The 61,939-nt window shown below is 45.2% G+C and overlaps 2 protein-coding genes across 3 annotated transcripts in view; both read left to right on the top strand.

Annotated features, from left to right (window-relative positions):
- The first annotated feature begins 1,269 nt into the window (after window positions 1-1,269).
- Dsp (desmoplakin) lies at window positions 1,270-50,675 on the top strand. 2 transcript variants are annotated; one of them, XM_052157209.1, is made up of 24 exons: window positions 1,270-1,763; window positions 15,340-15,442; window positions 17,774-17,922; window positions 19,259-19,433; window positions 24,140-24,268; window positions 25,174-25,224; window positions 26,773-26,934; window positions 28,121-28,225; window positions 28,951-29,046; window positions 30,248-30,373; window positions 30,854-31,006; window positions 33,116-33,270; window positions 34,205-34,331; window positions 35,082-35,283; window positions 35,929-36,155; window positions 37,296-37,462; window positions 37,768-37,906; window positions 38,809-39,002; window positions 39,927-40,089; window positions 40,650-40,733; window positions 41,786-41,893; window positions 42,440-42,538; window positions 43,438-43,935; window positions 46,790-50,675. In XM_052157209.1, exons 1-24 carry the CDS (start codon window positions 1,561-1,563, stop codon window positions 50,021-50,023), a joined length of 6,849 nt encoding a protein of 2,282 aa, XP_052013169.1. In that variant the 5' UTR covers window positions 1,270-1,560; the 3' UTR covers window positions 50,024-50,675. The 2 variants fall into 2 exon arrangements, with proteins under 2 accessions (XP_052013169.1, XP_052013168.1); XM_052157208.1 differs by having other exon boundaries at window positions 43,438-45,732.
- A 6,846-nt stretch (window positions 50,676-57,521) lies between these two features.
- Snrnp48 (small nuclear ribonucleoprotein U11/U12 subunit 48) overlaps window positions 57,522-61,939 on the top strand; it is a 19,979-nt gene continuing 15,561 nt past the window's right edge. Inside the window, exon 1 of the mRNA XM_052156931.1 lies at window positions 57,522-57,715. Within this exon, the coding sequence (XP_052012891.1) occupies window positions 57,560-57,715 (156 nt within the window). The 5' untranslated portion in view covers window positions 57,522-57,559. The remainder of the gene's footprint in view (window positions 57,716-61,939) is intronic.

Raw genomic sequence — 61,939 nt, 5'->3', positions numbered from 1 at the left:
CAGTGATTAAACTGTTATCTCACTGTGCCTTTGAATCGTTGGATTTAAAAGTTGGTCTGCTCTGGGCAACCAGGAAGCAAAAGTGCAAGCAAGATCTGCTGTCAAAAATTGGGTCCAAAGGTTTGAAGTGTCATCGCAGAATTAGATAGGACACATATTTAGAAAACCTCCATATCTCCTTTACACTATGCCAGTGTAGTTTGATATTTACTGTTTGGGTTGCTTTAGCCAGCTCATAAACATTTTAGAAATACATTGTACAAGCAGGAAAGCTAACAGACATTATTTGGGAAGATGAGAAGTATTTATTACCAACATCTTTACGTGGTGTTTACTAGAGAGCATTTAACACTGTCCCAAGTTGTCTAAACAGCTTTCAATGGCTAGTGTACAGGGGTCTGTATCTAAAGCCAGTTTGTGGAGACTCAGGTGTAGATAGCACTCATCTGCTAACTGGGAGTGGCTTTGGAACAAATCGGTGGAATGTTCTGACTGGGTGTTACTCATCTGGAACGGTGTCTGCCCAGGGTTCTTGGGCGCAGAAAGGGACCCAGGTTGGGGCTCAACAGTCTACACGGGACAAACGCACTCATGGTTGTTTTAGAGAAATGGAGAGCCAAGTCTTATTTCCATTTCAGGCAAAGTCCTGCTATGAAGCCCAGACAAGCCTTGAACTAAGTCCTGCTTCCGGAGTGCCAGGATTATAGGACTCCGGGTTGAAAAGTTGGGTCCAGTGTTTTAAATCTTTAGTTTCTTGTGGAAAACGAGAGTTAAAGGGAAAATAAACTGTAACTTCCATCATCCGATGGAAAACAGAGGAAGTGTCTTTATTCTCATGACAAATTATTTCTGGAGAAGCCATTTTCAGGATTCTCTGTAAAATTAGCGTTTACACAACAGAAATCGAACTCCCGGGGCGATTTAAATGGAAACTGGCGTGGTTTCCTCGGACAAGCAAAAAGTCAATATTTCACTAGAGTCGTTCCATGGAGTGACCCTCCCAAGCCGCTTTATTTCTGCCTCTTGGAGCGTAGGAAATCCTCCAAAGGTGTGCCACTGTGGCTCCTAGAGCCTGAAGTAAGTCCCCCAGGGTCGCAGCCCCCGACAGGGATCCAGTCGCCAGGTCTCCGCCCCTCGCCTCTGCTCAGGCTTCGGTGGCGCAGGGCGGAGCCGCAGGTTGGGGAGGGCGGCCCCAGGCGTCGGTGACACGCGGGAGGGGGGGGCGGGGGAGGCGAGGCGGCCGCACCTCGTCCTGGGAAGAAGCCGACCAGGTGTGGCCTGGGCGCCTGGTGCCAGCGGGGAGGAGACTCGCGCCGCCTCGACCAACACCAACACCCAGGCGCGACCCAGCTCCTCTGAGCCCTCGCTGCCCTCCGAGCCACAGCTCCGCTCCGGTTCCCGCGCCCAGCCAGTCGCCGTCCCCGTCTCCGCCCTGCTGGAGCGCTGCGCCCTCGCCAGCCCTCCACGTCCCGCGCTCCTCTCCGGGAGCCCCTCGCGTGCTCCGAGGCGACGCCTCGCGTATGCCGCGGCGCTGAGCGCCTGTCTTGAGTGACCGCAGACATGAGCTGCAACGGCGGCTCCCACCCGCGGATCAACACGCTGGGTCGTATGACCCGCGCGGAGTCCGGCCCCGACCTGCGCTACGAGATGACCTACAGCAGTGGCGGCGGCGGCGGGGGCGGCGGGGGCGGCGGCGGTGGCACCAGCAGGATGTACTACTCCCGGCGCTGCACCGTCAACGACCAGAACTCCGACGGCTACTGGTGGGTACCGGCCCGCCGCCGCATAGCTCAGTCTAGGACCTTGGGTCAGGGAGTGGCTCGTCTCCTAGGCCGACCAGGAAATCCAGGTCTAGGCCGAGGAAAGTGCTTTGCCCCGGGTCACGGAAGCGCAGGACCTGGTGTCCCCACGTCCGATGCTCGCCACTGAGAACAGGGAGCGTGGGTGTGTGCCGGGACCCGGGCGACAGTTTTACCGTGAGCCTGCGCAGGGTCCCACAGTCCTCACCTCGCTTCTACCCTAGAAGTGGCTCCTTTCTGCCTCCACTGTGGAAGGGAGCAGTGGAGGACAGGGCGCAGTTCACTTCTTTGTCGTCCCCTCCTTCTCCCACCCCCAGGTTGTCCCCTGAAAGGTGGACCCGGCTGTGATCGCCTTTGTTCCAGCTGGCAGGTGGGAGATCAGGCGAGGCGGAGCTGCGGCCACAAATCGCAGCTTTCAAACTAATGAAAAGTAAAACTTGTGAAGGGGTGGAGTCCCCTTTGCTGCCCGGTGGCCTCGGAGGGACTCGGGACTTGCAACTCATGGTCACCCCAGGGCGATGGCGGCGGAGGCCCGTAGGTTACTTGGCCACCGGAGGGTATTTGCATGGAATTTGCGCCCTCCGCCCTGACCGAAAGTCCCCTGTCACGCAAATGAGTTCTTTTGCAGGTATGGCCTCTGGGCGCGGGCTGTAAGCTTGGCCTGGTGGACAGGTCTGTTTCGCTCGCTCCCTTTAACCCACTCTGGCCACTGGTCACCGGGATCGCACCGGAGGCTCTGCGCCTCTTTAAAAAAAAAATCGGTCTAGTCTCCTGGGTGACTTTGTAGTGAGTGTGGCTCAGGGCTCGGTATTAGTCATCTCTTTGATCTGTATAGAGTAGGCTCAAGCTCTGCCTGAGAGGGTGACCCTGGAGAAAGCACTGTGGCGCCCAGGCCAAGGAGCTGAAGAGGAACCCACGGCGCAAAGGGCTGGGTCCTCTTTCCGAGATCATCGGGTAAATACAGCGAGGGAGTCACTGGTGGGTGGGAGAAGGTAATGAGCATCCTTTCACACAGTCCCACAGCTGCTTTCTGCAAGCCCACGTGAGCCGTGAGACTTTGGCGACCCGCCCCTTCCCAGCCCTACCCTAGTCGCGCCTCTGGAGGCGGCCGCCCCGCCACCTTAATACTTCGCAGCGCAGTGGCCGCAGGCGGAGGAGGAGGAGAAACCTAATGGCTCCCGCGGAGTTTTGTTTTGCAAGCAGTTTTAGAGACCTGACAGTCCTTCCAGTTGCAACCTGTTTTCTGTTTAAATTTATTTATTTCTCAGACAGCAGGATACCTTTTCTCATTATTAGAGATCCTTGTTTTCTTAACAAATTGTGCCCGGGGATTTTGACCGGTAACACCAAGTTTAAAAACTGGGTTGTATATTTTAAAATTTGGCGAGTTACCTAAGTCTCTTTCCTGTTTTTGCCTTCCTGGATTTCAGTAGCCTATTCTTTTCAATGTGTGGATTATATAATTAAAATCTGGATCAGAATATGGAAGAATTCTTTAGTAGTTCTTTTCAACACTTTAGGAACACTTTAATTGTTTTTATTAATCCTATTATTTAGTTTGATTCTAATAGCCTAGGTTTCTTAGCTTTTGTTATTTTTGCTTTATTGGGAATCAAACTCAAGGCCTCACACAAGTAGACAAGTGTTTTACTCCTGACCCCCCCCCCCCAGCCCTCTTAAATTAACAACCATCAGTGCCTAGTATTGGTTAATTTACTTCCCTGGTTTCCTATCATCTTATAGAGAAGTAATATTTTAACTTATTCATTGATATGCGAGCTGTGTAAAGATACATGTCTTATTAGGATTCTTTCCCTAAAACACTTAATTTGGATATTTTTTTTCCGTCCTTCAATATTTCTGCATGCCCCCCTCCCCGGAAAGTCTGTTCACAAGCCTGTGAAGCTTTATCTCTTCTGGAAGGCAAAACAGACAGAAGTAGAAAATGACCTCACTTTGAGAAAGGATTCCCTGCCGCCGCCAGGATTGATGTTCTTCAGTGGCCCTGCAGGGTGTCAGAGGTGGCCAGTGACTCAGAGGCTGTCATCCTCTTGAGACCCAGGTGATAGAGTCCCCTCCCCCACCCCAGCCAGTTGGACCTGTCCTAGTGCTCAATAGAAAATGGCCCATGAATGCTGAGTTCTGCGTTTTCAGTTCACGGGGACTAAGCAGAGAGTCAGACCGTGTACCCGGACCTGTTTTTCTGGTAACATTTTAGCTTTGTGTGGAGAGAGCTGTTCGCATCACTTAGGTTTTGCAGAAGTAGGAGGCCCCGTTTGCCCAAGAGAGCTGGGGACCTCTGCTGAGGGAATGGTTAAATAATATTAATATTAATAATAATATTAATGGCTTCTTTTTCTCCTCTCTCTACAAAAATCAGTGCGGAAACTACTAGTTGAATTTTAACTTATTTGAATCTATGAGTGGAACTGATACAAATGAGATAATTTTTGAAATAAGCGTGTGAACTCTTCTTTATGTAAACCAGTCTCTGTGGAGAACTCAGATCTTATTTTGCTATTGAAATCACCGAGAAATGTGTCTCCTTTGTGTCTTTTCCACAACTAACTCTTGGCCACTTTCAGAACAGTCTAAGATCACATTTATACTGTAATACCCTCTCCTTCCCCGCCAGCACCTCCTGCCCTGTGTATCTTTGTTTTAGGTTAGACGGGATCTCTAGTTACTTTAACTTTTCCTTGTGTTCCACTTAATAAATAGTGTTACAGGCTTGGTAATATGAAAGGCATGAAGTTTGAAAAGAAACGTTGGAGGTGTTTTCCCTTGGATAAGACCTTATATTAATACGCTTTAGTTAAAGCAGAATTTCTGTAGTCTTATTCTTGTAGCCAACATAAAATACTAATCACCAAAGTATTTTTGTCACCGAAGTAACCAGAGCTCACATTCAGCATTTCCTTCAAGTAAAGTGCAGATTTTTGTAGAAGGATTCAAAGTGGTAGGCATTAAGCTTCAGAAATATGTGGCTGTAATGTTAAGGCTTGTTCATGTCCAGATCTCATTATACCAAACCGGATACAGGGGCTGAGAATATACTTAAGAGAAGAGCCCTTGCTTAGCACACTATATCCTCAGTAGAGTGAAACAAAATAATAATAATAATAATAATAATATCAGCAATAAAGGAAATCAGAACTAGTAAGAGCAAGCCTCTAACTTCAGAGTAAATAGAGCACTGAGGACCAATACAACCTCACCCAGCTCTCCTCCCCTTGTTGACTTCTAGACTGGACAGACCCGTTGTTACCTGTTAATGTATGTAAAATTCCATGTTCCTTCGTTGACTTAGCAAACATCTTCTGAGCACCTGCTGCATACACGCATGGAGTTCATGGAAAGTTAAGGTGGACGAACAAAAAGTCTGAGAGGAATGTATACTCTGAGATCACACAAATGCAAGGTACAAAGGGCTTGAACTGAAGGTATAGCCTAGTGCTGTAGTGCTTGCCCAGCGATCTCAAGGCCTTGGTTCACACACACACACACACACACACACACACATTGGCGGTGGTGGGTGAATAGCTTCAAAGCTTTCACAAGTAGAGATAGATAGCATCTGTCATGGAGGCATTAGTGAGACTTTTTTTCTTTAAAGTGGTGTGTACTTTGTGTAGTAATTCTGCTGATATGCAAAGATGTACAAGAACACGGGAGAGTTCAAGAGGTCTGTAGAGTGGGCTCCTTGGTGAACATTCATTAAAAAGTTGAAAGCAGTAAGAAAGGGAGGCAGGATCCTGGGAAAGCCCGGGGCAGGGGCTTGGCTAGCTATGGAACCCATGGCAGGTTTTCGTTGCCACCAGAGTCTCCTCCATCAAGGGTCACTGAGCCTCAGCAGGGTGGCTCTCTGTGGTTGCTATATGGAGGGTCTTGCCTTGTTCACAACCTGCCAGAAATCTGGGTGAGACAGCCATTGCTCCACCTCAGGAGGATGAGGGGAAAGTCTGGGCGTGGCAGGTGCAGTAGGATGGGAAAGTAGACACTGCCCAGGTGTACCGACAGCTTCAGCCCACACCTGGGACACTGCCCAGACAGCTTCAGCTCACACCTGGCTGTGAGATATTAAGAGAGTCCGAGGACACTCAAAGCTCAGAGCCTAGGTAACTCAGGATACGTATTGCAACAATGGCAAATAAGATTCAGGCAGATTCAACACACGGCAGATAACACTGGTGTTGTTATTAAACCTGGGTAAATTGTATACTTTACACAATGTCAGATCCATGGTTAATGATAGTTCCCACCCCCTGCCAGACACCCCGATAAGTCAGATACTATGCAGACCTCATGTAATCCCATCCCTCACAACCAACATCCCAATTTACAAATGAGAAACTGAAGTTTGAATAGGTAAAAATAAAACCACCTTGCCCAAGGTCTCACAGCTAACAAGTGGTTGAATTTATTATCCAGGTTATCACACTATCTGAGAAAAGCTCTGTCATTAGAACTCATCTTCTCTATTTGAAGACCTTCTTCTAGCCTGTATAACTCTTCCTTGTGAATCTGTTGCAGCCCCATTCCGCATTCGGTGAGATGCCCATTTCCTGATGCATTGCTTTACTTTGTTAATACTCTTAGGAAGAGTTTCTTGTGCTTAGAAAACCCCACCCAACATGAGTCTATATTACTTAGACTAATTGTTGATTCTGTATTATGCTGTGTGATTGCTATTTAATAGGGCAAAACAGCTTTTGGCTGTAGTTTATTTTTCCTAAACATGGGCTTGGTTTCATTGTAGTTCAGGATTGAACCGTCCTGGGAAGAGATGTGCTGATGTGCTGATGTCTCAGTGCTGACTTTTTAAGGTGGAGCAGAGAACTGGGGTGTGACTTGGAGAGTCCAACCTGACTTGGGTAACCAGTCTTTCCAGATGAGAAACTTCTAGAAAATTTTAGAAGCGCTTCGGTCTGTAGGAGTAGCTGGGAGTTCTGCTGCCTCCCCGCTCAGCCTTTCTCCTTCTCCATCCTACTGGGTCCAAGTGGCCTTGACTCGTCAAACCTGAAAATGGTTCATTGTGCTGGAGTTGAAGCCACAGCCCCAAAGATTCCCAAGATCAAGACACTAAGACAATGAGCCATTCTTGGAAGCAACATCCCCCAAAAAGCTAGCTCAGACCCTCAATTTATATCTCACCAAAGACAGGTCGGGTTGGAGGGGTTCACGTACTTTGCAACCAAGAACGAGAACTACATTTCATCACGATGAGGGCCCTTTGGAGAAGACTAGCAGTAGACAGTTGAAGGTTTTGCTTGGAAACAAGCTTTTTGACGAACAGACATCACATCTGTTTTTCTCTGCCATCTGGGGGAAGAAAAGGATGTTTTCAGTGATGGCAGGACAATGTGTAGATGATTTTTTTTTTTTGAGGTCCAGTAAAACAAGTGTAAATTTTTGCACAGGAAAATATTTCAAAACAGAGTTCTTTGTTTTAGCATTGAATTTGTTAGAAGCAAATATTTTGGTGACATTTCCACTAAACGATAAAAACAAATAAGGAAGACATATTTCTCTGAGTTCTCTTGTTCCTTCTTTTATACTGCTAAAATATATTATTCTCACTTAATTGCCAGAAAGAGTGCTTTTGAGTCTTACAGGATTCTTGAAATTACCTCATACTTTATACCCAGTCTGTTCCCTTTCCCCCCTCTTTCCCTTTAAAATATAAATTTATTTTAATGACTACACTGTAGCATAAAATTGAATGTTTTCATAAGTACAATGCAGAATTTTAATGTATGAGTCCACAGTCATTTCCTTGATTTCCTTTAAGTCTGTGTCTACTTTTTTTTTTCTTTTCTTTTTTTTTTTTTTTTTGGCACACTGTCCTTAAAATAAGGGCTTGGGGCAAAGACAGAATACACGAAAAGGAAATTTCAGAACAATGTCTTAACTGCAGGAGCAGTCACCATCCGCAGAACTACTGGGGTCCGCTTCTCCAGCACTCTGTAGACCCAACTGCACACTGAAGCCCAGCCCCACCCCTGCAGGTGGGTGCTCCTACCTGTCAGAGCAGCAGGTAGTCAGGCAAACAGCTTGAGTGTCACTCCACCATGGTTAAGGTCACAGACTGTACAGCTGGTTGTGAGCTCTCCTGTGCCAGCCTTGGGCGGGGGGGTGGGGGGGGGGGGTGGGGGGAGGGTGGGGGGTGGTGGGAGGGTGGGGGGTGGTGGGGGGGTGGGGGGGTCTCTGTGAAAGTTGTGGCAGTGTGGCCAGTTTGTTCCTTCATCTGCAGCAGCCACCCAACATGTGGGTAGCTCTGGTTGTTCCGGAACTAGCTCTGTAGACCAGGCCAGGCTGGTCTCAGATTCACAGAGATCTACCTGCCTTTGCCTCCCCCATTTCCCCCCAGCCCCCCAGTTCTGGGTTTAAAGGTGTGCACTACCACCTGGCCACAGTTCTTATACTGGGACAAACTTTAAGGGCAGAGGAGACCTGTTCATCTACATCTCTAGGGGGAGAGACCTTTATTCCCTCGTTTGGGTGGGATCAGTGACTGGGATGGGTGTACTCCCAGGCTGAGCTCCTAAATCCGGGCGACTAGTGTAAGGAATGCCATCCAAGGGTCAGGTACTTGCCTTTGTTTCTCTTCCGATTTACTGAGCCAAACAAGCAGGCCCTGGGAACCTGCATCGTGCAGAGCTGTATGTTGTTAGGTGTGTGTAGGAGGGGAAGACAGAGGTTGTGGGGGGAGCCACACCTGTGTGTAAATAAGTGCAAGAGAAGTAGGGGCAGAGTGAGCAGGTAAGCCCTGGGGAAGAGGCATGGTTGGGCCATCCAGCAGCTCACCTGATGGCTAGGGTGTTTAGTGAGTCAACCTTACATGAGGTAGAATTAGACTTTCTTTCTTTTTTCTTTTTTTCATTTTACTTAAGATTCTTTAAAAAAAAAAAACAAAACAAAACAAAAAACCCAAACCCTAACAATGTATGATACACAAGAGACACTTTAAAAATTATAAAGAGGGAATTGATTAGACCTTAAGATTAAAGCATTATGTGTTTATAATTTCCAACAGATAGTTACTGAGGGTGTTTTTTTTGGGGGGGAGGGGAGTGTTGTTCATTGAGCCTGAATACAGAGAGATATATACCTTCATTCCGGGCACAAAGAACAAACAAACAGCCCAAAGGAAGAAGAGAGAGATGAAAAGAGAGAGGAAGTCGGGCGGTGGTGGCATACGCCTGTAATCCCAGCACTCTGGGAGGCAGAGGCAGGCGGATTTCTGAGTTCCGAGGCCAGCCTGGTCTACAGTGAATTCCAGGACAGCCAGGGCTATACAGTGAAACCCTGTCTCGAAAAAACCAAATCCAAAAAGAAAAAAGAAAAGAAAAGAGAGAGGAAGGGAAGATGTAACCCCTGGAAGAGAATGTGTGTCTAAAGACAGCTACAGTGTACTCATATAAATAATAAATGAATCTTAAAAAAAAAAAAGAAATACAGAAAGAGCGGCTGGAGAGATGGCTCAGAGGTTAAGAACACTGACTGCTCTTCTGAAGGTCCTGAGTTCAAATCCCAACAACTACATGGTGGCTCACAATCATCCGTAATGAGATCTGAGGCCCTTTTCTGGTGTGTCTGAAGACAGCTACAGTGTGCTCATATAAATAATAAATAAATCTTTAAAAAAAAGAAATGCAGAAAGAAGGTATGGGTGGTTAATGAGCAGTAAACATTATTATGGAGTTATTTTGTAAAAAACAAAGCATTTTTTTACCTCATAATGTTACATGCCTGTCATCAAAATTTTTCTTTCTATACTATTCTGACAGCAGATGTCCAACAAGTGCTTTAAGATGGCTAATTTTGGGATTTTTTTTTCTTTCTTAGAAAAGAAAAGTTCAATGTTATTTGAATGTGCTGAGGCAAAATGTAGCTGGATGTTCTTCACAAAGATGCTTGTGTGATCTGCTTCTGGATTTAACTCCAGAACGAGTTTTCCTTTTAGCCACTGAGGAAGGGATTCTTTTTACAAAAGCTTAGAGCCATTCTTGTTTAAACAAGTTTTAGAATGAATTTTTAAAAAAAATGTTTGCGCAGGCAGGTTCTGTGGGGGATGAGTCATTTGTCTGAGTTTGAGGATGAAACGGTGTCAGAAGAGTTGATCTTCCGAGGATAACTCTTTAATTTCCCAGGAATATCTATTCATTTTAGCTTAGAAGTCAATAGTCTTTTTTTTAAACCGCTATGAGCTTTTCTCCCCCACCCCAACACATCTTTTATGTTCTCTGTCTATAAAAAAATGCACATTTTAAAATGGAACCTTAGATACTTGATGCCCGCTGGCTCAATTCTGAGTGTGGTTTATAAACCTCCCACTTTGGGCTGGGAATGAGGCGCAGGCCTTCAGAGTGCTTGCCTAGCCCAGAGCCCTGGATAAATCCCCATCCCCAGAGAAACTGCGTGTGGTGGCATAGCCTTGTCATCCTACACACAGTGGAGGGAGGAGAAGTGCAAGGTCTAGCCTGGACTACAGAGTAAGCTTGAGCCCAAGCTGGTGAGTGGAATATTTGCCTAACTTGCTTGATGACCTATCAGGGTTTGATTCCTAGGAAAGTGTGTGTGTGTGTGTGTGTGTGTGTGTGTGTGTGTGTGTGTGTGTGTGAGAGAGAGAGAGAGAGAGAGAGAGAGAGAGAGAGAGAGAGAGAGACTCGTGTGGGAGCTGCACCCTCGGCATGCCATGAAGATGGATGTCTGACCCAGTGCATTAAAATCCTCTCCGCCTGCACATCCCCTTGATTGATGTACATCTGTGTATAAAACCTCTTCTGGGGCTGAGTCGCCAGGGTGACTGCTCTCTTCCCCAGTTGCTAACCTCATCGGGTCTGAATCTGTCCTTCGAGTCGGACAGAGCCAGTGTGCGTCCAGTTATCCCTCTGACCTTGCTCTGTTTCTTTCCAAAGGGCTTCTTGACAGCACCTCAGCTGGAACTGAGGTTTTTACAGGTGAAGACGGGATAAGTAGGCTCTGAGGAGGAGAGAACAGAGCTCTCTCTGGTACCCATGGTTTCTCTGTCTACTCTTTTGGTTTCCTTTGGTCAACCACTGTCCAAAATTACCAAGTGGACATTAGGCAGGAGTGGGGGCTCAGGCCTGTGATCTGAGCACTGGGGGCATAGAGGCAGGATCAGGAATGCAAGGTCACCCTTAGCCGCCGAGCCAGTGAAGCCAACTTGGGAACATGAGATCTTGTCTCATAATAAATAAATAAATAAATTAGATAGATAGATAGATAGATAGACAGACAGACAGACAGACAGATAGATAAATAAATAAATAGGGTAAGGGGAGTGGGTCACTCTTGTACTCTTAATACTGAAAAGACTGAGTCAGGAGGATTGCTCTGATAGTTGGAGGCCAGCCTGGGGCTACATATTAAGATCCTGTCTCAAAAAAAAAAAAAAAAAAAGAAAAGAAAAACCTGGATAAATCTAGAAATAAACATTATGAAATTTGAGATGCCCTTTACTACACTATATTGTCACATTTGTTTCTTTTTATTAATTCTATCCTGTTATTGTGCCTAATTTATAAATTAAGGTATCGCACACATATATGTACAAATAAGGGTAAACAATAGCTTTTTAGTACTGAGAAAATAGATTTTTAATACTATATTTTAATACTATATATATATTTTAATACTATAGTAAAACAGGATTTGCCCCTGGCTTGGTGTCTGTAATTCAGCACTCCAGAAGCCAAGGCAGGAGTACATGAGTTTCAAGTCAACCTGGGAACAGAGTGAGTCTGGGCTAACCTCTGCTATAGAGTGTGACTATCATCAACAACACTTAGATTTCAGTGCCCCTCAGGGTTTCAGATATCCTGTGGTGAGTCTTAGCACTCAGCCATTAGCAGAGTAGCAAGGCAGAGGTTCGGCAGAGGTTCTTTCTTTCTTCATTTAATGCAGTCCTTCCTCCCCCCCCACCCCCCCCTACAGTCTTGAAGAAACCTGATTTCTGCATTGTATATCTCTCTTCTTCATCTACTAAGAAGCAAGCAAAAACTCAGGGTTAGCATATCAAGCGCAGGTGGGGAGCATGCGTCAGGACGTTAGTGAAGGGTAAAGAGACTTTTTAGAATTAATAACACACAGAGTCTACTTTTTGAAGAATAGTCAGATACATGCGGGCAGGGAAGAGGAAAAGATGTCGTGTCTTCTGTGGGGTCCAGTGGTTCTCTAGTGATAGGACTGTCTTCCAAAATTAGGGGGGCATGAAAAAGGGGGGCAGCCCCCAACGCCCTGACCAAGTGTGACTGTCTCAGCTCCCTCTCCCCAGAGGCCGCTCATCTGTGAGTGTCTAGAAACATCCTCTAGTAGTGGGGTTCAGGAACTCCAGAGTTCTGTTTTGTCGTTCAAAGAATTTCATCTTGTAAATTGACTTAAAATGTCAATTTACATTTTGGATATATTTATTCACAACTGAGTTTGAACTTCCTGCCTCTGTGGTGTATGTGGTCTCAGTGTGGGGTATGAGTGTGTCTGTATGTGTGTGAGTGTGACTGTGTGAGTGTGTGTATGTGTGTGTATGAGTGTGTGGTGTGTGCGGTATGTAAGTATGTGTGTGAGTATGTGGTATGTGTGTATGTGTATGGTGTGAGTGTGTATATGTGTGTGTAGTATGTGTGTATGTGTTTGGTGTGAGTGTGTATATATGTGTGTGGTGTGAGTGTGTGTGTATGTGGTATGTGAGTGTGTCTGTGTGAGTGTGTAGTGTGTGTCTGTCTGTGTGTGTGTGGGGGGGATGCTGGGGATTGAACCCATGGCCTTGTTCACGTTACATAAATTCTTTACCAGCCAAACTTGCTGTCTTGTCCATTTTTATTCTGAAATAGGTTTTGATTTTCAGGAAAGTTGCCAAGCTGGTGCAAAGTTCTTATGTATGCCATACCTGTCACCCTTAATTGTCTCTCTTACAGCTCCGTTTATGGTGTTTTTACCACGGCACACCTTGTTAGATCCGTTAAGAAAGTCTGGCTTTTATTGCACAGAGAGATAACTCCTTCAAACTGGCACTCTGTGTGGACGGCACTACCCGAGCCACTCTGCTGACCAGAACCTTCCAAATGTTTCAGAAGAAAGGTCCTTGCCTTTCGATGAAGAAAACAAACTGGCTGTGAAGCCCAATACTCAGGAAGCTGAGGCAGGAGGATTGCTATGACAGTGAGTCCAGCCTGGGCTACATAGTAAGAGAGACTATGGAGTGAAACTCTGTCTCAGATAGCCAAAGGAGCAAAAGTAGAAAGAAAATAAAGGAAAAAAATAAGAAAAACTATTGTATTTATACAAGACTTTCCAATTTCCCCACCCTTTCCTTTCTACATTCCTCCCTTCTTTATTTTATGTAGAACCTCACTGCTGCCCAGCTTGGTTTTGAACTCCCAAACTCAAGCCACCTTCCCGCCCCAGCCTCCCAGAAGACCTTCATGATTTATTTGCTTTAGTTTCTTATATTTCCTTCCGCTTTCTGTCAGGTACCTGCTTTCTGTCAGGTACGTACGGAAAGTGTTCTCAGGCCGCTGGAATCCTGTACAAGTTAGGACAACAGATGTAGTCTTGTCTGTGTCCCAGTGGGGTTGGGACTCACGCCAGATTCTCTGTGTAATGCTGAGCGGAAGCGGGACAGCTTGTACTCATGGTGCAGGAGTCCCAGACGCTGCCCAGGTTTTGACAGGTGGACGCTCAGGCAGTGTGCTGTCTGGGCCTGCCTCAAGGAGCCAGTGACGTCATTTGGGAGTGGTTCCCAGGGAAGGCTGGGATCCTCACCCACATCCAGCTAGTGCTGGCTTGTTGGGGAGCCTTCCATGCAGGGAGGAACCCCAAATAAGTGGCAGAAAAAAAAGAAAAGAAAGAAGATGCTTTCCTGTGGTGTGGTAATAATGTAGTCAGGCACTGTGGGAGAGGTTCCCACATTCATGTGGGCCTCCTCATCTGGGTATGATATAGCTATTGTTTTTCTTAGCATTCCTCCCCCCCCCCCCCCCAGTGCTTCGCTTGTCACCCAGGGCACATGCCAGGCTAGTACTACATTTTTGAACTGCTCAACATCTGTAGCTCAACATCCCCTTTCTTTTTTTAACAGAATTCTTTTTTTTTTTTTTTTTGAAACATACAGGGTGGGGTCGGGGGGAGGTGCAGAGATGGCTCAGCTGTTAAGAGCACTGACTGGTCTCTCAGACGACCTAAGATCAGTCAGTCCCCAGCACCAGTGCTGAGCAGAGCACGGCCACCTGGAGACCAGCTCTATGGGCTCAGATGTTTTGCCTCCTGAGACACCTGCCCTCAAAGGCTCAGGCACACGATCTTACACACAGGTTAAAACTAAACTTTTACAATAAGACATAGAAAGATGCACACAGTTCATTTTGATAGAGAGACATCGAACTGATAGAATCAGATGCATACTGAAGCAGGTTGAAGGACCAGGCACTTCTAAAGCCCTGTAAGGATGTTTGTTTCATGTATGTGCAGGCCTATTCAGGTGTGCTTGGATGCTGGAGAGGCTGTCTGAGCCCCTGGAATTGGAGTTACAGACACTTCACATGTGAACTGCCCAGAGCGGGTGTTGGGAACTGCGAGACTGGTGTATTCGCTTAACCGCTAAGCTAGCTCTCTACCCTCAAGTTCAGCATCATGCAGTATATTGATCCACCATTTCCATACATAGCAAACATAAATTGTTGTGCTTTACATCACCATTAAACCAAGCTGCAGAAGGCAGGGCTGCAGCTTGATTTATAATCATCAAATTAAGAATGTAGAACGAGCCTCATTCTGGGAAGAAACTTCTGCTCAAGAGCTGTTCCGTCTTTTCTCTCATACGGAGATTTCCTTGCCCTTACCGCCTCTTGATGTGACTGTGGAAAAGGTTTTTTGTAGAATTAGCTTTGCTCTCGTCTCCCGTGGCTGGCTTTGCTAGTGACATCTCTGTGCTCTGTGCTTGCCATAGAAGGACGTGTGCTGGGGACTTGGCTATCCGGAGGGAGGAGGAGTGACAGACAGGCCAGATGAGATCACAGGCTGCCGTCACTGGCCCTGTGGACCTGAAGGAGGACATTTTGGGGTTAATTCTATGAGATTTTGGTATCACAGCAAAATTTGAGCTTGGGAGGCAGAGACAAGGAACTCTGTGAGTTTGAGGCCAGCCTAGTTTATGGAGCCAGGGGTACACAGAGAAACCCTGTCTCAAACAAACAAAATATTCTATAGATTAGAAAATAATATGATATCCATTTTAACTTCCCTGACTTGGACAATTGTCCTATGGTTATATTGTTGTTCATTGTGCTTCATTGTCAGGAAATATATACTGAAATATTTTGGTGTCACTGTCCTTGGGTCTGGAAAAGGTGATAAATCCACACACATACTTACTGGAGCGATATCACCTCATGAACGACCGTGGTGTCTGAGTTCACAGGACTACTTTTGTGTCATTTTTTTCAGCCTTTGTGAACATTTGATATTACTTTTAAATTGATAAAAATCATCTCATGTCTGGGTTTCTTTGTCTCCACAGTCAAACCGGCACCATGTCCAGGCATCAGAACCAGAACACTATCCAAGAACTTCTGCAAAACTGCTCAGACTGTCTGATGCGGGCGGAGCTGATCGCGCAGCCGGTAAGCTCCCTCACGGCCCCAGTGTGGTTCTTGCCCAAGCTGGTTTCTGGGGAGTTCACGCCCTCATCACAGCCTGTGTGTGGCTGGGCCTCTCACATCATTAGTGTCTAGAGATGGTCCTTTCAGAGTAGTCGAGACAGGGATATCATCTTAATCTATTTTCTGTTGCTAGTAACAACGCCACAGACTGGGGAAACTACGAAGAAGAGAGGTTTGTTTTGGCTCATGGTCCTGGCCCAATCTGAAGGCAGCATCTGGCAATGACCTTCTTCTTGGCAGAGTCCCCAGGTGGCAGAAGGCATCACATGGCAACAGACAAAGAGCACACAACACTCTAGCCAAGTTGGAGTTTAGAACAGACCAACTCTGAAGATAACCTATTCATCCACTAATCACATGAATTGATTAGTCACCTATTAAAGTTCTTCCCCGCACCCCTCTTGTTTTTTGAGACAGTTTTCCTGTGTAATAACCTTGGCTGTCCCAAAACTCACTCTGTAGACCAGGCTGGCCCTGAACTCAGAGATCTGCCTGCCTCTGCTTCCTGAGAGCTGGCATTAAAGGTGTACCTCACAACACCCAACAAGTTCTCACTTTTTAAGAGATTATTTTAGCTTTTATTTTCTGTGTTTGGGTGTTTTGTCTGCTCATATGTTTGCCTGGTACCTCCTGAGGGCAGAAGCGGGTGTCAGATCTTTTAGATCCCAGGTGTGGTGAGCAGCTCTGTGGAGATGCTGGGAATCAACCCTGGGTCTGGGAAGAGCAGTGTGTTCAATTAACCATTGAGCAATTTCTCTGGCCCTAAGTCCTTTTAAAGTGCTTGCAGGCCTTACAGTGGCTCTGGGTTTTCTAAAATCTGACCAGAAAATGACAGGGTGATGGTTACCTTTTCTGTCTTCTTCCGGAGGGGACCTCGAGTTTTCAGCACTTGAATTGTAATCTCTTCTCTCCAGAGTAGACATTCATGCCTGAGTTATATCCAGAACCTTCCACACTGCAAAGGTTTTAACCCAGAACATTTATTTATTTGTTTGTTTGTTTGTTTGCTTGTTTATGGAAGGCTATCTTAATGTTCCAATATCATAATTTAAACCCCATGTAGTTTCTCATAGCACCTATGTAAAAGAATAGGCTGACAGGTGTTGAGGATCACAGCCAGCACTTGGGAAACAGAGGCAGGAGGATTCTAAGTTTGAGGCCATCCTAAACTACATAGTGAAACTACCAATGAACCAGAAGGGAAAGAAGGTATAGAGAAGGAGAGAGGAAGGGAAGGAGGAGGGAAAGGAGGAAAATACTTTAAGATCCAGGGGAAAAGAGCAAACCTGGCTGGACGCCTTCATCCAAAGCGGGTGTCAGTACTTAATGTAGAACACACGTGCAGGCCTGGGTGGAGTTTACAGTGACTGTGGGACCAGTGCTCCCAGTTTATTTCTATTGATGTACATTAAGGTACTGAGGTGGGTGCTGGGGATGTGATGTCATGTCTGTTAACACATTTGTGTATAGAGCTACGATTCACTTGTCTGCAGCCTAGGGAGAGAGAGCAAGGGAGAGCAACAGCTAGAGGGCTCTGAAGCAGCAGAACATCTCTGCTTAGGAACTATGTCAGTGCGAAGGAGCGACTCTTAAGATACCAAACTGAATAGCTCCGTCTCATAGACCTGTCACAGAGCCCCTCCGTTGGTGACATCTGACACAACTTCAGTGTGTCATTTTGCTTTCTTAAAGAACTGAAAAAAGTTATGTTCTTATACAGAAACACACATACACACACACATGAAATAGAAACATAATTTAAAATATTTTGGACTGTTTTATTATATGGGGCGCATGTGCATGTGTGTGCGTGTGTGTGTGTGTGTGTGTGTGTGTGTGTGTGTGTGTATGCACATGATTGTGTATTATGAGTGAGTGACTACCAGAGAATGCATCTGGAGGTCAAAGAACAAGTTTTAGAACAATTTTGTTCTCTCCTTCTTTTCACCATGTGGGCCTTGGGCATCGAACACTGGTCCCCAGGTTCTGAGGCAGGTACTGAGCCATTTCACTGGCTCTGGGGTTTTTTTGTTGTTGTTTATTTGTTTTTATTTGTTTGCTTGCTTTTAAGACAAGAGTCTCTTCATTTAGTACAGGCAGGTCTCAAACTCCTGATCGTCCTGCCTCAGTCTCCAAAGGTGTGGGGTTACAGATGTGTGCTCAGTACAGTCTGAAGTGAACTTTTTGATTAGGGGGCTTCTGCTATGTGACAGTAGAAGGTTTGCTTTCACTGATGCACATGAGATTTTTCCTTACAGACTTATGTATTTTCATGCAAATCCTTCCTGCTAGGAGCTGAAATTCGGAGAGGGGATCCAGCTGGCATGGAACCGAGAGCTGGATGAGTATTTCACACAAGCCAACGATCAGATGGAAATCATAGATGGCTTGATCCGGGAGATGAGGCAGATGGGCCAGCCCTGTGATGCGTATCAGAAAAGGTATTGCCTTCAGAGCACAGAAGGGGACCCCCAGCAGGTGACTTCCGGCTTTCTCCAGAGGAAGCACACGCATTCCCCAAGAACAATTCCCTCACTTGGGATTTTGCAGCTTTATCCAGTTTAAATATAAAACTACAAACTTCATATTTCCAGGGCTCTTCCCGCCCCCACCCAGAGATGCTCTAACAATTAAACAGACCTGCAAAAAAATGACCATTCAAAAAGTGCTAGCTTTTCCTGGAAATGGCAGCAGAGCCCTGCGATCCTGGGTGTTTGGGAAGTTGAAATAGGAGGATCAAAAATTCAAGGCCTGCCTGGAAAATTTAGTGAGATCTCATCTCAAAATGAATTAACTGTATAGTTTATGTTTAAAGAAGGACAAAGAATGTGGTAGACTTCTTGCCTGGCAAGCAGGAAGTCTTGGCTTCAGTCCCCAAGGCTGTAAACCTCTAGAATGGTTTGAAGAGCTGAATGGGTCATGAGCCCCCCACCCCCTCCATTTAGGCAGCAGCAGAGGCCTCTGGTACAGCATCTGCCTTTTCAAGTGGCTAATATCAAGCTTTATTTAATCAAGTGAGACCCTTGGAATTGAAAGTGACTGTCTTAGTCAGGGTTTCTTTTCCTGCACAAACATCATGACCAAGAAGCAAGTTGGGGAGGAAAGGGTTTATTGAGCTTACACTTCCACATTGCAGTTCATCACTAAAGGAAGTCAGGACTGGAACTCAAGCAGGTCAGGAAGCAGGAGCTGATGCAGAGGCCATGGAGGGATGTTTCTTACTGGCTTGTTTCCCCTGGCTTGCTCAGCCTGCTCTCTTATAAAACCCAAGACTACCAGCCCAGAGATGTTACCACCCACAAGAGTCCCTCCCCTCTTGATCACTAACTGAGAAAATGCCCCACAGCTGGATCTCAAGGAGGCATTTCCCCAACTGAAGCTCCTTTCTCTGTGAAGCTTCAGCGTGTGTCCAGATGACTCACAAAACTAGCCAGTACAGAGGCCTTCCCAGCAGAGATGTGTGGTCTGAATCTGCTCTCGGGCTACTAAGGCCCAGGGTACCCGAAAGATAAATTCCCTCAAAAGAAGCTGAGTGGCTGCCAGGTTAGGCAAAGGCAATGCCCCTTGTTATGATGATGGGTTGTGAGTGGCTTCTCAGCATTTATACTCCCATGAGGCCAAGCTGGAAGTCACGGGCAGAGAAAAGAAATCTTCCAACACAACGTCCTTAGCCTGTAGACTGACCCAAAAGAAACCCAGAGAGGTGGTCGTTTGCTCGGGATGGGTTTTCATAGGCTGTTTTCTTGTGACCACGGCACTGGTTTCCTTTCCTTTCAGACTGCTTCAGCTCCAGGAACAAATGAGAGCCCTTTACAAGGCCATCAGCGCCCCTCGAGTCCGAAGGGCCAGCTCCAAGGGAGGCGGAGGGTACACCTGCCAGAGTGGCTCCGGCTGGGATGAGTTCACCAAACGCCTCACGGGCGAGTGTCTGGGCTGGATGAGGCAGCAGAGGGTAAGTGGCCTTACAAGGGCTCCTTCTTAGACGCCTAACCTAGGAGGTCTGGACATAGATGGTGGCACAGTCAGGCCCAGCCCTCCAGGGGCAGCCACCTGCTAAGTCACCGGGTCATTGCAACTCACCTCATCCGTCTTCCATGTAGGCTGGAAAGAAAGAAAAGAGCTCTTCTATGGCTGATTTGAAATAGTAACACAAGAGAGAGAACAGCTGAAATTCGAAAAAATAAATTTATAAAATACTATCATGTGGGATGTGTTGGGCACCGTGATACTGGGTCTTCTGGTTTGGGCTCCGTGGTGGCTTTTTGAAGTTTGCCTGTCCGGCTGTGCAGGTCTCCCATCACTTGTGTGGGTGTGGAGTCAAATAATGGCCCAAGAAGTATGTGCTGATCCTTTCCCTGCAACTGGAGTCCCTACAAAGTATTTTTCAATGCTAATTACTGTTTTGTTGTTTTATGTAGTAATTAAGCCCGATAATGAGCAGGTGGCCCCAGAAACATGCCGTAATCACGCAGATGGGAATTTTATAATGAAAACCTTCTAATGAGCCGTCCTTCTTGGAGAGGTGGATGTATTAAAATGGTGCATTGTGGAGAGATTGTTATGCAATGCTGTAAGAACTTGATTAATTGTTGGTCCGATTTCTTAGTGGTTCTAGAATTTCTTAGCCATTTTAGCACCCCTACCGACCCCCACTCTTTTCTTTGAGTCCAAGTTGAATTGTGTTGCCATGGCTAGTCTGGAACATGCAAACTCAAGTCATTCTCCAGACCAACCTCTGGAATATCTAGGACCACAGGGAAGGTCCCCTAACACCCAGTCTTCAAAAGGTTTGGGTGTCTTCTCATGCAGTGATTCTTTCAGCCATTCTAAGCATTCATTCACTCACTCATTCTGTTATTTTTTTTATGTTTACATTTGTTTATTTGTTTTCATTTGTGTGTGTATTATACATACACACACATACACACACATACACACACATACACACACACACACATACACACACACACACACGCATCTGTGTGTATATATATATATATGTGTGTGTGTGTGTGTGTGTGTATGTGTGTATATACCACATGCATACAGTGCCCAGCAGAGGGCATTGAATCCTCCAGAGCTAGATGGTTGAGAGCTACCATGTGCATGCTGGGAATCAAACCCAGCTCCTCTAAAAGAAGAGTTAGGGCTCTTAACCAATGAGAAATCTCTCCAGACCTATTTGGTTTTGTTTGTTTGTTGTTTGTTGTTTTGGTTTTTGAGACAGGGTCTTGCTTTGTAGCTCCAGCCGGCCTTGAATCATCCTGTCTCTTCCTCCAAGATACTGAGATCATAGTGTATTCTACTCTGCCCTACCCCACAACACACACACACACTTACTATAAAGACCATAAACTGTTATGGAAGGTGGAGTAGATCATCGCACGAAGTCAGCGATGATCTCAGAAACTTAACTGTAAACTTGTTCGCATGTCTTCAGACTTCCTAAAGTCTTTGAAATTTTCTTTAATTTTTGAGACCGGGTCTCACAGATGCCAGGCAGCCATGAATGAGCTCTGTGGCTCAGAATGACTTCGAGCTGGGGAGGCTCTGGCTTCCACCCCTGAATGCACAGTTCTTGAGGGTTCATCAGTATTGGCACCATGCTAGAACATGAGGGCTCAAAAATATGGTCCACAGTTATAAAGATGAATACTATTGAAGATGAGCAACATCCCAAATGCCAAATGATTGCCCGTGAGAGCATTAATAAAGTCTTGTTTAGAGAGTGACACTCTGAGCCTGAGGACAATTTGAGCTAATGGGGCTTGAACTGTGACCTTCAAGGATCCTTGTAGGGAGGCAAGACAAACTTTGAACCAAAGTAATTATAGGACGATGTCATATCCCCTGATGTCTTCTAAGCCAGTGTGACAGTTAAGCGACAGCTCAGAGTTAGTCATTTTCTGGATTGCTGTGGGTGTAGCATTGTAAGGATGCTTTGTACATGCCTGTAATCTCAGCCTGGGCTACTTAGGGGAGCTTTGTCTCCAACACCAACACATGGACAAACAGCGACCACAGACACACACATTAAAGCAAAGAAGATTTGGTAGAAAAAAAATAGCTCTACATTTTTAAACCTCAGGAAATGGTGTTCTCACACGACTGTATTGGTCCGCCATTTTCCAACACCATGTCAGGTGCTTCTTAGAGTTCTCAGCAAACTCAAAGCTGTCTGAGTCCTGCTGGAGGTTTGCCCTGGGATTCTGTGTGGCCCGTTTCCTTCTCCCTCCACCTCCCCCCACACATAGCGGGCATTCTTCACTCACTCCCAGGAGGCCCAGCCAAGGCCTGTGCTGATAAGAGCTGCAGGTTTCCCCCGGCATCGTGTTCAGGAGGCAGGCACACGTCTCCCTGCTAGGCTGCTGCTTTGTTTCCCTGGTCTGTGCTTCTGCTGATGGGCGAGCCAGATACTGTACACCTGGCAGGTAATGAGCCGGTGAGCTGGCCCTGGGTCATCGCTACCATCCCGGTGTAGCACCTGCTGTTTCTGTTTTCAAACACCGGCAGTTGCCGGACAGGGCCAAAGTCCTTGCTAAGTAACCTTCAGTTCTCTGACTCTGAAATGGCTCCTCTCTGAAGCCTTGCCAAGGGCACTAGAACATGGGTGTGGCTTAGGACAATTGTGTTCTGTTCTTGCTGCCCGTCCCAGCATGGATGTTTGCCCTTGGCCTGCCAGAGAGATGACACAGGTGATTTAGAAATCTACACATGCTCATGCAAAAGGAGGAAGAGACGGTGAATGGAATGTGCCAGAGAAGGAAACAATATATTTGATTCTTACTGTGAGACATTCTTAAATTTCCGGACTCACGTGATAAATCTAGTCAGATTTCACATTTCAAAAGTGAATGGTAAACCCATAATTGTAGCGTTGTTTCCAACATTAATCAGAATGAAGGATCTTGAGTTTGCATAGTGTCTTCCCTTGGAAATGAACCATAAGAGTCTTTACAGTTCAAAAGGGAACTTTTAAATGCTGAATTTCTAAGCCAAGATTTAATTATGTAACGTTCATCAATATAACTTAGGGCTGTAGCTGAATGGTAGGGCACGTGCCTAGCATTCGTGAGGCTGTAGGTTCAATCCCCCATATAGCAATAACAAACAAAAGATAATTTAAAGAAATAAACAATGACAACTTCCTTAGGCTAGGGATTTCATTTGAGAGGCAGTGCATTCTTTAATCCCAGCACTCCAGAGGCAGAAGCAGGAGGATCTCTGTGAGTTCAAGGCCAGTATAGTCTACAGAACAAGTTCCAGGATAGCCAGGGCTACCTGGAGAAACCCTATCTCAAAGGAAACAAAACAAAAAAGAAACATTTATTAGTATTTGCGATGTGTCAAATTCATGTGACTGGTATCTAGTCATACAGATTCACATTCTATTCCTTTTTTATTTTATCCCTTTTAAAAATGTGCGCATTGCTGGGCAGTGGTGGCGCATGCCTTAATCCCATCACTTGGGAGGCAGAGGCAGGTGGATTTCTGAGTTCGAGGCCAGCCTGATCTACAGAGTGAGTTCCAGGACAGCAGCCAGGGCTACACAGAGAAACCTTGTCTTGAAAAAACCAAAAAAAAAAAAAAAAAAAAAAAAAAGTGAAAATTATTATTATGTGTGAGTGTAGGGCACAGTTCGGGGGTCAGAGGACAATTTTTGGGCATCAGTTCTCTGTCCTTTTCCCATGGGTTCTGGGAATCAGAATACAGTCATTACGCTTGTGTGACCACTCCTTTGGCTGAGCCATTTGGCCAGCTCCACCCCAACCTCAGCATCCTCCAATGTAGATTCTCTTTCTTCAGAAGAATGATCTAGATGGCAAGGATCCATGACTGAATTTCCTACTCATGTTCATCTTGGGCTGGAACCATACTGACTGAGGATATATTTGGTGATTCTCATTAGCCATTTGGTAGTCTCAACCCTTTAAAATGTATTTTGGCATGGTCATATAGTTTGTTCTTCCTTCCTTCTTTCCTTCCTTCCTTCCTTCCTTCCTTCCTTCCTTCCTTCCTTCCTTCCTCCCTTTCCCTTTCTTTCTTTTCTCTCCTTTCTTTCTTCCTTTCTTCCTTTTTCTTCCTTTTTCATTTTTCTTCCCTTTTCTTCCTTCCTTCCTTCCTTCCTTTCTTTCTTTCTTTTCTTTCTTTTTTCCTCTTTCTTTCTTTCTTTCTTTCTTTCTTTCTTTCTTTCTTTCTTTCTTCCTTCCTTCCTTCCTTCCTTTCTTTCTTTCTTTCTTTCTTTCTTTCTTTCTTTCTTTCTTTCTTTCTTTCTTTCTTTCTTTCTTTCTTTCTTTTCTTTCTTTTTTCTCTTTCTTTTCTTTCTTTTTTCCCTTCCTTCCTTCCTTCCTTCCTTCCTTCCTTCCTTCCTTCCTTCCTTCCTTCCTTCCTTCCTTCCTTCCTTCCTCTCTCTCTCTCTCTCTCTCTCTCTCTCTTTCTTTCTTTCTTTCTTTCTTTCCCTTGCTGTGTACTTAAGCCGGTTTTAAACACCTGAGCTCAAGTACTCTTCCTGCCCTAGCATCCTGGGTGATTGTGCGTTTTGAGTTTTATCTGAAGCAGTGCCATGGGCACTATCTCTCTCTACCCCTGATGCTGTAGAGAAAGGAGTCTGTTGCAAGGAGGGACAGTAAAGGGTGTGCTCCTCGTCTCTTGCTGCAGGCGGAAATGGACCTGATGGCCTGGGGTGTGGACTCTGCTTCAGTGGAACAGCACATCAACAGCCACAGAAGCATCCACAACGCCATCGGAGACTACCGCTGGCAGCTCGACAAGATCAAAGCAGATCTGGTACCTCTCACCTTCATCTCGGAGTCTATAGAAGGGGGTATCACTTAGGCAAATTTGTCTGAAACACGAGACTATTATTACCTTTCCAAGAGACTAGAAATTAAAACAAAACCAACCCCAAATCTCCATGGTCTGAAAGGGAAGTAGAAAGAGATTTATGGGAGCTGGAGGAGTTGAACCAAATGTTACGTGCAAGGAAGATATCATGCATTTACGGTTTATAAATAAGTATTTGCAGAGGTGGCAGGCAGATAATTACCTGCAGAAAGCAAAACATCAGCTACCAGAAGAAACTGAGACTAGTATGTAGTTTATATTGCTGGTGAGCTGGTGAGTCTGCTCCTAGGTGGGACTAGAGTCACATTTGTCCTGCAGGAAATTGTGTCTCACATACCTCTCCTGTGCTGGAAAAAAAGTCCGACTTGGGGAGAATGGAGAATAAAGGCACAAGATAGCAGTCTGCTCTCAGTGCTTGCTACCTACCCCCACCCCCACCCCACCCCATGTGTGAAATCACTAAGTGTGATCCTTAGATCAAAGTCTTCATTTTCGCTTTGCCCCACCTTTTCCACCATTTAAACCGTACTCTTGCTCACTTGAGCATCTGCTCGGCTGTCTCCTTCATGTCGCTAAGATCTGGGGGATCTGAAATCATATTTCCTTCAGCAAGTTCTTAAGTGACAGTGTATTTACCTTGTGGAGAACGGGGCGAATGGCCAGGGAGGGGCCTTCAAACTCTCTGGGGAAAAAGATCACTGTGGGCAAAAGACTTAATAGAGTAATTGCTTCTTTTCTATTGAGAAAGCTGAGGCCAGCACCTTAGAAGGAGGCTTAGAAGGGGCCTCACTTTCTATAGACCTCCATGAGGGGGACTGCATAATTGCCTGCATTTTCTTATCTTCCAGCGTGAGAAGTCGGCAATCTACCAGTTGGAGGAGGAATATGAAAACCTGCTGGTAAGTCTGTTTAGCCTCTGTTAGTTCAGTTCAGTTCCTTAAGTGGTAAATGTCTCTGGGGGCCAGCCACTGGCTTAGAGATCAGCAAAGAGCCTGCATATACACTGACGCCTGTGTCCGTAGATTATAGTTTTGTTGCTGCTGCTGTTTTTCTTTCTTTCTTTCTTTCTTTTTAAAGATTTATTTATTATTATATGTAAGTACACTGTCACTGTCTTCAGACACACCAGAAGAGGGTGTCAGATCTCATTACGGATGGTTGTGAGCCACCATGTGGTTGCTGGGATTTGAACTCAGGACCTCTGGAAGAGCAGTCAGTGCTCTTAACCACTGAGCCATCTCTTCATCCCCTGATTTTCTTTTAGAATTGAAGTTTCAAAGGATTCGTCTGGTTTTGCTTTGTGAAGGCAGTGCCTAGCACTGTTCTGTTAACATTTCACATCAATGACTCTTGTTTGATGCCTCTAAAGTGACAAAGGATTGCAGCCCTTTCCAACAATAATAAACACATGCAAAATGTTTTCCTCGCATATTTTTATGAGCCTGTCATCGTCTCCTGACAGATGCTATGCCGCCTGCTTGGTTTCGGAGTAGAGATTTCCACTCCTCTATCTATTTGGCTTATCTTATTTTCATCTTTCCCATAGTTCCTTGCTGGCTACTTCTATTTTAAGATAGCGTGGCTCCTGGTAACACACTACTTTTCCTGTTGGGTTGGGCATAAGACTGGAACTTTAAATTTGTGTGTGTATGGGGGGGGGGGCAAAGCCTGACTTACCTAAGAGAGAAAACTTGATTTATCTAGGCATCTAGTTCCCCCTAATTATCTAAAATTATTAATCCCAAGCACCATTATCTTTTAAACTTATTTATTACAGTTGGTGTGTGCATGTGTATATATGTAGGTACACATATGCTATAGTGGATGTGGTCAGATGACAACTTTTTTTTTTTAATTTATTTAATGTATGTAAGTATACTGTCCAACCTTCAGACATGCCAGAAGAGGGCATCAGTCCCATTATAGATGGTTGTGAGTCACCACGTGGAATTGAACTCAGGACCTCTGGAAGAACAGTCAGTGCTCTTAACTTCTGAGATGTCTTTCCAGCGCAAGAGGATAACTTTGTAGAGTCAGTTCTCTGCATGGGTCCTGGGAATTGAACTCAGGTCATCCGGCTTCTCCAGAAAATGTTTTGCCTGAGCCATCTGACTGACTTCAAACCATTGTCTGAGTCAAGACTCTTCAGAGGCTAGAGATAACAGCTCAAAAGCAGGGTGCTTCTCCAGCACCCTGAGTTTCCCCAGCACCAAGAGAAAAGCTGAGAATGACCGTTTGGAATGATTGAATCTGACATAGCCACGGCCCCACAGGCATCACCAATTTGGGCAGGGCCTCTCTCCTATATCACGTGAATGCAGCAGGTTAAGAGGTTTTAGGCCAGCCTCAGATGGTTTCAGTAGAGAACTCTTATCTGCACAGTCTGCAGAGAATGCTGTGTCATTATACTGTCGCTATCCTAAAGCCGCTCTTGACCCTGTCTGCAGAAAGCCTCCTTCGAGAGGATGGACCACCTGCGCCAGCTGCAGAACATCATCCAGGCCACCTCTCGGGAGATCATGTGGATCAATGACTGCGAGGAGGAGGAGCTGCTGTATGACTGGAGTGACAAGAACACCAACATCGCTCAGAAGCAGGAGGCCTTCTCTGTAAGATGGCCTACCTTGTGTGTGCGTGTGCGTGTGCATGTGCGTGTGTGTGTGTGTGTGTGTGTGTGTGTCAGGTGGGGGGTTAGATAATTTGATCAGCCACTTGTAAGTGGGCACACTGTTCAGTGATGTAAGATTGATTTAGCTTTATTTAATGTGTGTGGGTGTTTTGCCTGCCTGTGTATCTGCTTACCATGTGCTTGCAGTGCCCACAATTGCCAAAAGAGGGCATCAGATTCCCAGGAACTGGAGTTGCTGGAGCTTGTTAGCTACTGTGTGGGCACTGGGAATCAAACCCAGGTCCCCTGGAAAAGAAGTCAGTGTTCTTAATCACTGAGCATCTCTCCAGCCTCTCCCTCTTTATTGTTAAAGAGATAGGGTTTCCCTCTGTATGGCAGAAAGGCTACTACATTTTGGAACCCAATCATCTTGCCTTATCCCGCCAAGAAGGGACTCTGGGGATGTACCGTGGCTGGCTAGCCATCCCCCACACCCAGGTTCATTGTTTAATATCCATGAAGATAGCGTGATTCATGGGTAGTGTGGAGATTGTTCATCCAGACACCCTAGAGTGGGTGGCACTGTAGAGCGATGGGTCAAAACCTGAAACTTGGAATCAGAACGTGTTATGTATGGAGCGCCTGTAATTAGAAAATCTGAAATCCAGAATGCTCTCTCTGAAACCTTTTGAATGCCACTGCAATGCCATGAGAAGAATATTCTACACCTGACTTTAGGTGACAGGTGGCAGTCAAAATCCAGGGGCCCCCAAAATACTATTTAAAATTACCTCCAGGCTATTGGATAGAAAATAAAAATGAGTTTTATCTTTAGGCTCGGGTCCTTTCCAAAATATTTCTCTGTATAAGCAAATATTTTATAATAGTAAATCCCAAATCTGAAACACTGTCCCAAGCATTTGGAGTTGGGGAGGTTTACCATGTATCAGTGGCAATGTTATTAGTTACCTGTGTGGCCTTGGTCAGGTCATACCCACAGTCTTGTCTCAGCCTCTGACAAACCTTGGTTTCCCGAGTGACTGTGGTTCTTGAGGACAATGTAATATGAGTCCTCAGCATCGACTGTTTCCAAAATGAAGTTTTGTATGTAGCCACCTCTAATGAGTGTAGCACAATAGAAACCTAATTGTGACTTGCTGTAAGGATTTGGTCCTTTCTTTGCACAGATACGCATGAGTCAACTGGAAGTCAAGGAAAAGGAACTCAATAAGCTTAAACAAGAAAGTGACCAGCTTGTCCTCAATCAGCATCCAGCTTCAGACAAAATTGAGGTAGGTCTCACAGGATTTACATTCTCATTAGGGAAAAATATTTCATAAAAGGCATCTTTGTGGGTGAATGATTCTTCTCTGCTGTGAAGCTGTACAAGCTTTATTTTCTAGTTTAGGATCAGCACCATAGGCTAGGATTTGGCTTTTGTTTTTTTCCTAGAAAAATCCAGAAATATTTTAGACTTTACCAGATGATCTCTGTCACAGTTACTTAATTTTGTTGTTGCATCACAAAAGTAGCTAAGGTCTGTGCAAATGAACAACCATGGTCATGTTTCAATAAAGCTTTATTTATAAATAAAAGCAGTGGGCCAGATGTAGCCCTTGGGTAGTATATGTTGTCTTTTGCTGGAGACTACTATCTGTGAGCAGGACTCAGGGCTGATGGAGGTGATATATCATACCTTCCCGTGATCTAGCTCAGAACAGGCTTGGAGTTCCAAAGGGAATCCCACACTGGGCCTTACCATGTCTGTTCTGATTGGTCAGAAAATACTCAATTAAGGCAAGACCTATTTTGACTGGTGTCCCTTTGATGGTTGCTCTTTGTAAGAACTGTTTGCACCAAGAAATCTCAGGTGGGATACTCCGCCTCCAATCACTTGGCATTGGGTGAAATAAAGAGGCATCTTTTTTGTTTGGCTCACAGGTCTGTGTGGGAGGCACCCTTCTGTGCTTCTGAGTGGGCACGAGGCAGCTGCCATCTTGATGTTTTCTTGTTTCAGGCATATATGGACACTCTGCAGACACAGTGGAGCTGGATTCTGCAAATCACCAAGTGCATTGATGTCCATCTCAAAGAAAATGCTGCCTACTTTCAGGTTTTTAGACATATCATTTTATTTTTAAAAATCTACATTTGTTTATGTGTATGGTGTGTGTGTATGTGTGTGTGTGTGTGTGTGCGCGCACGCGCGTGTGCGTGTGCGTGTGTGTGTGTGTGTGTGTGTGTGGTGGCGGCTGCATGCCACAATGCGAATGTGGAGGTCAGAGGACAACCTGCTTGAGTTGACCCTCTTCTTCTACCATGTGGGACCTAGTGATTATCAGGTGTGGCTACAGGCATCGTTACCCACTGAACCATCTTGTCGGCCCTGTCAGATATTTTAGAGTGGCCATGAGGCCGTGAGAAGTGTTGATGACAGTGATGAAGTCCAGCCCTTCTGGGATTATCATGTAGTTGTGTAATTTTAGAACAAGTCACAACTCCGGACTTCAGTTTCTCATATACAAAATAAGACCCCAGAGTGATCTCCAGGGAACTTTTCCTAGTCTAAAATAATACACCACGTGCATGCATTGTATGGCTGGGGTGTTTATAAGCTCATGTGCTGCACAGGTATGGTACTACTAATAGGGTCACATGATTGGCAATGTTATCACTACCTTATCTTTTGAGTGTGCCTTTGAAGCAAGGTAGCAGTCTTAAAGATAATGTGTAAGTCCTGCTAACGGTCCTTAGTTGAGAGGAAGAGAGATTTGTAATGTGGACAGCAGTCACTCGGCCCTGCTACCAAGTCTGTGAGTGTTCTCTGCTCGAATCTTTTCCTTTAGCCACTTAGCAGAGGCTTGCGTGAGGGTGTTGGTTTTTGAAGCAGAACTACCAAAAATGATCGTGTGGTTAGATTTCCCCCAGTGTTAGCAAAACACCCAGGATAATTAAATGTATACAGAGAAAACATTAATTTGGTCGACAGTTTTAGACAGTCCAGTCTGTGGCCCATGGGCCCATTATTCTAGTTGGTGACAAGGTAGCGCCTCCTAGTGGGCAGTATGGGGATTGAGCAAAACTGGAGGTGGGTAGGGTCCCCTGATTCTCTCTGAGGGTACACCCCAATGATCAGACCACCCTCGATGCCCCTTCTATAGGTTTCACCGTTCCCATTAGTGCCACCCCAGAAACCCCAGGAATCCCTGGAACCCAGCCTTTCCCACATAAGCCTTTGATGACATTCAAGATCCGAACCCTGGCATTTTCTCAAGTTCCTTTTCATTGACGAGGATTGTTATCATCCCAAACAGTTTTTTGAAGAGGCCCAGTCAACCGAAGCTTACCTGAAGGGGCTGCAGGACTCCATCAGGAAGAAATACCCCTGTGACAAGAACATGCCCCTGCAGCACCTGCTGGAGCAGATCAAAGAGCTGGAGGTACCGTGCCACACCCAGACCCTCAGCATCTGCATGGGGGAGGAGGGAGGTGGAGCACCCTAGACACAAGACGTGCTGTGATGGAGTACAGCCCACACAGAGCCCACACCTCAATTTCGTCATCTTTACATGGCATCTCTGTGTGCCCAGCTACTGTAGGGAAGAGCTTTTGCTTCAGTATCTCAGTAATTTACTGAAAACAAGAGCAGAGAGGATACCCATGACTTAACTTGACAAGACCATGGGGAAAACATACCTCACACTTTATCCATATAATCTTTTCATGGAAATAGTCTTTCCTGCTCAATTAATTCAAAAGGCTCACTGTGGGAGGTTACGCTACCTCATGATGTATTTCTGGCTTATTATCACCAGTGGAACTGTAGCAATATTTAACTTCGATGTTGTGGAAGCTTCTTCAAGAGGTCTCTAGGGCTCATGGGGCACTCGGTTAAAAGCAGATTGTATTTGCAATTGCAGAGAGAACGGGAGAAGATCCTCGAATACAAGCGTCAGGTGCAGAACTTGGTAAACAAGTCCAAGAAGATCGTGCAGCTGAAACCTCGGAACCCGGACTACAGGAGCAACAAGCCCATTATTCTCAGGGCTCTATGTGACTACAAACAAGACCAGGTGTGTGGCCCACGCTCAGAAGTACAGCAAAGCCTTCCCTTTCTTTACATAAGCTTCTGTCAATCAAGAGGGCAAAACTAATCTTGGTTTCAATAAGTACCATAGTTGTGTCCTTCTAAATAAAGCAATCACCTGAGGAACCAATGCAGTAACCCCGAGCGGAGTTGCTGGGAACTGTCAGGAATCAGGACAGTAGATGCTTCCTTTGGCCGCTGGGGGGTGGGAGGGGGAAGGCAAAGCTTCAGGCTATGTTGACACACTCTACCTCTGAGACCCAGCCCTCACCTCAACAATGGTTATCTTGAAGGTTTAAAACCTTTCAAAGCTTGCCTTTTTCCTTCTTGTGGAACCGAAAGCTTGCTTATTTGTGATCGTGCCATCGTTAAGTTTCAGACAAGATCAATGGAAACGAGAAATGGCACTGGCCTGGCTCCCGTAATGTGAGTCTCCTGCGGAAGTTTTGGCGGTTCTGGATCACATCAATCCCGAGGGCTATATGGGAAGTTTTTATTCAGGTTGATAGAGAGGAGGGTTGGTTTCTGTTCTTATCTATGAATTACAATAACATTCTGAAGGATCTGAGAGGCCAAATGTGCTCACCTTGTTAGAAGAGCTTTGTGAAATGGAGGTCTGTTCTACCCTGTGGAATGTTCTAAGAACTTGTATGGGGAGAAAGATGGAGGTTGTACTGAATGTGGTGGCCCACACCTGTAATCCTGGAACCCGGAAGGCTGAGAGAATTCCCTTACATAGAAAGGCAGCCCAGGGTGGAGAGTGAGACCTTGTTTCAAGGAACAACCAAAGCCAAACATCAACAACAACAACAACAAACAAAGCAGAAAAGGAAGGAAGAAAAGAAAAAAGAAGGAAGGAAAGATCAAAAGGAAAAAAGGAAGGAAGAGAGAAGGAAGGAAAGAAAGAGGGAGGGAAGGAGGAAATAAAGAAAGAAGGAAAGAAGGAAGGAAGGCAATAGTAGATTGAATTGAAGCTGGGCAGTGGTGGCGCATGCCTTTAATCCCAGCACTTGGGAGGCAGAGGCAGAGGCAGGCAGATTTCTAAGTTCAAGGCCAGCCTGGTCTACAGAATGAGTTCCAGGACAGCCAGGCCTATACAGAGAAACCCCATCTCGAGAAAAAAAAAAAAGTAGATCAGATTGAAATATGAGGTGAAAATTTATGTTTAGATGGACAGTTGCCTTAATATGCAGGTTGTTGGGGTTTTTTGTTTGTTTGTTTGTTTTTATTTGCTTTGGTTTTCTTCTTCTGTGGTGCTAAACAAGCCCTTTGTCACTAAGCTGCACCTCTAGCCCTTTAGTAGCCATGATAAGAAGCTGTATAGGGCCAGGTGTTGTGGCACATACCTTTATTCTTCACATTCAGGAGAGTCTCTGTGAGTTCAAGGTCATCGTGGTCTACATAGTGCATCTTAGGCCATCCCACCCAGGTCACACAGTGCAATCCTGCCTCTATAAAGGGGGGCTAGAATTAATTATTTGAATTTATTTATTAATTAGTATACTGACCACTGAACCTAGGGTCTCACACATGGCCAGCAGTCACACTACCTCTGAGCTGTATGTCCAGCCTTTTTTATTGTATTTATGATCTTGGGCTATGGTCTTCCTAAATTGACCAGGTTACCCTTAATCTTGCTCATATCCCAGGCAGTCTTTGAACTGGTAACCCTCCTGCCAATGTCTCATGAGTAGCTGGGACCGTAGGCCTGAGCTACCAGGCTAGGTGGAAGTTCCTTTTGTTCACGGAGAAGGTTACTTTTTTTCTTACAGACAGATGTCAATTTGAGAGCAAATATGACTGAGACAAGTGACTCCCTCATATTAAAGTCTACTATAAAAAGCAGGAATTCAAAACAGGAAGAAAATAAAATGAAGGTTTGCCTGTGGCAGGGAAGGCTTTCTCATACTCTGGGCAAGCTTCGAGGAGTCTCTCTCTCTCTAAATCGCTTAGAGGCAGCTGACTCGGCCGATTCCCTTTTGGTTCACATGAATGATTTACACACAGGACTTGCTTGGGAGCATCGGATTGTCTTCATTTGGCGGGGGAGGTGCAGGAGGACCAATAGTTCATATGTTTTCATTTTCATTGGCAGAAAATCGTACACAAAGGGGACGAGTGCATCCTGAAGGACAACAATGAACGCAGCAAGTGGTACGTGACCGGGCCTGGGGGCGTCGACATGCTGGTTCCCTCCGTGGGCCTGATCATCCCGCCTCCGAACCCACTGGCTGTGGACCTTTCTTGCAAGTAAGTTCTGAAGTTTCTAGTAGCCGTGACACTGAGTGGTGGGGCAGGAGGGCTGGGGCCTGAATGAGCAGCTCACAGCAGCGTTTTCTTATGGTAATCGCCCCCCAGAAAAGACATTGCACATAGTCACAAGTTTATATTGAAGATTTTATTATGGATAAAAGAGAACATCTGACCATATTGGAGTGACACTTGCCACATCCTTTGAAGCTTCTCTTTGTCTGTCTGTCTTTCTCTCTCTCTCTCTAGCAAATCATTTATTTCAAAAGTAGTCATAGTGGGCTGGAGAGGTGGCTCAGCGGTTAAGAGCACTGACTGCTCTTCCAGAGGTCCTGAGTTCAATTCCCAACAACCACATGGTGGCTCACAACCATCTGTAATGGGACCTGATGCCCTCTTTTGGTGTGTCTGAAAGCAGCTACAGTGTACCCATATACATAAAATAAATAAATAATTCTTTTAAAAAATGTAGTCACAAATATGACACGCCCCTTATGGTGGCAATTATTTGCCAGCAGGTATAACACACGTTATAGGCCGTCCACTGCAGAGTCTTTCACATGCTTTAGATTGGAGATCTTGAGCCCCACACAGAGTGGGAAGTGTTGGGAAATGTCCTCCCTTCCTCGCCTGCCCAGGGTCCAGGGGTTGTCAGCCTTTAAGCCCTTTCTAACCAAACACTGCTCACAGTTAATTATAACAAAGAATCAGACAGCCTATCTCAACCAGACTGATTCGAATGATCTATATGACTACAGATAAAGTCAAGAGTGTATTTGTGAGAAGTACAGGTTAGTCTGAATCTATTGACATGTTGACAGTTTTGAAAATTAACACCACCCCTCCATAAGGTTTGGTTTAGATTTATGGGCAGTTGTGCAAACCCATCCAGGTTTTCTGTTTGGGCTGAGTGTTTTCCCTTTCTGCCTTCCAGGATTGAGCAGTACTATGAAGCCATCTTGGCTCTGTGGAACCAGCTCTACATCAACATGAAGAGCCTGGTGTCTTGGCACTACTGCATGATTGACATTGAGAAGATCAGAGCCATGACTATTGCCAAGGTACGTCTCCAGGGCTGCCAAAAGAGCCGTGTGGTCCAGTGCCCCTATCCACAGGACAGATGAAGGTTTTGTTTCCTGCCACATGAGGCCCCTTAGCCTTTCACAGGACTGGTCTATCCACTACTGCACAGAAAGGGGTGGGGCTCGGGGGTAGAAAGCTTGCTTAGCATGCTTGAAGCCTTGGGTTTTTCTGCTCTGCACCACAAAACAAGGCAGAATTAGCACATGGCTGGTTGTAAGACACACAGACACACTCCCTGAAGAGACCTGACAAGCCAAAATACTTACGGGAATGAGATCATACGTATTCACTGGAACAAGGCAGAAGGGAAGTCAGGCGGAATTCTTGGAAGAACTCTGAAAGCATCCCTCTAAGTCAGAGATTCTTAAGGTGTGGTTGGCAGAGCTTTGGGTTGAGAAGTCCTTTAGTGAAGTGATAAATGAAGAGAAGGAGTCAGGGTGGGAAGCTTTAGGGCCCTTGAGCCCCTTTACCTTTTTAGAATGGCTATGCTGCATTTGCTTTATTTACAATTGAGCTTCTGCATAATATTGTGTTTGAAGAAAAATACCCCGTGAGGGAAAAAGCTACCGGCAAAGCTACTGCTGTGTTTCTTAGAAACATTAATGAAGCCTTCAGGACCTTTTATATTTTAGCCTATGATGAGGGTCGCCCTGACCACTCTGTCTTGCATGGGGGTCTGAGGAGGGCATTTGTGTCTTCCCAACTCACCGTGTCCCATTCACTTCTAGCTGAAAACAATGAGACAGGAAGATTACATGAAGACCATTGAAGACCTTGAGCTCCATTACCAAGATTTCATCAAAAACAGCCAAGGCTCAGAGATGTTTGGAGATGATGACAAACGGAGGATGCAGTCTCAGTTCACCGATGCCCAGAAGCATTACCAGACCCTGGTCATTCAGCTTCCTGGCCATCCCCAGCACCAGACAGGTCAGCCTGCACCATCTACAACATTTTTGTAGTTTCAGTCAGATAGGTGGTTTGAAAGCAGAAAGCCACCGGAGTAAAACTCTTTCTTTGTAAGACACTTAGTATGCTATGTGTTGATGTAACAAAACACCTAAAACTGGATAATTTATAAAGAAAAGATGTTTATTTAGTTCCTTACTCTGATGGCTGGGAAACAGTATGGAGCCTGGTGAGTGACCCATGGCTTTGTCATGATTCAACAGAGAAGCAGACATGGGAATGGTGGCGTGTAGAAAGGATGGGATGCCTTTGGAATATATCACTCTACTGAGGTCTGAGTAGTGCCAGGGACTTAAACATCCCCCACAAGTTGGACAATCATCTTGGCTGAGGGTGGTACCCTCATACTCTAATAATCTAATAGGCCAACCTCTTAAAGACCCTGCTGCATCAGGACTTTTACATGAGGGACCAGTCTTCTGGCACAGGAATACTTGAGTGACAATAAGCCTTATCTACTACATAGCAGACATATAAAATAATTTGTATAACAGAGTTCTAGAATAAAGTCATAGGGAATATGCATATTTTTTATTCAGTTGAGGTACTTGGCACCTTGCCGACTTGGCAGTCTTTCATATTTCTGGTCCTAACTTATTTTTACAGTTACCAAAACTGAAATCACTCACGTGGGTACCTGCCAAGATGTCAACCACAATAAAGTCATTGAAACTAACAGAGAAAACGACAAACAGGAGACGTGGCTGCTGATGGAACTGCAGAAGATCCGCAGGCAGATGGAGCATTGCGAGGGCAGGATGACGCTCAAAAATCTCCTGCTCACTGACCAAGGCTCTACACACAACATCACCGTGAAAATCAATGAGCTCAAGGTAGGATCTGCTAACACTAGTCTCCTGATCCCGAAGGTCCGTATGCTTACCTGCAAAGGAGGAAAACCACCCATGGCGTGCATGCTTATAGGCAAGAGTATTTGTTTCGATCGTTACACTAAAGATGCTTCTAAGGTTAAAAGCTAATCTTAAGAATCACACAGCTAGAGTGCAGAACATATATGTGTGTGTGTGTGTGTGTTCTAAACTTGTGGTATATGTACACTATGGAAGATATATTTATTTTAAATTATGGCAAGGTCAGGGAGGCACAGACACATGAGTATGGGGTCCCACAGAGGTCAGAAGAGGGTATTGGATCCCCTATAGCTGACGATGTTATAGTCAGCTGTGAGCTGCCCCAGGTAGATGCTGGGAAGCCAACTCAGGTCTTCTGCAAGAGCTGTACAGGCTCCTAACCACTGAGCTTCTCCGGCCCATCACGGAATATTATCCAGGTTTTTTGTTTTTTGTTTTTTTTTTTTTGTTGTTGTTGTTGTTGTTTTTTTAGTTTGTTTGGATTTGTTTTCCCCCCCTCCCCCAGACAGGATTTCTCTGTGTAGCCCTGGCTGTCCTAGAACTCACTCTGTTTGAGACCAGGCTGGCCTCGAACTCAGAAATCCACCTGCCTCTGCCTCCCAGAGTGCTGGGATTACAGGCGTGCACCACCACTGCCTGGCATATTATCCAGTTTTTTAAAAAGAAAAATTGAGAATTGTGTGAACCTGGGGGATGTTAGGCTGAGTGAAATAGACTAAAGGCAGTGTGCAATCTCACTTACCTATCCAATTTAATAATGAGTCAAATGTATAGAAACCCATGCATACTGACGAACAGGGGTGGGCCAGAGAGAAAGTTTGAAGATGTAGGTTAAAGGGTCCACATTTGAAGTAAGATAAATCTGAGATCTGGCATGCAGCAGGGTACTGCAGGTAATAATGTATTTATTGAAATTTTGCTAAGAGGGTAGATCTTAGCTGCTCTTACCATGTGCGTGTATGTAAGCCATGTGGCATGTACCTGACAGGAACGTTGCTATGCAGAGCAGAACTACTGCTGCATACCTTAAAGTGTCTGATTTAAGCTGCCTTTGAAAGCATCACACAGCTAGTGAACTGTGCTCCCCTCCTCTCTTGACAGAGTGTACAGAACGACTCACAGGCCCTGGCCGAGGTTCTCAATCAGCTTAAAGACATGCTTGCCAACTTCCGAGGGTCTGAAAAATACTGCTATTTACAGAATGAGATATTTGGACTATTTCAGAAGCTGGAAAATATCAATGGGGTCACAGATGGCTACTTAAACAGGTGTGCACTGCTAATATCGCTCAAGAATAGTTGGCACTTTCAAATTTCCTTTTGTTTTTTCTTTTGGTGTGGGGGACAGAGCCCAGGGTGACTCTTCTCTGAATGAACCACACCCCCAACCCCATCAAACTTCATTCTTGCCTGATTTCGTTCATTATATGTGCCTGGCCTATTGGAGCTTGTGCCTCAAAGACATCCACCCAACTGCTTTTACATCCCCCTGTTTCCCAAAAGTGACCGAGGGCCAATAGCAACCATCTGATGACGTTACTGGAAACTTTAGCCACATCTTTTGCTCTTTGCAGCCTGTGCTCCGTGAGGGCTCTTCTCCAGGCCATTCTGCAAACAGAAGACATGCTGAAGGTCTACGAAGCGAGGCTGACGGAGGAGGAAACTGTCTGTCTGGACCTGGATAAGGTGGAGGCTTACCGCTGCGGGCTGAAGGTAACATAAACGGTCGGAACTGTGGCCTGGTCCCCGGGAAGTGATGGAGAGCTTGGCCCTCTGCTACAGAGGTTCACTAAGTTTTCATGAGTGATTTGTTTGTAGAATTATTGTAGGTTTACAGGAAGGCTGACAGGATAGAGCCCATATACCCTGTACCTAGTTTCTTCTGGTATATCAGTGTCATACGCTTGTGTGATCTTCTTGATGTGATGGGTAAGTTGGTAATGACATATTATAGGCTAATGTCCATGCCTTTTGTTTTAAAGGGAGGCTCTCATGTAGGTCACATAGATCTCAAAAGCACCATATAGCTGAGGCTAGCCTAGAACTCCAGCTCCTCTTGTCTCCACCCCCTGCTACTGGGATCATAGGGGTGCAGCACCCCACCCACAGCCAGTGCTTTACCCAGATGTGCAACTGGGTTTCCTGGGCTTTGGGGCCTTTTTGCTTTTATCATCCACACATGTCTGATATCTGTCGTTGACAGGGAACTCTGTTTTCCAGTGCCCGTTAGCAAGAACAGGATGTGATTTGTAGCGGGAATCATTGAAGTCCTGAGCTAGAATGATTTCTTCCCTTCAGGACCTCTCAGCCATGTGTGGTAGTTTATGCCTGTAATCCCAATACTTGAGAGGCAGAGGCAGGGGCATTGCTATCTTGGAGATACTGAGGATCAAATCCAGAGCCTTGTGACTATTAACTTTCTCCTCCAACACTGAGTTATATCTCCAGGCCTTTCTCTTTTAAAGTCAAAGATATATGTCAGTATGTATATAGCTAAGAATGGTATTTTGCCCCAGCACCAGAAGTAGATAAATAAGGAATAAATAGTGACTCGGGGGTGGTGGTGGCAGGGGAGGAGATTAATTTGTGTGCACCTTTCCTCCTTTAACTTGCAGAAAATAAAAAATGACTTGAACTTGAAAAAGTCGCTGCTGGCCACCATGAAGACGGAGCTGCAGAAGGCACAGCAGATCCACTCCCAGTCCTCACAGCAGTACCCGCTCTATGACCTGGACCTGGGCAAATTCACTGAGAAAGTGACACAGCTGACGGACCGCTGGCAAAAGATAGACAAACAGATAGACTTCCGGTGTGTTGCCCTCCTTCCCCTGTGGTCCTCCCACCCACCAGTGCCGTCGCTGTCAGAAAACAGGGCCTGTACTTGGCCAGCCTGCGCTCTGTCATTAGTTTTGACTATTCTGAACATCTTATACAAACGCACTTCCGCAGGGTGTAGACTTCTGTGAGTGGCCTCCACACAGTGTGCAGCTTCCAGGCGCCCTGTCTGTTGTGGCAGGCTTTGCGCGTCTCACTTATTTAATCTTATTTATTTTTTTGGTAGTGGGGATTGAACCTGTGACTTTCCCCATGCTAGACAACTGCACTGCCTTTGAGCTACTCCCCACCCCCACCCTGATTTTTTTGTTTTGTTTTGTTTGTTTTGTTCTTCTATTGGGTCATGCTCTATAGCTCAGGCTGGTTTGGACCTTGAGCTCCTGCTGCCTCAGCCTCCTAAGTACTGGAATTATTGGCATGTGCCATCACATCTGAGTGTTTTGTTTTTTTTTTAATCTGTCTTTAAAAAAATTAAGTTAAATTTCCACCAGTTGAATTTTGTCTATTTTTTAGGTTTTTATGGGGGAAGTGGTAGGACAGGATCTCGTGTAATCTGGGCTGTCTTCCAGTGCCCCGTGCAGTCAAGATTGGCTTCAAACTCTTGATTTTTCTGGCCCCTACCTCCCAAGTTTTGCCACACACAGCTTTTTCATCTCTTTTTATTGCTGGCAACTATTCCTTCATTTGGAATTGTGTCCTAGTTGGTGGATATTTGGGGTTTTAGTTTTGAGATATGATGAAAAAATGCTTTGATAAATATTCACATATAAGTTTTTGTGTCTGCGGGTTTTCAGTTCCTTTAGGTAGACACCAAGAAGAATTGCTAGCTGACTTAATGTGTTATGTATTTTAATATGTAATGAGTGTCTTAATAATTTTGTACATTTTTTTTCTGTAGATTGTGGGACCTGGAGAAACAAATCAAACAACTGAGGAATTATCGTGACAACTATCAGAGCTTCTGCAAGTGGCTCTATGATGCCAAACGCCGCCAGGACTCTTTGGAGTCCATGAAGTTTGGAGATTCCAACACAGTCATGCGGTTTTTGAATGAGCAGAAGGTATAGCCTGGCTTGTCACTCCAACACCCTGTTGAGATTAATTGCGTTTGAGCTGTATTTGCCCCTGGTTTGAAATGATGAATATTTCATGTTATGAACCCACCTTGTGAATGTTTAAGGGGTGCACAGAGAAGCAACTGGAATGTTTAGAAGGAAATACAACTGAAGAATAGTGATAGTAGAGGTTGCTTTGTGTTACAGTAAGGAAGCATTAGAGTGGAGACAGTGAGTACATGCCTTGCTTGTAATCTTAGGAACTGGGAGTGCGGGCAGAGATAGGAGAGCCTAGAGTTCAAGGCCAGCCTTGACCCTATCTCAAAAAGAAAAAAAGAAGAAGCAGAGATGGGCCTATACAGCAGTGCTGATTGTAAGTCTCCACTTATAAGTAATAAACTGGAGGCTTTCTTCTTCTGTCTGAATAGAGATAAGTTCTCCTCTCAAGCTATTACTGAACATGAGTCCATATAATAATAGATTGAAGGGAAAAAAATAGCCACCGTCGACGTGAAGTATCACATTTGTATGCTTTGACATTTGAAATAATATTTTATTTTGTCTAGAACCTGCACAATGAAATATCTGGCAAACGAGATAAATCAGAAGAAGTACATAAAATCGCTGAACTTTGCGCAAACTCAATTAAGGTATATTGGTTCCATTAAGAATGTTGGCATGATAGAATCTAAATTCACTGTATTCATCTATGAAAATACCAAGGAGTTAAAAAAGGATGGCTGGTGATGGTTGGCCTGAGGGTGCACTTAGGCGAGGGTGCTCATTACTAGGTCTGACTTCCTGAGATTGATCCCTAGAACACAATGATAGGAGAAAACTGACCTCCTCATACATACACTGTAAAAGACATATTTTAAAGACTTAAAAAAATGTTGTAAGGACTTAAAAACTTTCATCAAGAATATTATTAATTACTTTGTTGTTTTGCTTTAAAGACTATAAACTTATTAAAGGTAGTAATTATCTATATTCTGTCCTGAAGAACCTGTGTAAGCTTGGTATTCATTGAATTCAGGCTGGAGAGATAGCTCAGCCATTCAAGGCTCACACTTCTTTTTAAAAATAATTTACTTATATTTATTTTTGGTGCATTGGTGTTCTGCCTGCGTGTATGATTGTGTGAGAATATCAGATCCCTTAGAACTGGAGTTACAGACAGTTGTGAGCTGCCATGTGGGTGCTGGGAATCGAACCAGGTTCCTTTGGAAGAACAGCTAGTGCTCTTAACTAGCTAAGCCATTTCTCCATCCCCAAGGCTGACACTTCTAAATGACAAGAGTTTGGGTTCTGTTCAATTCATATCCCTGTGGAAAGGGCTCGTTAGGTTGGTATTCTGGGCATAAAAGGAACATGTTTCATTCGATAACAATATTAACTGATCATTGTTAAGGGCCTTTGTGAGAGATTTTTCAAAATAATTTGATGATATAAATCTGTGGAATTATAACTGCTAAGGACTGAAGCAGGAGGATTGCTGTGAATTCAAGGCCAGCCTGGACCAGGCAGTGAGTTCTAGACCATTCAGGAACAGTGTGAGACTTTGTCTCAAAAAACAAAAACAAGCAAAGACAAGTTTTCTAAGGACTGGAGTATGTAGCTTCAGGATAGAGTATTTGCCTAGCAGGCAGGATCCTGGGTTTGAATAACCACCATGCTTCTCTTCAACCCTGTTCTTCTGCAGGATTATGAGCTCCAGCTGGCATCATACACCTCCGGGCTGGAGACTCTACTCAACATACCTATTAAGAGGACAATGGTTCAGTCCCCGTCTGGAGTGATTCTGCAAGAGGTATGCAGTAAGTCATTACTTAGCTCAATGTCGACCATCATAAGCCAACACATTATCTCTCAATGTCTTTGCCCTGTTTCCTGCCTGTCTCTCCTACTGTGCTGCAATACACCTCTGGTACAGAGCGTCCACTGAGATTCAGGGCTGATTGCAGTCTCCCTTTGCTGTGAGTCAGTAGACATGACCCACTTTAGGAAATCCTCGGCGGAAGTCTGAGTGTGTCGTTTATACACTGGACTGGGCTTGCTGTATTTGGTGAGGTAGACTCCCAGGAAGTGAAAGTTATATAATAGATTTCTAAAAGACAGCTTTCCCCACAGATGTCAGAGAAGGTCAACTGGAGTGGTGAGGACGGAACACAGGTGGCTCTGGTCCTTTGTTTTGCTGGATTTCTAGATTCTGTGTCCAGCATAACTAATAGATGGGAATTTACTGTTTATCTTACAATACCACTGTTTTATTATTTTAAGACGGCAAAATTATTCAACTTGTACAGAACTTTTAAAAAATGTAATATACGTAGATTTTTTTTTCTCTTTCCCCAAGGCTGCAGACATTCATGCGAGGTACATTGAACTGCTTACAAGGTCTGGAGACTACTACAGATTCTTAAGTGAGATGCTGAAGAGTTTGGAAGATCTAAAGGTAATTCATTTCCTTGAATTTTTTTTTTTTTAAAGAAAAAAATAGGGTAGAACCTTGTTATCTCTGCATCATTATAACACAGTTTGGTCAAACTGCATTTCCTCTGGGTGGTTTAGTGCAGTTTGAGTCTGGGCCCAGCACTGTGCTCTTGAGCGGCTGCTGCAAGTAGACTTAGGTAGTATTTGCCAAACTGTGATTACTTTACCTTGTCAAAACCTGAGGGTTTAATTTAGTGCTTCCTTTATATGGAATTTGCTTTATTTATATAAAATTTCAGATAAGCTCACCATAGACTAACTGAATTTTTGTCTTTAATGTCAAGTAATTATTCAGTTTATTCTCTCTTTTTGAGAATAGTATTTCTCGAAAAAAAAAAAAACCAAAAAACCAAAAATAAAGCCAAAAAAGAGAATAGTATTCATTCATATGGATATTTACTCTATATCTTTGAATAAATGCCATATGATGGATTGAATCAAACACTTTCTTTTTTTTAATGAGACCAAACCAAACAAAATGAAACAAAACAAAAACTAGGCTGGCCTCAAATTGATAATATTCCTGTCTCTGCCTGTAAAGTGTAGGATTACAGGAGGTGCCACCATGCATAATTAATCATAAGCTTTTGATCACGGGGGACATTATTTCATTTTAAAAAATGAGGATACTGGAGTTCAAAGTTAAAATATCATTCCCTAAGATCATGTGACCAGTCAATGGAAGCTTTGTGGGAGGGGTAAAGGGTCTTCTATTGATTTCTGGTAGTTTTTATCTGATATCAGTGTGTGTGTGTGTGTGTGTGTAATAAACATGGCTCTGAAGTGAAAAGGTGTTGTTTCTTTCCTGTGGTCCAAAGTGCTTTCTTTTCAACACGTTTTCTGATTTGTTTTTATCCACAGCTAAAGAATACCAAGATAGAAGTTTTGGAAGAGGAGCTAAGGCTGGCCCGGGATGCCAACTCGGAAAATTGCAATAAGAATAAGTTCCTGGATCAGAATTTGCAAAAATACCAGGCGGAGTGTTCCCAGTTCAAAGCCAAGCTTGTGAGCCTGGAGGAGCTGAAGAGGCAGGCCGAGCTGGATGGAAAGTCAGCCAAGCAGAACCTAGACAAGTGCTACGGTCAGATCAAGGAGCTTAACGAGAAGATCACGCGGCTCACTTACGAGATTGAAGACGAGAAGCGCAGGAGAAAGACCGTGGAGGACAGGTTCGACCAACAGAAGAACGACTACGACCAGCTGCAGAAGGCAAGGCAGTGCGAGAAGGAGAGCCTTGGCTGGCAGAAGCTGGAGTCCGAGAAAGCCATCAAGGAGAAGGAGTACGAGATAGAGAGGTTGAGGGTTCTGCTGCAGGAAGAGGGCGCCCGGAAGAGAGAGTATGAAAATGAGCTGGCAAAGGTAAGAAACCACTATAATGAGGAGATGAGTAATTTAAGGAACAAGTATGAAACAGAGATTAACATCACCAAGACCACCATCAAGGAGATATCCATGCAGAAGGAAGACGATTCCAAGAACCTCAGGAACCAGCTGAGCAGACTCTCCCAGGAGAACCGAGATCTCAAGGACGAGATAGTCAGGCTCAACGACAGCATCTTGCAGGCCTCAGAGCAGCGGAGGCGGGCTGAGGAAAACGTCCTTCAGCAGAAAGCCTGTGGCTCGGAAATCATGCAGAAGAAGCAGCACCTGGAGATTGAACTGAAACAGGTCATCCAGCAGCGCTCCGAGGACAACGCCAGGCACAAGCAGTCCCTGGAGGAGGCTGCCAAGACAATTCAGGACAAAAATAAAGAGATCGAAAGACTCAAGGCTGAGTATCAGGAGGAGGCCAAGCGTCGCTGGGAATACGAAAATGAACTGAGTAAGGTAAGAAACAGTTACGATGAGGAGATCATTAGCCTAAAAAACCAGTTCGAGACTGAGATCAACATCACCAAGACCACCATCCACCAGCTGACCATGCAAAAGGAGGAGGACACCAGCGGCTACCGAGCTCAGATAGACAATCTCACCCGAGAAAACAGGAGCTTGTCTGAGGAGGTCAAGAGGCTGAAGAACACTCTAGCCCAGACCACCGAGAACCTCAGGAGGGTTGAAGAAAATGTTCAGCAGCAAAAGGCCACTGGCTCAGAGATGTCGCAGAGGAAACAGCAGCTGGAGATGGAGCTCCGGCAGGTCACTCAGATGCGATCTGAAGAGAGCATGAGGTACAAACAGTCCCTCGATGACGCTGCCAAGACCATCCAAGATAAAAACAAGGAGATCGAGAGGCTCAAACAGCTGGTAGACAAAGAAACCAGTGAGAGGAAGTGCCTGGAGGAAGAGAACTCCAAGTTGCAGAGAGTCCAGTATGACCTGCAAAAAGCCAACAACAACGCCACGGAGGCCATGAGTAAACTGAAGGGCCAGGAACAGGAGTTGACGCGCCTGCGGATTGACTATGAGAGGGTGTCCCAGGAGAGGACAGTGAGGGATCAGGACATCATGAGGATCCAGAGCTCCCTGAAGGACCTGCAGCTGCAGAAGCAGAAAGCGGAAGAGGAGCTGAGTAGGCTGAAGAGAACCGCCTCGGACGAGTCCTCCAAGAGGAAGATGCTGGAGGAGGAGCTGGAGGCCATGAGGCGGTCCCTGAAGGAGCAAGCCGGCAAGATCACCAGCCTGACCCAGCAGCTGGAGCAGGCGTCCATTGTTAAGAAACGGAGCGAGGATGACCTCAGGCAGCAGAGGGATGTGCTGGATGGCCACGTGAGGGAGAAGCAGAGGACCCAGGAGGAGCTGAGGAGGCTCTCCTTGGATGTAGAGGCCCTTCGGCGGCAGCTGGTACAGGAACAGGAGAACGTCAAGCAGGCTCACTTGAGGAATGAGCATTTCCAGAAGGCCATAGAAGACAAAAGCAGGAGCCTCAATGAGAGCAAAATCGAGATCGAAAGGTTACAGTCGCTCACCGAGAACCTGACCAAGGAGCACCTGATGCTGGAGGAAGAGCTGCGGAACCTGAGGCTGGAATACGACGACCTGCGGAGGGGCCGGAGTGAAGCGGACAGCGATAAAAACGCAACCATTTCCGAGCTAAGGAGCCAGCTGCAGATGAGCAACAATCGGACCCTGGAACTGCAGGGGCTGATTAATGATTTACAGAGAGAGAGGGAAAATTTGAGACAGGAAATTGAGAAATTCCAAAAGCAGGCTTTAGAGGTATTCACAAATATTTGATCAACGCTTCACTGTTCTCCCGTAACTGACTCCAGACCTAATCTGGACTGTTGTCTCGCTGCTTCCAGAACGCCTAATTTCTCTTCTTTTTAACTGCTCATGAACTTATTACTCATCAGAGCTGTACCATGGCTTTAAGATAATTTCATTTCCATTCACTCTTCTGTCCTGCATTGAATGCCGCTCTGTTGGAAACCCGTGCTTGGCCCTACTAAAACTTTAAAAACTTTAGCATCAGAAAAACATCTAAGATACTTCCCACAAATGTTCTGCTCTTGGCTGGCGCTTCCAGTGAGTGCAAGATCATGCACTTTAGCTTGTACAAGGTCCTGGGTTCAGTTCCCAACATCGACATTTTAACCTACTAAAATACAAGGTGGTCCTTATCCAGTGGTCCTACTGTACGTCATCTTTAATTCAATTTTTGTCCTCAGCCAAATTGATTATTTCTCACGTAATTTTAAATTTCCACCTCACTTAGATGTCTTTTCTGCATGCATTACCCTGTTGTCTTTTGATTATGAGCCTAATATTTGTTTCCGTTTGATGTCTTCTAACAAGCCCTAATTTAAAAATAACTTCTAATATATTTGACTTCTATAGACAATATTTGTGTGGGGCTGGGGGGGTGTGTATTTGTATATATTTGTATTGCTTTGCTAAATGTGTCAGTACAGTTTGCCAGCTGATGTAGGTATAGCCGAGATGCTAACCTGGAAGAAAATTGCTCTTCTTTTTTCAAACAGTCGTTACTGTTAAAAGTAAGGCAGGCCTACAACTTCTAATTATGTCTATGGAAAAGGAACACGAAACAGTAAGTATGAAGCCATTCACCAAACTGGCAATCGACATTTTCATAATTTTTCCAGTAATGTGTCAGGTAGCAAATTAACAGTATGTGTAGGGAAAATGCAGACAGGGGAAAATGAGATTATGTTTAAAATACATATATAGGAAAGGAGGTTAAATTACATTGATCATATGTTAGCATCTAAATATTTTTTTCCCATTTCTTTCTTTCTTTTTTTTTGAATTCTAGGCATCTAATAGGATTCAGGAGTCGAAGAGTCAGTGCACTCAAGTCGTTCAAGAGAGAGAGAGCCTGTTGGTGAAGATTAAAGTCCTGGAGCAAGACAAGGCCAGGCTGCAGCGTCTGGAGGACGAGCTGAACCGCGCCAAGGCAACGCTGGAGGCAGAGAGCCGGGTCAAACAGCGCCTGGAGTGCGAGAAGCAACAGATCCAGAACGACCTGAACCAGTGGAAAACTCAGTACTCCCGCAAGGAGGAGGCCATTAGGAAGATAGAGTCAGAAAGAGAGAAGAGCGAGAGGGAGAAGAACAGTCTCAGGAGTGAGATCGAGAGACTCCAGGCGGAGATCAAGAGGATTGAAGAGAGGTGCAGGAGGAAGCTGGAGGATTCCACTAGGGAGACTCAGTCGCAGCTGGAAACAGAACGCTGCAGGCTTCAGAAGGAGATCGACAAACTCAGGCAGCGCCCCTATGGGTCCCATCGGGAGACGCAGACCGAGTACGAGTGGACCGTGGATTCCTCCAAGCTGGTTTTTGACGGGCTGAGGAAGAAGGTGACTGCAATGCAGCTCTATGAGTGCCAGCTGATCGACAAGACGACACTGGACAAGTTGCTGAAGGGGAAGAAGTCAGTGGAGGAGGTGGCTTCGGAGATCCAGCCTTTCCTGCGGGGTGCAGGGGCCATCGCTGGTGCTTCTGCTTCTCCCAAGGAAAAATACTCGTTGGTGGAGGCCAAGAGAAAAAAATTCATCACCCCAGAATCCACAGTCATGCTTCTGGAAGCCCAGGCAGCCACGGGCGGTGTCATTGATCCCCATCGGAATGAGAAGCTCACTGTGGACAATGCCATAGCTCGCGACCTCATTGACTTCGATGACCGCCAACAGATCTACACAGCGGAGAAGGCCATCACTGGTTTTGATGACCCGTTTTCAGGCAAGACCGTGTCTGTTTCAGAAGCCATCAAGAAGAATTTGATTGACCGAGAGACCGGAATGCGCCTTCTGGAAGCCCAGCTTGCTTCAGGAGGCGTAGTTGATCCAGTTAACAGTGTCTTTTTGCCAAAAGATGTCGCCCTGGCCCGTGGGCTGATTGATAGAGATTTGTATCGCTCCTTGAATGATCCCCGAGATAGTCAGAAGAACTTCGTGGACCCAATCACCAAGAAGAAGGTTAGCTACATGCAGCTGAGAGAAAGGTGCAGGATCGAACCCCACACCGGTCTGCTCCTGCTGTCAGTCCAGAAGAGGAGCATGTCCTTCCAAGGAATCAGACAACCTGTGACCGTCACCGAATTGGTTGATTCTGGCATATTGAGACCGTCCACTGTAAATGAACTGGAATCCGGTCAGATTTCTTATGACGAGGTTGGCGAGAGAATTAAGGACTTTCTCCAGGGTTCCAGCTGCATAGCAGGCATCTATAATGAGACCACTAAGCAGAAGCTTGGTATCTATGAGGCTATGAAAATTGGCTTAGTTCGACCCGGTACAGCTCTGGAGTTGCTGGAAGCCCAAGCAGCCACTGGCTTTATAGTGGATCCAGTCAGCAATTTAAGGTTACCTGTGGAGGAAGCCTACAAGAGAGGTCTGGTGGGCATTGAGTTCAAAGAGAAGCTCCTGTCTGCAGAACGAGCCGTCACTGGCTACAACGATCCTGAGACCGGAAACATCATCTCCTTATTCCAAGCAATGAATAAGGAACTCATCGAAAAGGGCCACGGCATTCGCTTACTGGAGGCGCAGATCGCAACGGGCGGGATCATTGATCCAAAAGAGAGCCACCGGCTACCGGTCGACATGGCGTACAAGAGGGGTTATTTTAACGAGGAGCTTAGCGAAATCCTCTCAGACCCAAGTGATGACACCAAAGGCTTTTTTGATCCAAACACTGAAGAAAACCTCACCTATCTGCAACTGAAAGAAAGATGCATCAAAGACGAGGAAACGGGGCTCTGCCTGCTGCCTCTGAAAGAAAAGAAGAAACAGGTGCAGACTTCACAGAAGAACACCCTCAGAAAGCGGAGGGTGGTCATAGTTGACCCGGAAACCAATAAGGAGATGTCAGTTCAGGAGGCCTACAAGAAAGGCCTTATTGATTATGAAACCTTCAAAGAGCTATGTGAACAAGAGTGTGAATGGGAAGAAATAACTATCACGGGATCGGATGGCTCCACCAGGGTGGTCCTAGTAGACAGGAAGACGGGCAGTCAGTATGACATTCAAGATGCGATTGACAAGGGCCTCGTTGACAGGAAGTTCTTCGATCAATACCGATCAGGCAGCCTTAGCCTCACACAGTTTGCTGACATGATCTCCTTGAAAAATGGCGTTGGCAACAGCAGCGGCTTGGGCGGGAATGTCAACGATGATGTTTTTAGCAGCTCCCGACATGAATCCATGAGTAAGATTTCCACCATATCCAGTGTCAGAAATTTAACCATCCGAAGCAGCTCTCTGTCTGACCCTCTGGAAGAGTCAAGCCCCATTGCGGCCATCTTTGACACAGAAAACCTGGAGAAAATCTCAATTACTGAAGGTATAGAGCGGGGTATCGTGGATAGCATCACTGGTCAGAGGCTTCTGGAGGCTCAGGCCTGCACAGGTGGCATCATCCATCCTACCACCGGTCAGAAGCTGTCCCTTCAAGATGCTGTCTCCCAGGGTCTCATTGACCAAGACATGGCCACCAGGCTGAAGCCTGCCCAGAAGGCCTTCATTGGCTTTGAAGGTGTGAAAGGAAAGAAAAAGATGTCAGCAGCAGAGGCAGTGAAAGAAAAATGGCTGCCCTATGAGGCAGGCCAGCGCTTCCTGGAGTTCCAGTTCCTCACCGGAGGCCTGGTTGACCCGGAAGTGCATGGGAGGATCAGCACCGAAGAAGCCATCCGCAAAGGTTTCATCGATGGCCGTGCAGCTCAGAGGTTGCAGGACATCAGCAGCTATGCCAAAATCCTCACCTGCCCCAAAACCAAGTTAAAGATCTCCTACAAGGATGCCATGAATCGCTCCATGGTGGAAGACATCACTGGGCTGCGCCTTCTGGAAGCCGCCTCCGTGTCCTCTAAGGGTTTGCCTAGCCCCTATAACATGTCGGCCCCAGGCTCCCGCTCTGGTTCGAGGTCCGGATCTCGTTCCGGCTCCCGCTCTGGTTCCCGCAGCGGGTCACGGAGAGGAAGCTTCGATGCGACGGGGAATTCTTCTTACTCCTATTCCTATTCATTTAGCAGTAGCTCCATTGGGTACTAGTGGTCAGAAGTAGTTGCCATACTTTAGAATAATTTGTATGAATTTCTACTTTATCTTAACAAAGAAAACCTGGTGCTTGCAGTATAGTCGTAGAGCTTTCCATGCTTAAAACGCAGCTGCAATAAAATTCTAGTAGTAAAGGCTCATTTAGCTCTGTAGCTTTTGGATCAACTAATGTCCTTCCATATAGTGAATGAGAAGAGATAGTCATTTGTAAGGATAGCACACACTGAATTTGGAGTTTATTTCTTCTGTGTTTTGATCAATTCTCAGTAACTTTTCTTGGCCTATAAGGTTCAATTTCTATGTCTAGAGATATAAGAAGTTACACTGACTACTGGTGTCTTAGTCCTTATGTTGTCTCTTACCTAAATAGTTCCACTTTCTGCATTAGGAGAAAACTGGCCCCTCCCCACTCTGAGTATTTTGTCCCAAGTTCCCTTTAGTTTGAGAACATAGATTGTATCACCCATATAATCTTGAATACACTTGTTTGGTTTGGTATTACTTTGACTATGTCCACAATAGCAGTGATCTTTGCTTTTTGTTAGCCAAGGTTTTCTGTTTATTTGGCTTGTCATTTTCCATGTGCTTTAAAAAGGTGTCTTTATGAAGTTTGCTGTTCTGGCAATAAACTTTTAGACTTTGGAAATTTTTTTGTGTTTTGATTTATAATGCATTTATACATACAAGGACATTTAATTGCTGATTTTCATGCATCATAAAATAGGCCTAAATCATTTCTTGACTAAGGAACCTAATAAGAAAGCCCATCGAAATAGTAGTTTGGATTTTTATTAAGAAGAGATGGTCTTCTACATCTAGTTTTTCCAACTTAGCTCTTTGGAAAGGAACTTATGAAAACAGATCATTCTAGAGACCAAAGCCCTGCTCTGCCTTATTCTGGATAAGTTTCAGAAGCTCGAGCCAAAAGCATCACAGTACTATAGCAAGAAGTAAAGTGAGTGAGACTCCTTTCTGGATAGCCTCAAAATAAACAGCTTTGCATTTTACCCCCCAAAGGAAAAACAAAACTGTTCTTGAATCTATGGAAAGGATCCCTGAAGAGTTCTTGGCGCTACACTGAATAAGGAATGGTTTATTTTGTCCCATGGTTCCAGTTCATAGTCCATGCCCCCATTGCTTCTCGGTGCAGATTAAGGTGTAACCTCATGCCAGTGGGGATAGATACTTCAGGGTGGGCAGGAAGGGGAGGGAAATGGAAGGAAGAGACTTGCTCCCCGAGGTCTACTTCCTGTTGGCTCCACCCCTAAAATTTTCAAATCGTTCTAAGTAGCTCTACTTAGACTAAGCCTTCTACACCCAGCCTAAGGAAGACCTGTTGTGTCTGGTATTGGGCAAGACACTGTGAGAATTCAATAGAAATGTACAAGTCCACTGACTGTAAGACATTTGCAGTTTGGGTGGGGATAGGAGACACATAAAACAATCAATGGAACCATTTGCAGCCATCAACAGGAAATAGACAGATTTTGTATAGATAAAATATAGAACAGTAAATAAAGTGCTGAACATCAAGGACAAGATCAGATAGACTTTGGGGGCTTTTGTACTAACTGAATGTCGCCTTTGTTTTCAATGAACAGGGTATTTTTCCTTCATAGTCACACTCTTTTTCTCTCTCTCTCATAGTCCATCATAGTCCATTTCCTCTTTGTCCCCATCTCCTAATTTGGAGGACTTGAAGTTAATTTCATTCACTAATGAGTTCTGTGTGCCATGCCATAAGTCTTAGGTTAGAAAAACATAGTATAAAAATAGCCCTTGTAAGTCTAAAGGGAAGAAGAAAACTGAAGATGATGCTGGGGTGGAGGGAGGGAGGGAGGGATGAGGGAGGGATGGAGAGAAGAGAGGGGGGGAGAGAGAGAGAGAAGAGAGAGGGGGGAGAGAGAGAACCCAATTCTTAATCACCTCAGGCTTCTACCACGGGCCCCTTGCCTCAAACAAATACATTACCCTTGGTTCTGGAGGCTGGAAGGCCACGATTCCGGTGCTGTAGAGCTGACTTCTGAGACTGATGGCTTGTGGCTGGGCATCTTTTTTATGACATTTGTTGTTATTTGTCCCTCTTACTCCTCCCTCCACCCTGTCGCGAGTTCCCTCTCTCAATCACCCCCTCCCTTCTCCTTTGTTGTCATTGTTTTGTTTTGTTTTTCGAGACTGGGGGTTTCTCTGTAGAAAAAGTCCTGGCTGGCCTGGAACTCACAGAGATCTCCCTGCTTCGGCCTCCCAAGTGCTGGACTAAAGGTGTGTGCCACCACCGTCCTGCCCCTTCTGCTTTTACCGGTACATGTATTCTGTCACTCTCCCTCTGTTTGGGTCACACCTTCTCTCGAGCCTTTCTCTTGTCACACACACATTTGAATCTGAATTCTACATCTGAGGGAAACCACGATGTTTGTCTTTCTGGATCTGGCTTAGTTTGTCTAACATAATGGTCTCTAGTTCCGTCCATTTCTGTGCACCTTTGCTACAAATGCCATACCTGAGTAAGATTCCACCCTGTATATTCACCAGGTTTTCTGCATCCATTCATGTTGATTCCTAGACTGCTTCTGTATCTTAGCTGCTGTGAGTAGCACAGCAGGGAGCATGGACATGTCGTTATTTTTGGTGGTAAAAAGGATGGAATTTTTTTTGTGGTCTTACACGTCATCCTCGCACAGAGTCTAGCCTCTGTCTCACTCCAATGTGTGCTGCAGGAGAGGGGTGTCTTTAATAAAGACTTACAAAAAAATCAAATAAGGACCTCAATTTCACACTTTTGCTTGATCTCATCGCTTTAAAAGCCCTACCTCCACCATTGCGACTGCTGAATATAGAAGTTGTGGGAGAATCCAACTCAGCTCATCATAGAGGCCTGCATAGAAAGACTGGTATGGATGGGTCAGAGACACATAGGGCACATCTTTATCAGGCTTCTACTGACCAAATACAGGATGACTCTAGTATCAACAGGAATAAGTATACTTTATATAATACGAACTTTTAAAACTCTACATCTGTTTAATTAAACTGAGCTCTAGCTGAAGCACACAACAGGATGAAAGTGATTAAACAGATTGGTAGCATTAGTGTCGAGTAGTTCCTCAGGTTAAAAGAGCAACCAGAGACACAGGGTCAGCAGGCGAATCTTCGCTATGCCCTCCAGGTTTCTGTAAAAGTCTTGGTCACTAAACTCTGAGAGGAGAGGGGGCTTTGGGGCCAGCAAGTTGTCTCAGAGCATAAGGGTGCTTGTGGTGCAAGCTTGAAGCCCGGGGTTTGATCCCTGGAAGCCATGAAAAGTCGGGGGAGAGACCTGAGTCCACAGAGCTGTCCTATGGCCTCCACACGCATGCTGTGATAGAAACCAATGTGGGGAGGAAACGGCTTATTATAGCTCTTAGGTTACCGTCCAAGGCCCAGGCTGGAGCAGGAACCAAAAGAGTCACTATTTTATAGCCTGCTCTCCATGACTTGCTCAGGCTGTCTGCTTTTATAATCTTGGACTTTCTGCCCAGGTGGCACTCCTGGCATCAATCATTAATCAAGAAAATGCCTCCCAAGCAGATGTGCTCCCAAGCCAACCCGATAGAAACAAAATTCTCAGTTGAGATTCCCTCTTCCCAGGTGACTCTGTGTCAAGTTGACAAAAGCTAAACAGCACACAATCATAATAAACTCTAAAGCTTTTATTTTTTATTTTTTAACACAGGGCTGTCTGAGACACAGCTCATGCCTGACCTGGGCTGAGTTTTGACTTCTTTCACATGCACTGGCCACCCATAGAAACAACAGTCATTGCGGCATCTCCAAAATTGTTCCCACACTTTCCCTGTTGGTACAAGCAACAGAAAAAGGAAAGAAGTCATGGGGTTGATGAGTAAGGAAGCCAAGATCCGTTTCTTTTCATAATGTGAGTTACTGGAGAGAAAATCTCACCGCCACTGGGGAACATGACCAGGCCTTGGGGTAGGACAGCATTAGGAAAGATAGCTTTAAAACAGAAGAGTAGAAAAGGTCTTCCACGTGTACATCGTGGGCTGGGAGAACTGGAGCAGACAGAGCCCAAAGCTCCGTCAAAATCCCTCAAATCAAGGAGATTCTCTGACTTTTAGTTTGGGAGAGTTGGGATGATGTTCTACATCATATTATTTAATCTGACCTAGCCTACATGCCAGGAAGCCAGGTTCCGGCTAGAACCATATGTTTATCTCGCAGACGTGGGGGTGGGAGGGGGCTAGGCTGGCTTGCTTCCAGCTCATGTGTGTGCCCTAACCTCCACAGCAGGCATTTATCAGCTGACGAGGGAATTCTGGGAATTCTTGTGGGCGTGTGGGGGAGGGACGCAGTTAGAAGGTCTGTTAGGGTTCTGTCTAAGTTCCACCCCATAATTACCTGGCAACAGCCAGGTATGCCCCGCCCCACAGTTGCCTGGCAACAGGCCTGGCCTATAAAAGGGTGTGCTGGGCCCCCTCCTCTCTTCTTTCTTATTCCTCTTGCCTCTCTTCATCTCTCTTACTCCTCTCACCCCTCTTAGGCTCTCCTCCCCTCCCCCCTCTCTCCATGTGGTCATGGCCGACCTCCACTTCTCTACTCTACTCTCTCTCTCTCTCTCTCTCTCTCTCTCTCTCTCTGCCTTTCTCTGCCTCCACTACCCCATTAACTCCCATCCTCTGCCCTGAATAAACTCTACTCTATACCATGTCTGTGTGTGTCTGGTCCCTCAGGGGCAGGGATGCCTACTGGGGCACCACCTTCCTTCACACCATCGAATAACATTTTCTCTAAACCTCTTTCTCTTTTTATGAACATAACAATGGTGCCAAAACCTGGGAAATAACAGGATCTGTGATCTAACACCTACCATTTCGCTATGAAAATAAGATAAAAAGCAAAGACAGCACGAGAGGAGTGAGTGTGAATACGGCTCTAGGACTCAACTCTGTGTTTTCACTGCTGCCATGTTTTCTCCATAATAATCATTTCTTATCGGTTAGTGAATAAAGCTACTCTTTTTTTTTCCCCTTTAAATTAAAAAGTGGAAACTGTGCCATTGGCCTTTGGGAATGATTGGCAGCCAACAATTCCCGTTCTATTTCTTCCACTGGTGGTAAGTGACATGGGAAGGGAAGCACAGATCTGATACGGAGGCATGCAAGTATAAAAGAGATTCAGTTCTGCAGATCAAATCAATATGGGGAGATTAAACGCCGAGTCTTACAAGGGGTAAGATACACTTGGGTATAAAGCAAAGCACTTAACACTATAATAACTGAGCTGTGTCAAAGACACCGGGAAGGAAGAAAATGTCATCCACTGGCCAAATTCAGACTCATTTGGGTAGTAACAGGAATTATAATGATAATGAAATAATAATGCTCAATTTTAAAACCTAAATTAATTCCCCCCTTCTCTTCTGCCCTGCCCAATTCTATGGTAAAATAAGTAGCAGGATGGAGATATGAACAGGACACTATACTATGGTAGTGTCAACTGGCAAGCTGACAAAATCTAAGATCCCCTGAGATGGGCCTCTGAGCATGTCTGCGAAGATAGTGTTTTTTTTCATGTAATTTCTATTATGAACATGTAGCTTGTGTCTTTATTAGCAATGACCTTCCTTTAGATAAGCTTGCCCTGACCATCCATAAGGTCTCTACTGCTGATGCACTTGTTATTAAATTGGTTACTTGACACAATCACATGGGGAGTTCCAGGATGGCTCATAAATCTGCTTTTGATAATTTAATTATCAAAATTGTTTATATTTGGTTTTTATTGAATCGAGCTAATCTTTCTCTTTTAGAAAATGACTGTATAACTAACTGCTACTCCGGCAATAGGCATACGTGTGGTACACAGACACATATGCAGCAAAATACATTTCAAAATGCACTTTTGCATTAAAAAATATTCAAAACAGCCATGTATGAATACTACCTGAAAGTTACCTGAAAGTTTGTAATGCTTTACAAACTGTTAAACTGCCAAACATTTAGTGTCAGTGAATACTGTGTGGCCAGCGACTGCCTAGTGACTTTGAATACTGTCACTGGAGGCCAGCTCTGGCCTTTTCAGGATGTCCACTCCCAGAGCGAGAAACCAAATGTAACTCAGGCAGGAATTTGGTTTCTCAAATACCCCAGCGCAGTGGCTGTGCCTTTCCTTAATGTGATTGCTCAAGGAACATGGGACAGATTCCATAGAGCAATAGTGCTTATAAGCACACACAGTTCCCCAGCTCCAGTGGCGACTACAGCGGGCTGCTGTTCTGAAGGCTCGGGCGCCCAGCTTCTCCTCCCTCCCCCAGCTTCAGTTTCTGAGGTTCATGGAGCCAGAACTGCTTCCGTTGTGGATTCAATAAAGAACTGCAGGCAGCTCTTTGAAGTTTGGCTAGTGACTCCCATTTCTTCAGGCTAAGAACTTAAAAAGTTCTTCCCCCGCTCTAAAACCATCCAACTGTGAAGAATGCCTGATTCCTGGAGGATGAAGGAAAGCTTGTCAAAAGCTAATTTAATTATGAAGTGGTGGTAGCAGTGGCCAGGAGAACTGATAAATCCAGAATGAAGAATACACTACAAGACAACCGGCCTAAGTCCTTCACAAACCCAATAACTCAATTTTAAAAGAAGGAGAGCGACCAGGCTAGTGGTACAAGGCTTTAATCTCAGTGCTAAGGAGGCAGAAGCAGGCACATCTCTGTCCTGGTCTCCAAAGTGAGTTCCAGGCCAGAGAGTCAGGACTAGATAGTGAGGCTGTCTTAAGGAGGGAAGAGAGTAACTGGAGGGAGAGGGAGAAGTGAGGAGGCTGTTCTTTCTTTCTTTCTTTCTTTCTTTCTTTCTTTCTTTCTTTCTTTCTTTCTTTCTTTCTCCTTTTCTTTTTTAAAGATTTATTTATTTTATGTCTATGAGTACACTATAGCTGTCTTCAGACACACCGGAAAAGGGCATCAGATCCCATTATAAATGGCTGTGAAGCACTTTGTGTTTGCTGGGAATTGAACGCAGAACACCTCTGGAAGAGCAGTCAGTGCTCTTAACCAGCCCTGTTCTAAATTATGAGATAATAACTATAGTCAAGTGGTTAAAACATAGTAAATTGCCTTAAGAAGAATTTGAACAGCTGATTCATGAATTTTCTGTTTGATCACGCCTTTATTGTAGGAAAATGTTCTGAGGATGTGCATACTAACATTTGGGATAAAGAATCTAAAAGCCATGAAGGCAAAACGCTAAGAGCTGGAGAAAGGCTACACTGACACTTTTTGTGTTGTTCTTTAAACTTTCCTGCCGATATAAATAATTTCTCCTAAAAACGTCGAAGGAGCGGAGGAATGGACACAAGTTCTAACCAGCTGTGCAAATTTAGCCTGGTCGGAAGAGCGAGGAAAGCACCTTTCAAAACTACCGCTTCCGCCCCGCCCGTCGGCTCTTCCCTGTAGGCTGGCGCAATCCCGAGGCCCCGCCCACAGCTCCCAGAAGTCCGTGCGCTCCCAGCAGTTCGGCCACTTCCTGCCTGAGGTGAGCTGCTATCATGGATGCCGAGCCTCCTCCTCTGGAAGAGCGGCGTCGGCTGCAGGAGGAGCTGAGCGAGTTCGTGGAGAGCTGCTGCCGGACGCTGGAGGAGGTGACGGCGTCCCTGGGATGGAGCCTGGATCAGCTGGACCCCGGGGACGAGGGGGAGGCCGAGGTGAGGGGCGAGGTTGCCCGGCCTTTCCTGGGCAGCTGGCTTCTCGCTGTCGGAAAGGCGCCGGTGGAGCCGAGGTCTCTCCATCCCGGTGCGGTGCAGGGGAGGGCAGGGCAGGGCTCGTCGGGTGCATGTCCCGGGGGTGCTGCTGCTGGGTTTGGCGATTTACTTCGTCGTGTCATAAGGATTCTGCATTGCGTTAGATTCAGTGTTCACTTTTCTCCACCTTATACCCGGACGCTTCCCACTCAGACACTATGGATTCTGGGACGATTAGAGGATGCCCTTAAGGAATGGTAGCTAGCAGCTGACCCTTAAGTGTGTTCGAGTGAATTATCCCGACTTTTGTTTTAATAGGCGCAGGATAAAGGGAATTTGCGTCGCGTGGTGATTTCTTATACCCTCTTCATTTACTATGATGCAATAACAAGGTTTCAGTAATACGTCGATGGAAATATTTAAGATAGATGCAATTTACGTATAAGCTAATCACTATTATATTAAAAGTGAAGTGGAAATGGGAAGGGAAAAAAACCTTCCATTGTACCTTTACAAGTGTATTTGAAGTTGTGAATTAACCATGGCTTAAAGCCTAGTAATGGCGCTGTAAAATGGAGTTGGGGAACAACTGAGAAAATTTGAGGATGTATTAGATAATTTTATCTAATTTCCAGGCCGTTGAGCAGGGAAGGCCTTCCTTTATCTTCGAGATACTACTGAGCATCATGATATTAACACTTAATGCCTTATATACGACACTACGTTATTTCATTTAAAATTCATAACTTAAGGAGGTTAGTATGATTGGTAGCATTTTGCAAATGAAGAAACAAAAACATAAAGGTGAGATTGGCCACTGGGATTTGTAGATCCTCTGGCTTCTGAGTTTTTGGGTACTTAATTGCTATGTAAAACTCCATTTAAAATCCCAGATTAGATAGTAAACTGTGAAGTGCATAATTATGTGATACTAGAGTAACTGGCTTAAAAATTCTGGTAAATGACATTGATAGTTTCGAGGGTAGATGCAGTCCAGATAATTAATCAATTTCCATGTTTCTGCAGTACTGCTTAGAAGATAGCAGTGACAGTTTGTGTGCTTGTAGAGCTTGTCATGGTAACAGTGCGGGGCTAAAGAAGTGGCAGCTTTTACTGTGTGGCAAAGTCTATATTGGGTGGAGTTGACATTTTGTAGTGCTGGTTATTATAGACTATGATGGGCCAGTAAAAGCATCTAGAAAAGTATATTCTTAGAATCTGCGTGGGTGCTGGAGAGATGGCTCAGTGGTTACGATCACTGGTTGCTCTTCCAGAGGTCCTGAGTTCAGTCCCAGGAACCACATGATGGCTCACAACCATATGGGATTTGATGCCCTCTTCTGGTGTGCAGGTGTACATGAAGAACACTTCTATACATAAAATACCTAATTAAGTCTCTAAAAATCTGTATGGATGTGTATGGGGTATGACCTGGGTTATAGGTCCTCAGCTTTTACCATGTTCAGGATCTCTTGTCGTCTTGCTATTGCACACATGATTCTAGCTGGCACACGAGCTTCTGGCTATTGTCCCTTCTATCTACTATCTCACAGTGGGAACACTGAAATTGCAGATGCGTATTAACCATGCCCATCTTTTGCATGGGTTCTAAGGATTTGAACTCTGGTCCTTATGCTTCCTCTACTGAGACATCTCTCCAGCCTTGACCAAAATAACAACAACAATTGAGTAGAATTAGCTAGGTCAGACACAGAGAAAGCACTTGGAAGTCCAGGCTTAGATGATAAGATTAGAGAGCCTCAAGTACTTAAGGATGGTTAGAACATTAGGAGGAGAGTTACTTCTAGACCAGTCTGTGTTCCATGATAAAAATGGGAAGTGCAGTGATAGGAGGTAGGGGCTATACAGGTTATAAGGAGCCTTATAAAGGTCCTTGTCAGTGATATTAGAGAATCTTGTTTTCTGTTTGTCTTTTTATGAAAAATCAGTGGCATCTGGGGAGGCGTAGACAAACTCTAAGTCAGGGAATGTCTAAGTCACATTTGTGCTTTAATAAAACACCCACAAATATTTAATGCTAAGTACCAGGCCTTACTTCAGATGGTTTCTGTGTATAAGCCCACATATTTATATTTATTTAATCTTCATGATATCATTGTGAGATAAGAGTCTATTGCTTTATTTTACAGATAAAGAAACTAACTCAAGGAAAAGTTAATTATGTTACCCGCTGTTTTATAGTTAGTAAATGGGAGAGCTGGGGTTTCAAAAATGGCTCCACTGCAGAGAATGTAGTAGAAAGCAACCATCCTGGAAGCAGAGGTGGGAGCAGTTAGAGAGCTGCTGTAATCCAGGGAAGGGACGGTGGGTGATATTCGGAGCTGCTGTAATCCAGGGAAGGGACTGTGACATTCGGAATTGGAAGTGACACTGGGGCGAGAGAGAACAAAAAGGATTTCATAAACATTTAGGAGTAAAAAAGTGCCAGGATTGGGTGGTTGCTTGGATGTGGGTGATTAGGAAAGAGGCAGTTCTTGCTTGAGCAGGTGGCACCTTTCACTGAAATGGGAGGAAGGCAAGTTTGAGTGCTAGGAGGCTTTTGCGTTGTTGTGATTAAAATAACCAACCAAAGCAAGGTAGGAAAGGAAGGTGTGATGATCAGTTTGACACAATGCAGAATCACCTGGGAAGGTCTGTGGGCGCCCTGGGGAGGGATTTATTCACTGGATTAATTAAGGTGGGAAGATTCACCCTGAAGGTAGGCAGCACTATGTCATGGTAAATTAAAAGGAAACGGCTGAAGGAACGCCAGCATTGCATGTGTTCCTTCTCGCTGCCTGCAGTTGTGGATGTAGTTGTGGATGTGAATAGCTACCTCAGGGTTCTCTGCAGGATGGACAGTAATCTGGAACGGTGAGCCAGATAAACTCTCCTCTAAGTTGTTTTTGCAGGGTGTTTTATCACAGCAACAGACACAAAATTAAGAAGGGTTACAGTTTAAGGTAAAGTCTATTATGACAGGGAAGTCAAAGCTACCTGAGCATGAAGCAGTTGTATCTGCATCCAAGAGGAGCAAGGAATCTTTGTGCTCAGTAGGAACCCGGCCTAGGTATAGTCCCACCTACAGTCTTCAACCTCAATTAACCTAATCAAGGTGATTGTGCACAGACCTGAGCCCAGAGTCCCACCTCCTAGGGGTTCTAGATTTTGTCAGTTTGACAGCTAAGATTAACCATCACATAGACCAGGAATATATTGAATTTATTTTTTGTTCATGTTGGACCTTCCTTTAGTATAAGGCACTTAATAATATAAAGATTAAAGAAAATTACTGTGTGTGTAAGATGTCAGGACAGTTGTGCGAAATCTGTTTCTTGATTCCTCTTTCTCTGTGTGGATTCCAGGAATTGAGCTTAGGCCCTCATCAGACATGCTTGGTGAGTGACTCACCCACTGAGCCACTGTGGTTCCTAGTGTAAGGTAAGAAACGGTCTGATGAGGTGGAGTCAGGACTGGAGCGCAGTGAGAGCGGAAGACGAATATTCCTAGGGAGCACAGTGTTGAGTGACAAGAGGTTAGTGATTAGAATTAGTGAAATACAGACTGCAGAAGAACAGACAGCTAGAAAGAATATGAAATATTTGTCAAGAGCTAGATGTAGTAAAGAATGGCTGTAATCCCAGCACTCTGGAGGATGAATTAGGATTGCCATCAATTCAAAGCTAGCCTGGGCTACATAGTAGGAGCCTGCTGAACAAACGAACAAGCAAACAAAACAGGCTGGCAAGGTGGCTCAGGTGATAAAAGTGCTTGCTTCAGAAGCATGAGAATTCTCTAGAACCAGTAAAAGCCAGGAACAGTGGTGAAAACATCTGCAACTTCAATACTGGGGAAGTGGGGGTTCTGCTGGCTAGCCTGGCCAGCCAGTCTAGCCAAGTATGTGAGCTTTTAGCTTAATAAAGTGACTGAGAAAGACACCCAGTGTTGATCTCTGGCTTCCACTGCTCATTTACACATGCACCCTACACACGTGTGCATATGATAACTGCAAAAGAGAGAGAGCAAAGATACAGGTTGGCAGCTTTGGACAGTAGATCATGACTAGGAACTCTAATGCAGCAAGCATGACGTGTTCTTTGGCATCACTGGCAGGAAGGCTGCTAGTGGCTAGTGCCAGTGAGGTACTGGTGGCAGACATGAGCAATGGCTGTTTATGAGGCTGTGGAG

The sequence above is a fragment of the Apodemus sylvaticus genome, chromosome 14 (genome assembly GCF_947179515.1).
Source record: "Apodemus sylvaticus chromosome 14, mApoSyl1.1, whole genome shotgun sequence".
NCBI classification, from domain to species: Eukaryota; Metazoa; Chordata; class Mammalia; order Rodentia; family Muridae; genus Apodemus; species Apodemus sylvaticus.
This window is presented reverse-complemented; position numbering and strand designations above follow the sequence as displayed.

Bases quoted from the DNA above. Each gene is read 5' to 3' on its own strand.
- Dsp (XM_052157208.1), top strand. From the start codon at position 1,561: ATGAGCTGCAACGGCGGCTCCCACCCGCGGATCAACACGCTGGGTCGT. The intron at 35,284-35,928 runs GTCAGCCTGCAC...TTATTTTTACAG, and splicing joins CCATCCCCAGCACCAGACAG to TTACCAAAACTGAAATCACT. The intron at 45,733-46,789 runs GTATTCACAAAT...TTTGAATTCTAG, and splicing joins TCCAAAAGCAGGCTTTAGAG to GCATCTAATAGGATTCAGGA.